This window comes from Strix uralensis, chromosome 22 (assembly GCF_047716275.1).
Source record: "Strix uralensis isolate ZFMK-TIS-50842 chromosome 22, bStrUra1, whole genome shotgun sequence".
NCBI classification, from domain to species: Eukaryota; Metazoa; Chordata; class Aves; order Strigiformes; family Strigidae; genus Strix; species Strix uralensis.
The window spans coordinates 11010364-11064263 of record NC_133993.1 but is presented as its reverse complement, the minus strand read 5'-3'; the positions used below and the strand labels follow the sequence as shown (position 1 = coordinate 11064263).

General features: G+C 62.8%; 5 protein-coding genes across 6 annotated transcripts; 3 read left to right on the top strand and 2 right to left on the bottom strand.

Annotated features, from left to right (window-relative positions):
* Positions 1-7144: 7144 nt before the first annotated feature.
* Positions 7145-14680, top strand: HAP1 (huntingtin associated protein 1). 2 transcript variants are annotated; one of them, XM_074892023.1, is made up of 15 exons: positions 7145-7579; positions 9365-9441; positions 9510-9626; positions 9726-9826; positions 10097-10205; positions 10332-10410; positions 10546-10676; positions 10775-10849; positions 10938-11075; positions 11156-11223; positions 11321-11488; positions 11709-11992; positions 12082-12300; positions 12754-12856; positions 13636-14680. In XM_074892023.1, exons 1-15 carry the CDS (start codon positions 7483-7485, stop codon positions 14024-14026), a joined length of 2157 nt encoding a protein of 718 aa, XP_074748124.1. In that variant the 5' UTR covers positions 7145-7482; the 3' UTR covers positions 14027-14680. The 2 variants fall into 2 exon arrangements, with proteins under 2 accessions (XP_074748124.1, XP_074748125.1); XM_074892024.1 differs by lacking the exon at positions 12754-12856 and having other exon boundaries at positions 7150-7579; positions 13636-13967.
* Positions 14681-14868: 188 nt separating this feature from the next.
* Positions 14869-15296, bottom strand: LOC141953539 (gastrin/cholecystokinin-like peptide). Its single transcript, XM_074892173.1, has 2 exons — positions 15092-15296; positions 14869-14993 (listed from the first exon to the last, which is right to left on the bottom strand). Exons 1-2 carry the CDS (start codon positions 15288-15290, stop codon positions 14869-14871), a joined length of 324 nt encoding a protein of 107 aa, XP_074748274.1. The 5' UTR covers positions 15291-15296.
* A 3992-nt stretch (positions 15297-19288) lies between these two features.
* EIF1 (eukaryotic translation initiation factor 1) lies at positions 19289-20575 on the bottom strand. Its single transcript, XM_074892170.1, has 4 exons — positions 20406-20575; positions 20012-20175; positions 19816-19917; positions 19289-19510 (listed from the first exon to the last, which is right to left on the bottom strand). Exons 1-4 carry the CDS (start codon positions 20434-20436, stop codon positions 19466-19468), a joined length of 342 nt encoding a protein of 113 aa, XP_074748271.1. The 5' UTR covers positions 20437-20575; the 3' UTR covers positions 19289-19465.
* A 17904-nt stretch (positions 20576-38479) lies between these two features.
* Positions 38480-43444, top strand: LOC141953541 (keratin, type I cytoskeletal 14-like). Its single transcript, XM_074892175.1, has 8 exons — positions 38480-38992; positions 40269-40351; positions 40908-41064; positions 41581-41742; positions 41837-41962; positions 42085-42305; positions 42790-42827; positions 43164-43444. The coding sequence occupies exons 1-8, from the start codon at positions 38480-38482 to the stop codon at positions 43259-43261; spliced, it is 1398 nt and encodes a 465-aa protein (XP_074748276.1). The 3' UTR covers positions 43262-43444.
* Positions 43445-47991: 4547 nt separating this feature from the next.
* On the top strand, positions 47992-52989 carry LOC141953486 (keratin, type I cytoskeletal 14). Its single transcript, XM_074892089.1, has 8 exons — positions 47992-48549; positions 50272-50354; positions 50636-50792; positions 51057-51218; positions 51313-51438; positions 51561-51781; positions 52143-52192; positions 52712-52989. The coding sequence occupies exons 1-8, from the start codon at positions 48037-48039 to the stop codon at positions 52807-52809; spliced, it is 1410 nt and encodes a 469-aa protein (XP_074748190.1). The 5' UTR covers positions 47992-48036; the 3' UTR covers positions 52810-52989.
* Positions 52990-53900: the final 911 nt, after the last annotated feature.

Sequence of the window (53900 nt, the reverse complement as noted above, 5' to 3'; positions counted from 1 at the left end):
CCTGGGAGCAGTCGCAGCCGTTCCCGCTCGCTGCCAGCATCGGCCCCTCTGTCCTCGCTCGCTCGGCTCTGCCGCCCTGCCACGGAGGGAGGTGGGGGGGTGGGAGGTGGGTGCCCACCTCACGCGGGGCCCAGGCTGCTGCGGAGCGCGGCGGGACGTGAAGGTTTACGCACCCGTTGCGTCGCGCCGCGGCTGGTCCTGGGAGCAGCCTGGGCTGGGGCAGAGGCAGCAGGAGCCTGGGAAGCGGCTCAGGGGAACATCCTGCGCTGAGCTCAGCCCCGCGGCAGCAGCTGAGCGCCGGGGATGCGGCCGTGCTTCCTGCTGCGGCCCGTGCCAGGACCGGGGACGAGCAAAACAACAGCTGCTTTCCGGGCAGAGCCGAGCGCGTTTCCGGAGGGCAGCAGGGCCAGGGCAGCTCGTGGGCTGGGGCTGGGGGGCCAGGGCCCGCTGCCTGCTGCAGCCGCTGCCGGACATGAGACGGACCCGTGACAGGCAACAGGAATAAGCCCCGGGTGCTGCTCGGGCTGTGCGGTGTGGGGCAGCAGCTGTGCACCCAGATCCGCACCTTCATGGGTGCAGGCTCTGCCGCCCAGGTCCCCAGGGACCCCAGCAGAGCTGCCAGCACTTTGCTGCACCCCAAGCATCCGTGCGGGGTGGACGTGGGGCTCCAGCCCTGTGTGTCCTGGGGTGGGGGTTTGGCTGTGCCCAAGCCTGGAGCCCTCTCGGCGCTCCCAGACAGACCCACTGCGGGTATCAGGGACATTCCTGGTGACAGATCCAGCTGTCCCCAAGGTGCCACCGGGCCTGGAGATGCCCCAAAGCATCTGCTCCAGGAGGGGCTGGATTCTGCAGCCATCCCCAGGGGGAACCCAGCCCCTCCCGGGGCACCCTGGGGTCCCCTCCCTGGGGCAGGACTGCACATCCCCAGACCCCTGGTCCCACCGTGGCAGGGCTGCTGGGGGGGGCACTGCTGGGATTTTGGGGGGAAGCGGAGCCAGCGGACAGCAGGACAGCCGGAGCTGCTTGTGGGGTCCCCCAGGGAGCTGCATCCCCCGGGGAGCCGGGGAGGGCCGGGGGGTGCCCGGGGAGGCGACAGGCCGGACTACAGGTCCCGGCATGCCTGGCCACGCTCCGCACCTGCCCAGGGAGCGGCTTTTGTTATCGGCGGGGCCGCGGGAGCGATGTACGAGGGCCCCGCCGCCGCCTCCGCGCCGGGAGCAGCGCCCAGCGGTGAGTGCACCCCCCAGCCCCCCCCGCTGCACCGAGCCCCTGGCTCTCCTGGGATCCCCCCACCCCCCCTCCGGGGTGCAGGGGGTCCCCGGGTGTGCTGTGCCCCAGCGCCCCCCCAGTGCCCCACTTTCTGCCGGGGCGCACCGAGCCCCAGCACCTCCGGGCACCCCAAGTCCCTGGGCAGCCCCAGTGGGCGAGCCCCGAGCTGTGCCCAGCCCATCCCTGCTGGTCCCCCGGGGGTGCCACAGGTGGTGGCTACCGGACCCCTCAGAGAATTTGCCTCATCTCACCCCTTCTCTCGGCGCTCGGCTCCCCCCGCGGCCCCACTCCCACGCGTGGGCTCCGACGCCCGTAACATGTTCCCACGCTTCGCTGCCGAAGCCTTCGCCCCACGCCTGGGTGGGATTTCCCACTCCCTCGGCCTCAGTGGCCAGGGGCCTGCAGTAGGGACGGGGTTCCGGGGGTCCCGGGGCTCCCAGGGAACGGTTTGGCCACAACCGTGGCCAGCGAGGGAGGGGGCTGGGCGGCAGCAGCCGGGATCTGGCTGCGCTTCGTGGTCCCCAATGCCTGAACCAGGAAGTCTGTGGGAGCGGGGAGGGTTCTCCTGCTCTGCGGAAGAGGCTGACGCTGCTGAGGGTGTTTCTGCCGGGGGAAGGGAGCGGGGGGCTGAGCTCCCAGGGCACGGGGACCCACGGCGTGGTCAGCTGCGGCGAGCTCTGCGGCAGGGGCAGAGCATTGGGAGTTGGGGGGTCACGGCAGAGCAAAGGTGACGGAGCTGGGGAGCCCGTTCAGCTGGGGAGCCGGGTCCCACGCAGGGTGAACCCCGGGTCCCACGCAGGGTGAACTGCTGGGGCAGGACTCCACCCCGCAGTAGCCCCGGGAGCAGGGGGGGCCCATTCCTGGACGATGTTTCGGGCAGGTGCTGCCTCCTGGGGTCACCTGAGCATCGGGGGGGGGGATTGAACGCGCTGCAGGAGCTGCAGCCCGGCCGCGTCTGTGACCTTCCCTGCACAAGAGCAGGGGTGTCCCCAGCCCGGGGGGCTCTGCAGGGACCCCTCTGGGGACACCCTCTGGCCAGGGGACAGGGCAGGACCGCAGCGACCCCCATCGCCGTGGTGGGTCTGAGCCACCGCCTCGCCCTCGCCCTTGGCCTTGCTGCTCTGCAGCCGCGGGGCCCAGGCACTTGGAGGCTCCTCGCAGCCCCCCCCCAGCCCCAGGCTCCTGTCGCAGCAGCTGAGGGGAAAAAATAGCCCCGAGCAAGCGCAGATGCCCTGGCACCGCTCAGCTGCTGCCGGCACGGGGCGCAGGGTGGGGAAGGGGCTTCGGGGCAAGCCCCGTGTGCCCCCCCGGCGAGGCTGGCCAGGCAGGGAGCTGCCCGGGCAGGAGCCGTGTGAAGGCGTCGGGGCAGGGCAGAGCAGTGAGCGCAGGTCTGCACCTGCACCCGGGCACGGGCTGAGCCGGGCCCGCTCCTGGCCCACCATCGCCCACCCGTGCCCCGGCTCCACCACCCTGCTCCCCGCCAGCCCCCGCCGGCAGCTCCCCAGGTCACCCAGCAGCCAAGCGCTGGTGGCCTGGGGGGGACAGTGGGGCCTGGGAGCGATGGGAGCCGCTCGCACGTGTCTGAACAAGGTCCCCCCCCGGGATAATTAACGTACGTGCAGGAGCTGGGCCAAAAGGAGACGCAGGGCTCTGGCAGCCCCGGCCGAGCGCTGACTCAGCGCCGGGCTCCCTCCCCGCAGCCAGCGGCAGCCCGGCACCTCGGCACGGTGGGTCCCCTTCCTTCTCCGGGGAGAAGCGGGGCAGGGAGAGGGGCTGGGGGTTTGGGGCTGGGGAGCTGTTCCCTGGGCAGCACGGTGCAGGATGGGGCCACCTAGGTCTGGTGGTGCCGGTGCTGGGGGGCGGAGGACTGTGGGGCTGCGGGTGCACTTTGGGGCAGCCCTGTTGCCTCGGGCCTGTCCTGGGTGCTGGGGAGGATCCGGCCTCGCTGGAGGGAGCTGCAGGGTGGCCTGGCCTGGGTGCCGCGGCCAGGACAGCAGCCGTGAGCACGTGCCAGGAGGGAGGGCAGCGCTGCCCCAGCATCAAGCCGCTGCCCAGGACGAGGCGAGGTGGGAGCAGGGGTGGAGATGGGGCGGGCAGAGGGGCAGCAGTGCCAGCGGCGGCTGCAGCCCGAGCCAGGGCCACTGGCGGTGGCAGAAGAGCAGGAACGTGCTGGTTTTATGGCCTGTCTCGTGATGTGTTTATGACTGGGATGGGGCGGCCGTGGATGCTGCCCAGCCCTGCCCTGGGCGACGCGGCAGGTCTCTGCTTCGCATCCTGGTGCTGATGGGGTGGAGGATCGCGGCCGAACTTTGCTCCCCAAGGTGGGGCTCCCCCGCCGGCACCACGGCCGTGCCCTCCCACCACCGAGCGGCTCCATGGCTCCTTCCCCTGCCCGCTCCTGCAGGCAGGGACCCAGCAGCGAACCCGGGGGGAGCAGGGTCCTGCCCCGTTCCTTCAGAGCATCCTCTCCCCCCGCTTGGTACTGGCGCTGATCCGGACATCACCAAGCGTTTGCTTTGGTGCTGAGCCCCCCGCCTCACGTAGCAGCCACCGCGGAGGCAGCGCTGAGCAGGTAACACTGACCCCGGCGCCATCCTTGAACCTGCCCCATGTTCAGCAGCAGCAGGGGCTGAGCGGGGGCCTGCCCCGGTGCTGGCTGTCCCCACGGTCCCCCTGTCCCCACGGCAGGCCGGGGAGTGGGGACATCCCAGCCCTGGCCGTGCTGTCCAGAGGAGGGAGTCTGGCCAGCGGCAGGACGCTGGGGATGTGGGGGTGCCCGAGCACGGGGCTCAGGATGTGTCCCCGGTCCCTAGACATCACCCTCATGGGTCCTTCTCCCCCCAGGCAGGGGCCGGAGAAGGGGCTCCACTGCCCGCCAGCACGTCTCCAGGGAGCCCGGGAGGAAGGTGCTTCTCCCCATGGCAGCCGGCCCCCCCACGTAACACCAGCCAAACTGGACGCCACGGTCCTGCGAGAGACCCTCCCCGGCCAGCGCCCGCCCGCCTGCGCCCTCCAGCCCAGCCCGGACCCCCCCGGCGCTGCCCTGCCCCATGCCAGCCCCGCGCCCCACGGGTTGGTCGCCGGCAGCCGCTGCGATGCCGCCACCATCACGGGTGGGTAGAGCCAGGCAGTGACAGTGGGTGGCCCTGGGGACCGGGGCGAGGGGGGGGTGCGGGGCTGGGGCACCTCCGGGCTGGTTCTTTGTCCTGGCCCCGTGGTGTGGCCGGAGCTGGGCCCCCGTCCCCATGTCCCTCGCCATCTGTCCCCAGCGCTGCTCGGCCAGGCAGAGCGTGGCCGGGAGACGGCAGCAGGGCCCTGCCCGCAGAGAGCGGGGGGTGAGGGGGGAGCTGGGGTGGGGGTCCCTGGGTGCCACCCTGCAGGGGGACCCCCTGTCCCTTCATGAGTGGTTTCAGGGGCAGACCTGGCTGGTGACACCAGCCCCGAACCCCGAGGGGACAGACTGGGCTGGGGGGTGCAGGAAGTGCTCCCCCACCCATGGCCCCCCGCACCCTGCCCCCCTCTCCTCCCAGGAGCCCCCACCCTCGGCTGACGCCGCACCCCTCTGTCCCCAGAGCTGTGCAGCGGCGATGTCCCCGAGGTGGAGATCATCAGCCTGCTGGGCGAGCAGCTGCCCCGCTACACGCTGCGGGCCGACACCGTCTTCGGCTACGACCACGACGACTGGCTGCGTGCCCCCCCCGGCCCCCCGGAGCCCGTGGTCCCCCTCACCCCCCGGCAGATCGAGGAGACCCTGCAGTACTTCCGTGAGTGCCTCGTCCCGCGCCGTGGGGGTGCAGGCAGCGGGGTGCAGGCAGCGGGGTGCAGGCAGCACGGGCCGGGCTGGGTCAGGGCCGCGAGGGCAGCCCGGGAGCTAATCGCCACTAACGGGATTGACGGGCGGGATTTCGTCACCTGGAACATCCCGGCTAATTCTGGGAGCAGCTTCTGCTGAGCCCAGACGCTCAGAGGGAGCCTCCGTCGTGTCCCGGGAGCCCCTGCATGTCCCCGCTCCCCCCACACCGTGCCGTGGCTCCCTGGGGTGGGATGCTGGCGGGGAGACGGCCGGTGGCCCCCAGTGCTGCTGCCCCCACAGACAGCCTGGAGCGGCCGAGGGGGGGCCAGGGGCTGCTGCTGGCCCTGGAGCCGGGGAGTGCAGGCACCCGCGGGGAGACACCCGCGGTGGGGCAGGGGCGCTGCCCCGCGGCAGTGCGGCGAGGCCAGTTGCTGGCGTGGGGTCGGGGTTCAGCGGGGGGCACAGACGGATTATCTCTGCTTTGCTTCTGTCTCTGGCTCACGTGTGGCGGGGACGGGATTAGGGCGAGGGGCTGGGGGATGGATGTGGGGCAGCGGGAGACAGATGGGGCTGCGGCCCCGCTGCCAGCCCCAGCTCCCACCTCCCTGCCCACGCCAGGCTGGGCTGGGGACAAACCCCCGTCGTGCCCTGCCCGTGCTTGCAGCCTTCCCCACCCTGCAGCTCCCCTCCCTGCTCAGCCGGCAGCGGGGTGCAGCCCCCCCCAGCCATCAGCACCCCCCTACCCTGCAGCGACAGTGAGAGGGATTGAGCCCTACACCCCGTTTACGAGCCATGGGAGCAACCGGCTCAGGAGGACCCCGGGGACCCCCATCCCCTCTCGGTGGGGGCAGCCGTGCCCGGTCCCGGGAGCCCCGTTTCTCTGTGCCCCCTGTGCCGGAGGGGCCCGCTCTGTCTCATCCCTTTACCCAAACCTTTAAGCCGCCATCAGAAATAGCCCCCTGTAATCTGCTTGCGCCGGGGTCCTGCCCGGAGGAGCAAATCCCCGGGCAGGGGATTAGGAAGAAGCTGCTCCTGCCCAGACACACACTCCTGGTGTCCTTGGGGTGCCTGGGGGTGGGTGCCCTGGGGAGGGGCTGGGTCCCTGCTCCGCTGTCACTGGGAGAAACACGGGTGCAAGGAGGAGGGAGAGGCTGGGACTGAGGGCCCTGGGCTGTGGCCCCAGCTCGGGGAGGGGTTGGGGGGGTCTGGCAGGATGTGGTTTGGGGTCCGGACCCCAGCGGGTGGGAGTCCAGCAGGCAAATACAGGCATCGCGTGACGATGAGGGGCAGCTCCAGCCCCAGCCTCGTTGATTCATGGATTAGTTTGGTACTAACGAGGAACAGCGCGGGGCAGCACGTGCATTGGCATTACCGTGCCGGGGTGCCGTGGGGGGTCCTCGGCGCAGCCCCGCTGCCCTCCCGCCCGCGAGCCTTGTGCTACGTGCCAGCCGGCTCCTCCATAATTCAGCACAACATCATTTATTCAGCTCCCCCGCTCCGGCGCTGCCTCTGCGCAAGCGTGGCTGGGGGGGGGGCTGGGGGTGCCAGCCAGGGAGCACCAGCCAGGGAGTGCAGGGCAGCCTGGACGGGGCACGGGGGGCCGGGCTGGGCACGGGGGGTGCTGAGCGGGGCAGGGTGGAGGGGGATGGAAAAGCCCTTTCCCAGCTCAGGGACCTGGCAGGTCCCAGCACCGCACTGGGCACCCGCGTGGGCAGGAGTCGGGGTGCGCTGGGTTGATGACAGTGGGGGACCCAGGCCCGGGACAGAAGACCGAGGCTGGCCAGGCAAAGCGTGGGGAGTGTGGGGACGTGGCCATCACGGGGACCCCAGCCCTGCACCCAGTCTGGGTTTGGGATGAGGGACCTGAAACCTCTCCCTGACCCTCCGAAGGGGCTCGTCTGCGCGTGACGCAGTGGGTCAGCCCCGCAAAGCCGCTGCTCAGGGACCGGTGACCCCTCAGCGTCCCCTCCCAGCAGTCAGCGCTCACCACCACCCACGGGCACCCCCCTGAGCCCGCGGGCTGGGGGCCGGGAGGTGGGACACGGCCCAGCAGCATCAGCACCACGGGGCTGAGCAGGATTGTCCCGAGGGGTCCCCAGGGTGCCCCGACGGGGAGCCTGGCCCTGGGGTGCGATGGGGACCTGCCTCCGGGATGCCCCGATGGGGACCGTGTCCCCGAGGCTCCCGGGGGGGGAGCGGGCAGGCGCAAAGAGCCGACCCACGCCGCGGGGGGAGCGGGCAGCCCCCGGCCCCCCCCGGCCCCGCCCCCGGCCCCGGTGGGACGCGCTCGGGCAGGTGCCCGCGGACGGGGCGACCCTATAAATAGGGGCGGGAGCGCCCGGCGGGGCTGGGCTGGGCTGAGCTGAGCTCGGCTCGCCTGGCTGCGGTGGGCTCAGCTGGGCTCGGCTCGCCTGGGCGCGATGGAGATCTGGAGCAGCCCCGCCGCCTACGAGGAGCCGAGCGGGAAGGCGGAGCGGGGCGGCGGCACCGACCCCATCGCCCGGGAGCTGGAGGAAGGTGAGGGGGGCCGGGGGGACCGGGGCCGGGGTCTCTCCCCCCGAGCTGGAGCCGTCGCCCTTCCCGGCCGCGCATTTCCCGCTCCCCGCCGCGGGGTCCGCGGCCCCCCCCGGCCCCCCCTCGCAGAGCTCCGTCCCAGGGAAGCTGCTGCCTGGTCCTTTGGGGGGTCCCGGGGTCACCCCGAGCCCAGGGAGGGTTGTCCCTGCCGTGGTGGTGGCAGAGGGATGGGGTGAGGGGCCCGCGCCGGGTCTGCGTGTGCCCGTGGGGATGGGGGGGGCGTCTGTCCTCCCGTGGGGTGCGGGTCCCCGCATCGCGCTGGATCAGGCCCGCGGATGGGCGGGGGTGTGTGTGTGTGTGTTTACGTGTTTGCCGGCGCTGCAGCCCCCAGTGTCTCCCAGGGCCTGCCCCTTGCTCAAACTGTAACGATGCTCATGCTCTAATTATTTCCAATTAACGGCTCAGGGGCCTGACAAGGTGCAGTTGGGGACCCCTGCGGGGAGCAGGCCCTGTCGGGGCGTGGGGAGGGGGGGCCAAGCCCAGCCCCAGCCTCCCCCCGCTCCCCATGGGGTACGTGCCCGCTGGGGTGCAGGGCCAGCGCCCGGGGCGGTGGGGACGGGTCGGGGGTGGCGGGTGGGGGCACGGCCACGGTTACACAACCCCGGCTGGGGCAGCGTAATGGGATTTGCGTGGCTGAGCCGCTCCCCGTAACCCGCTTTGTCTGCCCGGCCGGGGCTGGGGACACGGGACGAGGCCCCGAGCGCTGCCAGCGCCGCTCTGCCGGGGGAAACCGAGGCACAAGCCCGTGGGGCGGTCGAACATCTGGAGGGAGCGACTGCGGGGTGCGGGCAGGGCTCAGGGCTCGGGGTGCGGGCAGGGCTCAGGGCTCGGGGTGCGGGCAGGGCCCAGGGCTTCGCGCTCGCTGCCGGCTCCCTCCGGCCGTCCGGGTGCGTCCTGGCGCTGTCTGGCAGCTTCTGCGGGCGCAGTGGCAGGATTGGTGCGGGGGGGACACAGACGTCCCCGTCCTTGTGCCACCTCTCCCTGCCCGACACCCCGGTAGCGGCCGGGGGGAGGCAGGGCTTTAGCCGGGGCGCAGCCCGCTGAGCACCTGCCTGCAGCCGCCTTTGCCCCCTCGCGCAGAGCAGGGGTCGCCGCGCTGCTGGAGGGGCAGCGGGTGGGTGCGGGGTGGGTGCGGGGTGCAGCATCCCGGGAGGACGCGCTCGGCTCTGCCTCGGCCAACGTCTGCGGGGAGAAAGTAGGGCAGGGCCAGGGGAGACGGCGGGGGGGGGCTGGGGACAGATTGGAGGGGACGCTGCCCGGCTCGGCACGCTGCCACCCACCACTGCTCCTGCTGGAGCTCCAGCCTGGTTTTTGCTGGAGATGTCACCTCCAATCCTGTCTCTGCTGCCTTTCCCGTCCCTCCTCCCCATCCCAGTGTCCTGCGGTGGGGCTGGCGCTGTGTCCGGGCTGGGGTGGTGGGTGCAGCGAGGGGGGCTCAGCACCTTTCCTGCCGCCCCAAGATGCGGGCAGGGTTGGGGGGTGAGGTGGGAGTACCCCATTTCCCGTGGTGCTGTCGCATCCCTGGTGCTGCCGAGCAGATAAAAGGACCTTTTTGTGACCAGTGGAGCGGCGTTGTGGGCCTGCAGCACCCACCCCCCCCTCACTCTGCTGTGTAACCCCCCGCGTTGCTGATGGGGAGCAGTGACAGGAGGCAGCGGGGGGACGGTGCTGAGCCCCCGGGCCGCCCCCCCCCAGTGCAGGGGTTCACCCTTCACCCTTCTCCCCCAGTCCTGTGCGCTGAGCGCGTGGTCAGGATCACAAAGACCTACCACGACATCGATGCCGTCACCAACCTGCTGGATGAGGTACGCTGGGGACCGCGGGGGGGCGAGGGCAGGGGCAGGGCCCAGCTGAGGCAGACCTGCCCTTGCAGAAGGAGCGGGACCTGGAGCTGGCGGCGCGCATCGGGCAGTCCCTGCTGAAACAGAACCGGAGCCTGACCGAGCGCAACGAGCTCCTGGAGGAGCAGCTGGAGTTGGCCAAAGAGGAGGTGATGGCCCGTGGGTACGGGGGGTCCTGGCCTCGGCCTGGGGGCTGTGAGTGGCTGTGGCCCCCCCCGGCTGTGCCCTGAGGCCTCTTCCCCTCCCAGATTGCGCAGCTGCGCCACGAGGTCTCCATGCGGGACGATCTGCTCCACTTCTACACCACCACGACGGAGGAGAGCGAGCCCACCTCCGCCACCTCCACCCCGTGAGTGGGGGGTCCCCATCCTGCTGCTCGCTGGGGCAGGGCTGCCCCTGGGGGGCCAGGCAGAGGCGTTGGGCAGGAGCTGTCACCATCCCTGGGGGGGCACTGGGGCTGGAGCTCTTTTCCCTCCCACGGTGGCCGTGGGTCCAGCCCCACGGAGCTGGGTCACTGTAGACGCCTGCCTGGGAGCCGCAGGGAGTGGGCAGGGGGCTGGGCGGGCAGCCCCATCCTGCCCGCGCTGCAGGTGCTCAGCGCCCTCCCTGCTGTCCCCAGGCTGCGCCGGCACGAGTCCTCGCTGTCCCTGCAGCAGTACTTCCAGTACGACACGCTGCAGCAGAAACTCAAGTGCCTGGAGGAGGAGAACCAGAAGCTTCGCATGGAGGTGAGCGGAGCTGGCAGGGGGGTGTCCCTCTCAGGGTGGTTGTGGCTGGGGTGCCCTGAGCTGCCCCCGGGGGGGGGGCTGCAGCTCCTGCCCATCGTGCTCAGCCCCTCCTACGCTCTCCCCCAGGCCGCCAGCATCGCAACCAAGACCTCTCAGTACGAGGACCAGGAGCAGCAGCTGATGATCGACTGTGTGGAGCAGTTCTGTACGTGGGGCTGGGGGGGGGGTAACTCTGCTCTGGGCTTGGGCTGGGCAGGGGGGGGTCTGCAGGTGCTGCCCAGGATCCCTGCACGGGCTGGGGGGCTGTCCCCAGCGGTGACAGGCCCGGGGCTTTCTGCAGCCGAAGCCAGCCAGCAGGTCGTTTACCTCTCGGACGAGCTGGCCCGCAAGGCCGAGGACACGGCGCGGCAGCAGGAGGAGATCAGCCAGCTCCTGGCGCAGGTCGTCGACCTGCAGCACAAGTGCCGCACGGTGGGTGTCCCCCGCCCCTGCCGGAGGGTGCTGGGGGGGTGCAGGGCACAGCTGCCTGACCTGCCTGACCTGCCTGCCCTGCCTGCTCCTGCCCACAGTACGGCTCGGAGGTGGAGGAGCTCCAGCAGCACCTGGCCCTGGCCAAGGAGGTGCAGCAGCAGCTCCGGATGGAGGTGAGCCCGGGGAGGGGGTGCCCCGGGGGGTGGAGGGTCCTGCCCTGCTGCCACCGGGGCCGTGTTTGAGCTGCGCCCGTGCCCGCAGCTGCGGGACCTGCAGGAGAAGTACGCCGAGTGCGGGGGGATGCTGCAGGAGGCCCAGGAGGAGGTCAAGAACCTGCGCGGCCGCAGCCTCCCCAACAGCACCGTCAGCCGCTACGGCGCGACCAGCCTCCTGCCCGTGGTGAGTGGGGGGCAGCGGGGGGGGGGGGCGGGGGGGCTCCACTCTCCCCTCTGCTGACGCAGGGTCCCCTGTGTCTCCAGGACTCGCTGGCGGCTGAGATCAAGGGGATGATGAGGAAGGGGACAGACAGCTCCTCCTCAGACTACAGGCAAGTGCCAGCACCAGTGGCTGGTGCTGGGCCATGAGAGGGGGGGTCCCGGGGGGGCTGGCTGAAGGGTCCATCCCTGCCCGCTTCCTGCCCGCAGGAGCTACCTGCGTGTCTTTGAGACGGTGAAAGCGGTGAACCAGGCGGCCAAAGCCAAGTCTTGCTCTGAGTCTCCCCACAACATGCCGGGCTCCAAGCAGTTGTCAGCCGCCCCCTCCGGGGGGGCCAGCACCCCCCGCACCGTCTGCTCCGGCTCCGAGGGCACCCGGTGAGTGCCACAGGGGGGGCTCGGGCGGGACAGAGCCCTGTGCAGGAGCTGGGGTGTTGGCGAGGTCTTGATCACATCAGAACGTTAATTCCCCCACAAGCCTGGGGCAGGGGGCGCAGACCCAGCTGGAGCCCGCTGCCGGCTGGGGTCTGGCGCAGCATGGAGGGGTGCGGTGTGGGACCGTGGCCACCAGCACCCTGACTCTGTTGCCCCCTGGCAGGGCCCCGGGGCAGCAGGACCTGGAGGCCGCGGTGCAGCGGCTGTCGGCGCGGCAGCAGAGCCATGCCTCGGAGGAGCGCTCCTTCTTCGAGGCGGAGCGGGAGCACAAGCTGTGGCGGCTGAGGGACGGGGAGGGCTCCAGCGGCTTCCTCACCCCCGACGAGAGCATCGTCTCCACTGGGACCAACTACTCGGGGGGCTCCGAGCTCACAGCCGGCTCCGGCTTCTCCCTCGGCTCCCTCACCTACCTGCCCGACAAGCTGCAGATCGTGAAGCCCCTGGAAGGTGAGGGGTGGAGGGGGCTTCCCGCTGTGTGGTGCTGGAAGGGTCCCCCAACACCGGCTGAGCTGCCCCGGCTGTGTGTGTCCCCCCAGGCTCTGTGACACTCCACCACTGGCAGCAGCTGGCACGGCCCAACCTGGGGGGGATCCTGGTGCCCCGTCCCGGGGTGCTCACCAAAGACTTCAGGCAGCTGGACACCGACCTGGAGGAGGTCTACAGCCTCAACGACCTGGAGGAGGACGACGTGGACGCCAGCTCCTTCCAGCTGCTCCCTACCTCAGTGCCCGCCAAAGCCAAGGAGCGCCCCGGGGGTGAGCACGGGGCGAGGGGACGGAGGGGCCGTGGCCGCCGGGACACCCCTGCCCCCCTGCCCAGGCTGCCCCTCGCACCCCCCCGCACCCTCCTGTCCCTGCTGCCTGTCCCTGCCCCTGGGGATGCTCCGGCTGCAGCTGCCCTGGGGCCGTTCTCCTGCAGCCGCCCTGGCAGGGTGAGCCCTCGCCCTCGCACCGGCGGGCACCTCCTGCAGCCCCAGCCTGTGGAAGGGACTGGGCTGGGAGAAACATCGGCTCCTGGTCCCTCTTGTGCTCGCAGCACCCTCCTCTGAGCAACTGCCGGACCCAAATCCCGCTGGAGCTGTGCCCATACATGCAGCTTTCTGCTGGTGGCTCGCAGCCCAGCTTTGGCTCTGTCTGCCCTCAGCTCTCTGCCTCTGCCTGGGCCGTGCCCTCCCCCCCCCTTAACCCCGTGTCTCCTGTCCCTTCCAGTGTTCCTCTCTGTTAACAACCTCCCCCAGACCCCGTCTACCTTCACCGTCACTACCTGCCACATCCTCCACCCCACCACTGAGATCACCACGGTGACACCCAGGTAAGGCGCGTGGCCCCCCCACCGCCTGCACTGCCTGCACCGCCACCCCACCCCGTCCCCCCCAACCCTCCTCCCCACATCCCTGGCTCAGTGCAGCTCGAGGAAGCAGCAGCCTGGGGGCCATCTGCAGGCCTTGACCCTTGGAGAGATGCTTGTAATGGCCCCAAATCTGGCTGCTTGAGGGGCTGTGTGCGGGGGCTGTGCACCCCCCCCGGGGCCTGGGACCAGACCCCCCAGTCTCTGTGAAGAAGAGGAAGAGGAGCCTTCCCCGGGGCGCACAAGGCTGGGCTGGCCCTGGGCAGAGCAGCGTTTGCTCCCAGTGCCGCCGGGGACGTGGCTTTGCTCCTCTGCGCTTGTGCCTCAGCCAGACCCGCTCCCCTGGCTGGGCCCTGAGCTGCCCCTTAATTAATGAGCACCATTGCTTGGCCCTAATGAGCCCCTGCGAGGCTTGGTGGGGGTTGGTGTGAGCTGGAGTTCACTGTACACTTAGACAAAACCCAACACGCTTGTGGAGCAGCAACTGTGACCCAGCCCTTCCTGGCTGCCTGGGAGCTGGGAGGGGGACATCCCGCAGCCCCCCCAGCACCCTGCCATGAGCTTTGGGGCACTTGGGCAGTGCTGCAAGGGTGGGGGTCCCCACAGCCCGAGGCTCAGGCGGTGAATGAGTGTGTAGGGGGAAGGAGGGGCCCTGAGGACCCTCTGGCTGGTGCGACAGCAGCCCCTGGGCCAGGACCCCCCACTGACCCACCCCCCCCCTTCTGCTCTCTCTTCCCCTGCAGTCTGTATAACGCCGTCGTGCCTTCTTGTGGGCCCTTTGAGGGGCTGAGCCTGGGCACCCCTTCGCCAGAGCCATCCTGCCCCGTGCTGCCACCTGGCCCCGGACCCCCGAGCACCCCCCTGGGACTCGTCAGGCTCTTGCTTGTGCGGGGGATCTCTGCCTCCGTGCCAGGGCCTGGGACATGGTGGGCCCCTCTGCTCCCCCCCCAGCACACTGACAGCCAGCCCTTCCCTGCGCCTGGGGGGCAGCACAGACCCCCACCCAGGAGCAGCATCTTCAGCTTGAACCTGGTGGAGAAGCTTCGACGTCTGGGCCTGGACAAGGTGGTGGCCAGAGGGGAGATGTCCTACGCCCGGGGGGAGCGCAGGGCAGCCTGGGGTGCGCCGACGTGACGCTGCTGCAGCGCCCGTGGGCTCAGGACAAGATGTGTCCCCTTCATCCCCCGTCCCTGGGGAAAGGGAGATGGGACGGGCAGCTCTGGGTGCTGCCCTGGGGGCCAGCTGCCCTCCTGGCACCAGCTCGGGGGGGCTTTGCCCCGGCTGCAAGGACACGACCCCGTGATGCTCCCCTGGCCCCCGTTACACTGCGGCAGGGTCCCAGGTGCAGGGAGCTGCGGGGGGTGATGCCCGGGGCTCTGGGGGAGTCGCATCCCTGTCCCCTACTGTGGGGGGGACAGACCCTTCCCAGGAGCCGGTTGCTGGCAATAAAAACTGTTCCTGCTTCTGCAGAGCCTGTCTGGGGGCAGCTCAGCCCTTCGGGGCTGTCGGTGCTGCTGCAGCAGAGGACGATGCTCGGTTCGTCCTGGGGGGGACGCGCCTGGGCCAGGGTGAGACCCCCCACCCCAGGCTGGGCCCTTGGCCAGCATCTGGGCTGATTTTTAAAGGGAATGGAAGTTTTAAAGTTTTTTTCTGCCCACAGAATAGCAGTAGCAGCAGCAGCCCCTGCTCAGGGGACGCCTGCGCGGGGGTTTCTCAGGGTGTAGCTGTTGCTCCCTCGCCCCTGGCCGGGCCCTGGCCCCTGTCAAATAAATGTGAAGTCATGAAGCAGCTCCGTGTGCCCCGTCTGCTCTGCGCTTCCTGGTGGGGCTGGGGGTGAATCCCACCTCCTGCCCCCCCATCCCCAGCTCTTCCCAGCACAGTCGTGAGCGGCTGCGTCTGCAGTGCCAAAGCTTTATTGCGGGAGGGGACGTGCACCGAGCGCGCTGGTGCTCTGTGCGTTGGGGCCAGCCCAGCAGCTACGCAGCATCGCCCGCATCCTCGGCGCTGCGGCGGCCGAAGTCCATCCAGTCGGGGTAGTAGTGGTCGTGCAGGGCCTCCGTCCCCTCGTCCCCGTGCACGTAGCCCTTGCGGTCGCTCAGCTCTGCCGGGGTGAGGGCAGCGGGTTAGAGGTGCCCCGGGGGGGCTGGGCTGTGCCCCGCGGAGCCCCCTGAGCGCTGCCCACCCTGTGCCTCCCGTTACCTGTGAAGATGTGGGGCAGGAACCGGGAGATGAGGTGCTTCTGCTCCTGGGACAGGGCCTCAGGCCAGTCCCGCCGGACCAGGCTGGGGGGGAGCTGGCGGGGGCCCCCCGCAGCACCCGGCGCCTCGGCCGCGGGCCGGCACAGGCCGGAGGTCGCCACGACGGCGAGGACGAGGCCGATGCACACCTTCATCTTCATGGCTGCGGAGAGACTGGCAGGGGAGGGGGCGGAGGGGCTGTGGCCACCGAACTGGGGACACGCGCTCGGCCTGCGGCGAGGGGCAACCCGTGCGGGGAGCGGGGTGCTCGTCCCCAGGGCAGGGCCAGTTCACGTGTCCTCTCTGTCCCTCCCAGTGGGTCCCCAAGTCCCCACCATCCCTCCCGTCTGGTCCCCAAGTCTTCTCCATCCCCCTGTCCCAGCGGGTCCCCAAGTCCCCCAGAATCATCAACTCATCGAAGGGAGCTGGAAGGGCCCCGTAAGGACCATCGAGTCCGACTCCCGCTCCCCCCAGGGCTGCCTAAAGCTAAACCCTGCGACCAGCAGCGTCCTCCAGCTGCTCCGTGACCTGACAGGGGGCAGCAGGGTGCTCGTCCCCAGGGGCCCCAAGTCCCCCCTGTCCCAGTAGGTCCCAGCACTCACCTGCGGGCTCCGGGGCTGGCGGGCGGGTGGCTCTGGGCAGCCCCAGCTGGGTCCCACTTTTAAAGGCGCTGCCGCTGCTGCCCCACCCCGGGGCGGCTCCGCACCCACCCGGGAGCAGCCCCACGGGCACACACGTGTGCACGCACCCCCCCCCCCCCCGTGGCGTGTGTACACATATATAAATGTGTAACTGTTTTATCTATCCATACCCGTCTACATCTGTGTGGTTTCTGCACATACAGCTCGGTGTGTGCACACTTACAGGGGTGTGTGTCTCTAGATACATGCAGACATCTATAGCTGCAGCTGTACGTACACAAGGGGTGGTTACGTGTGCATACACACGCGCACAGGGTGCACACGCCTAAACACACACACACACACACATGCAGAGCTTGATGGCGATATATCCATATATACACATATAGACACGCACACACAGCTGGAGGTGCCTGTACACAGACACGTGCAGTGACACACACGTGCAGTGACACACACGCAGCTACAGACGGACACACGTCGATGCAAACCCGGCAGAGGGTGCTGGGCCCTGGCTGCGTGGATGGATCTGCAACAGCACAGCTGGCGCTCTAGTGAACATGTACACACACGTGTGCACACACAGCTACACATACAGCCACATCTATACATATAGAGTCCTATAGACACACACACACACACACGCAGCTATTTATTCATGTAGTTACACACACGAGTCTCTAACCAGCTGTAGGCGCAGCTGTAGGTGCAGCTGTAGCTATAGGGGTGTCCATAGGTGCAGCTGTAGCTATAGGGGTGTCCATAGGTGCAGCCCCAGCCACGGCTACAGAGCTGGGCGGTGGCTGTGTGTGGCTGTCGGCCCCTGCAGCCCCCCCACACTGAGTATCTGCTACTTTATGTATTATGATCTATACTAAACAGCAGCTATACAGTGTAATATATAACATTCTATACACTATAAAATATAGATAATATACATTATATAATTGTAATGGATAATGTAGTGTATCGTGTGCCTCTACCCAAACACATACACACATTATATGTATACAGGCAGCTACAGACACACGGGCACACATCTGTGGTCATGTGGATGGACTCTGTATGGGGTAATTTGCCCCCTACGTGCACACACACACACGTGTGGCTGTATGTGTGTGTGTGAGGAGACTATATGGAGCACTTCGCCCCAGTGGCATGTACGTATGTGTACACCCCCCCCATCCCCGACCTGTGTGTGTGTGTGTGTGTGCGCGCGCGTATCGCTGTACACACGGGTATGTGTGCACACACACACATCTGCACACCTACATCTGCATGTGTGTCACTCCATGTAGCTGCAGGTATAAGGACATACACATGTATGTGTACAGGCACGTATGTTGATAGGCTGGGGGGGGGGGGGGTGCCACCACTGGCCCCATCAGTACGTGTGTGTGTGTGTGTGTGTGTGTGTGTGTGTGTGTGTGTGTGTGTGTGTGTGTGTGTGTGTGTGTGTGTGTGTGTCTCTGTGTGTGTGTGTGTGCGCGCGCGTGCACGTGTGTGTGTGTGCTGTGCCCGGGCTGAGGTGACCCCGTGAGTGGGGGCTGGGGGGCAGCTCTGGCTGCTGGGTGTGGAGGGAGTGGGCTCGTACCTCTTCCCCGACCCCTACCCCCAGAAGCTTTGGGGTGTGGGGGGCCAGGTGGGCCCCGCTCCCGGCTGAGCCTGGCGACAGCCCCCGGACTGTGCTGGGGGCACACGGTGCCCACCCCGAGGCTCAGTAACGCCCGGCTGCTGCGCACGGGCTGCCCCAGTGCCCCCTGCACTGCCCCCTCCCCAGTCTTTCCTTTCAGTACCGATGGTTCCTCTTGCCCATATTTACCCTCCTCTCGTTGTATTTGTAGAGAACATTTGTCTCCCTCCTTCAATAAACCCACACGAGTGACACCGCAGCCCGGCCCGTGCCCCCGCGCTGGTGTCACGCTGGTGTCACACTCCCCAAACAACCCCAGGACAAATGGGCTTTGGATGGGCAGGAAAGGCTCCGCGGCCATCGACCGCTCACGCTGCGGAGTGGTTTTTTTACAAGGAACAAACAAATTGTTTTGCAATTTCTGGCTTTTAATGGCTCAATCTGGGCCAAATGAGCCGTCAGGGTGACGGGGACACCGCAGCCACTTCCTCCGGCGCAATGGGCCGGGCAGCCCCTTGACGCAGGTTGGCAGCCCGGTGCCTTCTCCCGCGACAGGCCTGACCCAGGAAAGCCAGGCAAGGCCGCGCTTAAGGAGTCCTTGGCCTTGGCCCAGCCTGGGCCGCACTGGCAGAGGAACTGGGGCCGAGGCAGTGCCTCCCTCTTGCGACTGAACGGCTGCGAGCAGCCGGGTGACCCCCAGCAGGGAGGAACCCCAAAAGGCCCCAGCGCAGGCAGGGGAAGTTGAATTTCTGGAGCAGCAGCAGCAGACCAGAGCCCGCGCTGCGCCAGGCCCCAGGCACGGACACACATCCCCGCGTGAGCCTCGACGCTGCCCCCGCCCGCTGCAGGGCTCGGGGTCACCTGCCCCCTCGGTGCACTCGTGGGTCCTTGGTGATCTGAGGAAGCTGCCCCGGGCCGGGGGAGACTCGCAGCCCCCCTGCATGCTCCTGTCTCTCCTCTGCAGAAGGGCCCTGCCCACCCCCGGAGCTGCTCTGCCAGGGCGCGTTGGACCCCAGGTGATGCTGTTCTTGCTTGGCGGGGGCTCAGCGAGAAGGGCGCCCCCAGCCCACACCTGGATGCGGTGCCAGCCCCGCCCCGCGCCCCGGTTTGGCCCTGCCAGAGGCTGAGGGTGCCACGAGCACAAGGGCTGACTGCGGCCCAGGACAGGGGTGACTCGACTGCCCCCGGGTACAGCACCCACGGGGAACCACTCCCCAGCGCCCCACCGAGCCCCCGGGGGCTGCGTGACCCCCCCATGCCCCTCCCAGCCCGCGGCATCACCGCTTCCAGAAAACAAGGCACTGCGGCTCCAGAAAGCAACTGAATCCACCAAGCAAATGCTTTTGAAAACCATTTTTATTTAAATAACACTTTAAATACATTACATAACACATTAAAAATGAAACCAAAAACCTGTTACTTCACAGGGCGGCAGTTGCTAGTGGCACGTAAGCTCCGCGGCTCTGTCTACAACGGTGCGTTAGTCCAGAATCGATCCCTTGTCAGGAGTTTAACCCAAGGGGCTCCTTGGGGGACGCCAGCCCAGTCTGGGGGGGCGCGTGGGGACCCAGGCCAGCCCCGAGCTGCCGCCATCCCGCCTGGCCGTCGCTCCTCAGTGGCTCCTTCCCCGGCTCCCCCGGCCGCCCCGGGCTGGCGCTGCCCGGCAGGAAGGCGCCGTGTCGCGGGGGGGGCGCGGGGCCGGCCCGCGGGAGGTCCCGTCCATCGGCACGAAGAGCAGCTGGACCCAGGAGCGATGCGGACGGTCTCCGGACTGACAGGCCGAGTCCCTTGGCTTAACTTGGACCATCTGGTTACTTTTGGCTTCAGGCTGGACCGTGCCCAACGCCCGATTTACCTCTGTTAAATGAGGGACAGCAAGACGAGATAGCATGGGCTCGTGTCAGTTTATTACATCACTGAATTACACTAGTCCAGACTGAACAGTGGACCCAAGATTGTTACATTACACAAACTGGCTGGTTTTAAACTTATGACAAGGGACAGATGGGAATTTCATGATAAGGAAATCTTCTTGCATAAAGCTTCAGTGAGCCACAGGCACTTAAAACCCATGGACTTTCAGCTGGTCGTCTTTAGCCAGTCCAATCTGCAAGAAAAAAAATGCACCTTACAGCACAGGGAAGCAGAGAGGCCTCTGCGCACACCCGTATGCCCCCAGTGCTGTGGAACCGCCAGACTTCTGCTCCCCCCTAAAGCACAGGACGAAGATTAGACTGCAGGCGCAAAACTTGCCGGGTGGCATCTGCCTCGACCAAGAATTTCAAGAAGAACAGAAAGAGCTTCCTCCATCAGCCTGCTCTGCTGACGCTACAATGAGAACCTGGCGGTTATGAGCACAGCCCCACGTTCAGCCGGACGCTCCGCCAGCCCGCACAGACCCCAGAGACCCACCTCCACGAGGAACTGGCATATGTTCTTGCGCTGGTCACCTTGCAACTGAATCACTTCTCCATATTCAGGGTGCTCAATTACAGTTCCATTGCAGGCAAATTTCTGCAGCAAAGAGAAGAGCCTCCTTAGCTCGACACACATCCCAAACAGCCCCCGCCACCCGCGCAGGCCAGGAGCTGAGCCCGGCAGCACCCACCTTTTTGAAGGCCTTCACCAGTTTCTTTTTATCGTAATCATCCGCGATGCCCTGGACTGTGGTGAGGGTCTTCCTGCCGTTCCGCTGCTGGATCCTTATATGGATGTAGTCCTCAGTGCCGGCAGGGAGCAGGTCATCACCCTTACTTGCATCAGCAAAGGGGTCTGCGGAGAGCGCCCGTCAGACCCCGGCCCGCCACCGCCCCGCCGCCCATTGGCCAGCCCGCCCGCCCGTCAGGCGCAGGACCCGCCCCCCCCCCCCCCCCCCCCCCCGCGGCTGACGCAACCGGCCCCGGGAATAGCAACTGCGCCACGGGGCGGGGCCGCCTCAGGGCGGGGCCGCCAGGCCGCTCCCCCGGCCCGGCCCGGCCCCACCGCCGCACAAAGGGCCTCACCGAAGGGTTGGAGGTTCTGGATAGCGGACATACGATACGCTTCCCTTCCCTTCCCTCGGCGGAGGCGGCGGCAGCGGAGGCGGCGGCGGAGGCGGCGGCGGCGCGAGCGGCTCTCAGCGGAGGATGCTCTCGCGGCGGCGGCTGGAGACGCTGTCAGGGGGGCGGGACTGGCGCCGCCCGCTTATATACGGCTGCGGTGTGACGCCAGCACGCACGGGAAGCGAGGGCGGTGATTGGCCGCCGCGCGGGGGCGTCACGCCGCACGGGCGAGCGCGGCCGCGCCCGGCTGGCGGAGAGGGGCCGGGCGCGTGCGCGGCGGAGGCCCGGGCGGGGGGGGGGGGCCGGGCTCGCGCGGGCGGCGCATGCGCGGGGCGGCCGGAGCCTGGCGGGGCCCGGCGCTGCGCCGTGACCGGGCCTCGGGGACCTTCAGGGCCCCGCCGGCCCCGCCCGCGGCCGCTGCCCCGCTGAGCTCAGCCCTGCGGCGGGGCGGGGGGAGCGGTGCCCTGGCGTGGGGCCCGGCCCCGGGGTGTGCGTCACGGGCCCGCGGTGGGACAGGGCCTTGGGGGGCGGCCCTTGGGCGCGAGGATCCCCGGGGTGGGACGGGACCCCCCGTGCCGCGGTGCCCGGGCCCCCTCCCTGCGCCGGCCCCGCGGCCAAGGGCTGCAGGACGGACGCGAAGCCGGCGGCGGCGAGATGTGGTTGGGTCGGGCCCATCCCCGCAGCCCTCGCGCTGCCGTGGCCGGGAGCCGCTGGAGGCCGCGCGGAGGCGGCAGCGGGGCCCTCGGGGCGCCGGCGGGTGCACGAGGGGTTTGCTCGCCAGCCCGTGCGGCGCGGGCAGGGCCCGGTTGATCTCCCGGTGCTCAGAACACCCCGTCACCCCCCGCGCCGCCGGCCCGCGGGTGACGCTGCCCGCCCGGTGGCCTTGTGCGGGCCCTCGCTGAGCTCCGGCCGCCCCGGCGGGTGCTCCGCGGGTGCCTGCGGGTGACGCGCCTGCGGAAGCCGCTCGGGCAGCCCCGTGATGCCGCTGCACGAAGCGATCAGGGACCGTGTGCAGCCAGAAATGAGGCTTCTGCTCTCATTTCCCAAGGCTGCCTGGCAGGGAGATGCTCTGAGCACCCCAGGGTGCTGCAGAACACCATGTTCTTGAGTGGGCCTGGGCGCTCCTCAATGCCAAAGGGAAAACGCTCAACGTTAACACCCAAATCTGACAGAAAAAGAAGCTTTTTTCTCTTTTAAATATGTGAAACAAGTCCCCTTGCTCTTATGCATTTCAGCTCAGGCAGTCGGACCCTGGCGAGGGTGACTCCTCCTTGCAGGGTGGACTCGGTCCCTCTTCACTTCCTGTCCTGAGTGGCCGGTGCCACGTGGCTGGTGTCGGCTCGTCGCCTCCCCGGCTCAGCCGGGCGATCACGGTGGTCTGGCTCTGTCGGGACATCCCCGTAACCCTGGTCACGGCGCTCGGGAAGGGCCAGTCTGGCCTTTTGTAACGTGCTGAGCTCAAGGTGTTTTCAGGAGTTTTCAGCAGAGCAACGAGCCCAAATGTGAGCTGGAGCGGGGGGTCCCTCAGGGATCACGTCAGCTGCTGGCTCACAGCCTGCGCTGGCCACGGGCTCCGGGACTGCGGGGTGAAGCCGCCGGTCATCGCCCCAGAGCCCCGGTCTCTGGGAACTGGTGACCCAGGTCTGGTCCTTGCCTCAGAGCCCTGTGGATGGAGATGTGCTTGAACATACTTCAAAACCAGATACGTTTAATCCTGCTTCTGAGCCCTAATTCGGGGGCCAGGAGCCTGGGTCTCAGCGCTCAGTATGAACCGCGAAGGAGAGACAATCTATCGCTTTCCTGGTGCCTGCTGTGTGGCCAAAAGCCCCTCGCAAAGCGACGAGACTCCCAGCACTGGCTCAGCACGTTGCGGAGCGGGGGCTGCTGGCAGATGAACATCACATCCAGCTCAAAGATGTATTGCATGTTCTAAAAATACACTGAAACCCCAGATATGAAGAACAGTAAATCTCCTACACAATTAATGGGGTCAAAAGCGATATAGATCCAGATGGAGCGTAAACTCTCCTCTGGGAGCTGGCCAGAGCCGCGTTCAGAGCGGGAACATTGCCCCCAGGGAGACCTGGGTCTACTGCGTTGCATCTGTTGGGCTGCGGATCGTTTATCCTGGAGCTTATCAGCTCCTTTTAGATCTCCTGTGGCCTCAGCTCTCGCTGTGTAGGTGTTCCTGCCCTGCTTTGGGAGCCATCTCTGAAACACTACGTATTTTTGACAGTTTATTGGCATCTGGGTGTGCTGCCATCTGTGGGTCCTGGCAGCTATTACATGGCTTAGATGTTGCATCATTCTTGGGGGTTTTATTTAAGATAAAGGCGAATTGTTTATCTTGCACTAGGTAGAAAGAATAATTTGCGTTGCTGTATTTCAGTCTCACTTCTGTTTCTAAAGCATCTGTCGCTTTTGTATGTCTGTATGTGACAGATCAGCTGGAGAACTGGCTTAAATTTTCATCTAAATGTGAATTTGCTCCACGGCCATCATGAACAAGCAGATGGCTCTTGTCTCTCCTCTTTTTCTGATCAGATTTTCCTTCTCCTCCATAAAAAGAACCGTCTCTAGCAGCTGCATGGTGGTGTATCCAGACAGCAGAGAAGCCATGAGAGATTTACACTGCATCCTTCTGCTGGAGGCGTTTCAGTCCTTGTGACAGCAAAGGGACCGTTTATCGTATTCAATGCCAGACGCTCAGACAGAGTCACTGGTACCTCCTGTCTTACGTCTGCTGGTGGGCAGACAGGTCTGGCTGGGCCAGGGTGCCCGGGATGCCCCAGAGAGGCCATTTATCAGCATCGCTGCAGGTTCACAGTGGCCCCGCGACACATCCCGGTTTGTATCCTCGCCACTGGACCCCCAGAGCCTTTGGTAAAATACCAGAAGAGGTGAGTGTGTGTTAGACACCAGAGCTAAGCCCATGGCTGGTGATGGGCCGAGCACTAGCAGGGAAATCTTAACGTCAATTTTTTGTCCTTCAGAGCAGGATTCAGGGCAGGCCCCTGCTCTCTTGGGTGGCTTCAGCGGGGCAGCCGGGCTGAGCTCCCTGCACCCTCCTCACCTCAGTCCATCTTTGGGTGCTCGGTCCCGACCTGCTCCTGCCTCCCTGCCTGCCCGAGGAGCTGCCTCCTCCCGGGCTGCCCACGAGGTGGCAATGCTGATCTCCTTTGCAAGAGCATCCCGGCAGGTAGCACCGAGCTGCTGCAGGTTTTTTTATGGCCAGTGCCTGGCAAAGAACGCTGGCTCTGTGCACAGGAAAATCCCAGTGCGTGGGGCCCTGGCAGTGTCTGCTGAGCTGCCAGGTTTGGTTCTGGGTCAGCAGGAGGAGCAGAGGGCCCAGAGCAGTCAGTGTCCTGCGACACCTGTGTCACCGCTCCTCGGTCGAGGGCTCTGCCGTTGTGCTTTGGGCTGGAGGTGGCTCCTGGGAACCACCTTGTCCTTCAGCAGTGAGCGGCACACGCGGCCCCTGAGCGAGGACACACGCTGAGGGCGAGGGCAGGGGCTGCCTGGTGTCGGTGCTCCTGCTAGACCCCAGGATTTCAGGGGGAAACGCTGAGGGGGCCGGTGACCCTGGGGTGAAGCAGCTCAACCCTGTGAGCCGGGGTCCTGCCACAGCGGTTCTGGGTGCTCATGGGGGCTCCTGAGGGGGCGACCAGCCCTGGCTTACTGCGGGTCTCTCTCTTTTGAGTCCTGCAAGGCCATTTCACCCTGTGCTCTGAGCTGGGGGTCTTGGTGCCCCTCTGATACCCCTGGCAAGCGTAGCAGAAAGGAAGGAATCGTCCCGGCGTTTTGCTTTACTGCTTCTCCCGCAGCTCAGAAATGCCTCCGGGCTGGGACATTCCTAGAAACCAGCTTTTCTCTTCTAACATCCTTCCTGCAACCTCTGGGTGACTGCACAGACTTGGATTCAGGATGAGCTGGATTTCTGATGTGCAGCATTTGATCCCATTAATCAGCGAAGGCAGCACTGACAGACGTCAGCCCTGGTGATTAACCTGCTCCTGGAAAGAGCCGAGGCCTGGCCGGGGTGAGCGTGGCGGTCACCGGGCCAGCGGCAGCGCAGGGATCCCGGGCTGTTTGCTCGAGCACCACGTTCCCTCTCCCGACACAGCTATTCCTGGCGCTTCACGCCCCAGAGTCTGCAGACCCTGGAAGTGTTTACGTGAGGAGCAAGCGAAGGGATCTCTGCCCGCCTGCGGCGGGGCCGTGGCCTGCGGGAGGCTCCTGGGATGGCGGTGCTGCCCACGCTCTTGCCCGGACGTTCAGAGGGGTTCAGGTGCGACCCCCGTGTGTCCCAGCACAGCCCCCTCCCCTGCCCCTCGCTCCTGGGGTACAGTTACTGCTCCCTAATGGTGTTTATTCGCGCTCCCGTCCCCTGCCAGGGGCCTTCCTCCCCACCGCTCCCTCTCGGCCTTTCCCAGTGCCAGCTGTGAAACCTCTCCTCTCCGCGAGGTGCCAGGAGAGGTCTGAGCACCAGGGCTCAGCCCAGCCCAGCCCAGCCCAGCCCAGCCCAGCCCAGCCCAGCTCAGCCTCTCCCTGCCTGCACTTGTGCACAAGCAGTGGGGGACGCAGGGGAGCCCCAGCGGGGTGGGGGGCTGCAGCCCGAGCTGTGCCGTCCCTCCGGGCTTGGGCCCAGCGCCTGCAGGCGGGTGCAGATGTGCTGAGGGCTGTCGCAGGGGCTCGGGGACCCCCCGGGTTTCCTGCAGAGAAGGGGTGCTGCACCCTCCGCTGCAGCTCCGGCCAGGTCCTGCATCATTCCCATGGGGCCAGGATGAGGCCTGGCCCGCACCCATTCCCCCCGGCCGAGGTTGAGGACCCCGTGCACACACTGCTCGGAGCTCACATCGAGTAAACGTCACCTTGGGGGGGTCACCAGCACCCAGACGGCCCCAGCCCTCGCCTGGGGGTTTGGCATCAGCCTGGAGCAACCTGGCAGGGACTGGGAAGGGTGGGCGTAGCTCCCCCGGGCAGTGCCCTGCCTGCGCTCCTGCCCAGCTCTCAGCACGCCGGCGTCTGTTCGGCTCTGCCCGGCCTTGCTCTGCCCGCGGCGCCGTGGGGGGTTTGCACCGGGGCAGACGGTTCCTGGGCAGCGCAGACTCTGCCAGGGTGTCCTGCGGTCCCCAGCAGCTCTGCAGGTGTCTGGTGGAGAGCAGGACAGTGACCCCTGCGCGTCGGCCACACCGTCCCCTGAGACACCTCTGGGCCCCCCGTGGCTGCTCCCCGCTGCTCAGTGACGGGGAGCAGGTCCGAGGGGTTTTCTGCAGCGGAGGGGCCCAGAGCAGGCAGCGAGGGCAGCTCGAGGAGCCGGGACAGGGAGAGCCGGGAGAGATTTTTGCATTCAGTCTCTCCTGATGGAGGACGGGAGCACGGCGCTGCCAGCACCAGGCGCAGCCAGCGCTGGGGCTGACTCAGAGCCTCGGCATCGGGCCGTGCCAGGGTGGGGGGACAGGTTGCCCCTGCACGGCAGCTCTGCGCGTCGGGCCTGGCACCGCCTGTTTGCACACGCCAGCAAACGTGCTCCTGCCAGGCACGTCCTGCTCTTCATCACACCTGGGCCACGCTGCTGGGACGCAGAGCGGCTCCGGTGCCACGGGAAGGGGCAAAGGCACTGGCCCAACTCCCGCCGCTCCCTCGCTGCGCTGTGGGGGGGCTGGCCAGTGCGGCAGAGGAGCAGCCGGGGACACGGGGGCTCAGCCGGGGACACGGGGGCTCAGCTGGGGACACGGGGGCTCAGCCGGGGACACGGGGGCTCAGCTGGGGACACGGGGGCTCAGCCGGGGACACGGGGGCTCAGCTGGGGACACGGGGGCTCAGCCGGGACATAACTCACCTCCCGCTGCTGCCGCCCTTCAGCCGGGCAGGGGCAATGGCGCAGTCCTGCCTTGTGGCCCCCCTGCTTGCGGCTCCCCCCTCCACTCTGGCTGAGCCAGGCAGCTTCACCCGAGCCCGGAGGGAGCTCCCTGCTCCGTGCCAGGGAGAGAATTTGGGCCACGGGGAGACCCTGGGAAGGGCCTTTGCTGGAAGTCTTGAGGGCCGGGCAGGGCCCTGCTGAGCTCCTGGCGTGTGGGAGCTCACCCCTAGCACCAGCACCAGCACTGGTGATGTCTGTGGACCCAGGACGGCCCAGTCTGGGCCCTTTCCTGCCACACTGGGTGCCCGGGTGTGGGGACACCCTGAATGCACTGGGAAGAGCAGCGAGACCCTCCCCCCGCAGCCCCCCCACACGGCCCCGTGCTGCTGTTGGACAACGGGAAGCAAAGTGGAGTCCCCCATTACGTGGCAAGGGCAGAGGGGCAGAGCCTTGCCGTGCAGCTCTCCCCACGTGTCCGGGGGGCTCCAGGGCCCACACGAGGAGCAGCCCCTTCCCTCCCCGCAGCGCTGCTGCTGCCTTGCTCTGCCCCTGCATCCCAGCTAGGCTGGGGTCACCCTCCCGCTCCGGCCAAGGGAGGAACCAGCCCAGCTTGCAGACGGCTCAGGCGTCCTCCCCTGCCCTGTGCGACAGGGAGAGGACACCGGGCTGAGTCCCCTTCTCGCTGACCCAGGGGCAAAGGGACAGGCGATATTTAGGGTAACAGCAGCAGAAATGGTGAGCACAAGGCAGGGCCCGGCTGCCCCAGCTCTGCTGACTGGAGCAGAGAGAAGGAGCAGGGCAGGTCAGACACCTTGGTCAGCATCTGCCTCGCTCCAGTTCATATTTCACTTACAAGGCAAAACCTGCGAGGGGTGTGAGCACGTCCCCACGCACCCCCAGCCTCAGCCCTGCCCCTTCCCTGCCCCGCGGCCGGGCACACTCATCCCTGCCTACACACATCGACTCCCTCAGGGCCAAACACTGGCCGCCAGCCAGCCCTCCTTATTGCCCATGGCTGGCAGAGCCCAGCCCAGCCGCCCCGGCCCGGCACGACGCCCGGCGCTGCAGAGATTTGCCTCTTACAAAACACTTGGCCGCGGCAGCCAGGAGCCAGCGGCTCTGGGGTCCTGGTGTCCCGGGGTCCTGGTGTCCCACAGCCCAGACCTGAACGGGGACAGGCTGGCCCCGGGGAAGGGGGAGCTCTGTGGGCACAGCCGGGCTGCAGAGAGCACAGGTTGCGGTGGCAGAGGGACCCTTGCGGGGACACCAGGCCCCGGGGTGCCCGAGGTCCTTCAGGGCATCGTGGCTGCAAAGCCCGGAGCCACAGCTCATCTTAGCCTGGTCCTGCCTTGCCCATTCGCACTGCCCGGGGCTCTCCTGGCACCCCGAGAGCGTGTTTAGCTTGTGCCCTGGTGACAGGCAGCACAGAGCTGCTCGGGCCCCTCATCTCAGCAGCCGGGGTGCGCCGGCAGGGCCGGGGGACAGGGAAGCCTCGGCAGGCTGTGCCTGGGGGTGCAGCTGGCAAACAGCTCGGCCACAGCCCCTTCGCCTGGTTATGAGACGTCAGGGAGCCAAGCACCCATCTGCCTCCAGACCTGCTGGGCCTCACCCCGCAGCAGCACCCCAGAGATGACACCAGGGATGTGCCCTCCCCAGGGGACCCTGGATCTCCCCAGATCTGCCCCCCCCCAGGCATCTGCAGGCAGCGCTGAGGGCTGGGGCCTCCCGGTGCTCCATCTGCATCGGCCCCCAAAGCCCCTCTCTCTGCAGGGGGGGGTTTGCTGCAGCCCCCGTCCAGGTGCTGCCGTAACGGTGCTGCTCAGCCACCGCATGCTCGGCCTTCCCGACAGCCACCCTGCTCGCGCGCGGCGTGGGGCTTCCCTGGAAAACCAGGTCAAGATGGAGCCGTTGCCTTTCCACAGGCGGCTCCGCTGCAGAATTTGCTGCGCTCGTGCCACGGGCTCAGCACGGAGGCAGAGCCACGGCAGCTGGTCTGGCGCGGGGCAGGAAGGGCCGGTGGGTCGAGCAGGTTTCGGGGGCGCAGGGAAGCCCAGGGTTGGGGTGCCGGGGCTGGTGTTGGCCCTGTGGCCCCAGCAGCAGGTTCTCGCTAGGCTGGGGCTGGGTTTGGGTGAAACCCTGTGGGGCTGAGGTCGGCGGTGGAGACGCTGCCCTGCTCCCCGTCCCCCATCGCCCTCCTGCTCCAGGACAGGCTCCGGCTGAATTTCAGGCTTTGCTTTTGCTCTGTAACCAGGAGCAGGAATAAACACCCCCCGCAGCCTCCCCCTGCCCTTCTGAGCCCACCGGCCTCGCTGGAAGCAAACACAGCCCAGCAGACAGGGGCTGCCCAGCGACCCCCAGCACAACCCCCCTGGGACAGGAGACCCCCCCGGGGCTGGCAGGCGAGGGGCTGAGCTGCAGGTGCGGCTGCCGGGCGTTGTTTCAGCTGCCACGGCCACGCTGCCACGGCCCTGCCGCCACTTGCCCCCACGCCCAGCGCTGGGCTGTGATTAGCGAGGCGGGGGCCTGCCCGCGCGTTCCCATCGCCCGTGTCAGCGCCGCCGCCCTGGCAGCCGGGTGTGCCGCCCCGCCGCGCTGCTGAATAAGGAAACCACCTGCTCCCTCCTGCTTGCAAAACACCTTGGACTTGGTGCTGTGCTGACGCCGCCCGTTCCCAGCAGCTCCCAGGAGGCGGCCAAAATGGTGCCTGTTTCCCCTTGCCGGGCTGCAGCCCCAGGACCCTGCAAAGCCGCCGCTCCAAACCCTGGCAGGGTTGTTGTTGGGGGTCCCAGCGCCCCATCTGCAGAGCGAGGGATACGGGGGGGACACGTGCAGGACGGGAACCGCAGTGTGAGCGTGGGGCAGCCCCGTGCCGTGGGACACACAACGGTGCGTGGAGCCCCAGGCCCCGTGCTGCAGGACGTGGTTTGGTGCCCGGCTGGCGGTGCCGGCTCTGCACCGTGGGCCACGCTGGCCTGGCCACTGTCAACCGCGTCCCTGCTCTCGCCAGCGAGCCACGGAGCGGTGCTGGGCGCGAAGCCTTGCTGCAGTAACGCTCACATTCCTGCAACAGCTTTTACTGGTGCTCAGCTCGGGCTGCTGCAGCACACACCAGCAGTACCAGCAGCAGTCCCGGCGTCCCAGTGATCCCATGGTGTCTCGGTGCCAGGTCACCAGCACAGGGTGGGTAGCACGGCAGGGGCTGGAGGAGGACGAAGCAGGCGGCTCTGGCAAGGGCTGTGCAGCAAAGCTGGCCCAGGGAACTGGCTGCCTGTGTCTCTCCATGCTCATGGGGGACAGGGGAAGACACAGGGGACAGGAAGGATTTTGGTCCTTCCCCACTGGTTTAGCAGCCGGGAGGGACGGGATGTGTCCGAAGGGGCTTGGTGGGCCCAGCCCTGGCTGTAATTCGGGGACCACCGGCTGCGTCCTGGCTGTGGCAGATGGGAGCGCCCTGAGCAGACACAGCCCCGCTGCTGCAGCGCGTCCCCCCGTCCCTCACAACAGCCCCGTGTCCTGGGCAGCCCCTGGGGAGCCCACCCCAGCCGGAGCGAAGGTGAAGGGCCTGGCTGGTCACCCATGAGGCTCCTGGGGATGCCGGTGCAAACTCCCCCAGTTTCCAGTCCCCACCACCCAGAGGCTTTGACCCCTTGGGGACGTGCAGTCGGACCCCACTGAGCTGCACCGCACCCCGCACGGGGAACGGAGGCACCAGCCCCGGCCAGAGCCTGCGGGAGCTCCCGGGGCAGCAGCAGAGGGGACGGGGCTGTCTGCAGCACCCGGGGCAAACCGAGATGGAGCTGACAGGAGCCCCCTCCCCATCCCCTGAGCCCGCCGGGCTCCCTGGGCAGGGCTGGGTCTGGGCCGCGCAGGCGGAAAGTTATTTCTCAGGAACTGGCTGATGGTGAAAGTTCCTTCCCAGGTGTGGCCCGAGAGGAATGCAAATCCTCTGAAGTCCTCACCTCCCCTGTAATTACTGTCAGACAAGTTTCAGCTTGGAGCTGGGCCGCCCCAGCCCCCGGCATGGGAGCAAGAGGGGATGACGCAGCCGCCCGTCCCCGCCGCGCACATGTCCCCTCCTGCCCCAGGGACGCGCCCGCTGACTCACGGGGGCCGCAGGGGCTGGGCGGAGAGGAGGGCAGCACCCACAGCCGGGGTGCTGGGTGGGTGCACCCCAGTGGGCTCCTGCAGGCGTGGGGCCCCGTGCCCTCCAGCCTGGACATCCCGTGGGGTGACCGGACACCCACACGCTGCCCTCCATGTCCCCACCCAGGGGACAGAGCCTTCCCCTCGCCGGAGCGGGCAGCGTCCCGGCCAGGGGCTCAGCAGACCCAGGAGGAAGGTGCCTCCCTGGCTCTGGGGGAGGAGTCCGGCCACGCAGGACACAGGCTGGGCTGCAGCCTGGCCTGGCCCTCGCCCCAAACATCCCTCACCCTGACCAGCTCTGCAGACACCGTCCCCGGGACGTTGCCGCGGGGCCAGTGGACTTATTTCTGGGAGCTGGGTGCCAGCAGATGCCAAAGGGCCCCGGCTCGTGGGGCTGTCACAAAAAAGGCCGTTGCGTGGGGCTGACAGTGTCTGGCCCATCTCGGGGGAGGCCTGTGCAGCCGCATGGCTGGAGCCGGAGCTGCCTCAGGGCCCCGGCATGGCGGCTCGGGGCCAGAGGCTCGGGGCGAGCACGCCGAGGGCAGCCCCGGAGGGGAACCGCTTGAGCCCGAGCCCTGCGCTGCTCCCGCACGCCACAGCCGGGCCCCTGCACACTCGCGCTGGGCAGTTGGGGGTCGGTAACAGGCGCGTGGCCGAGGGCCGTCGGCTGCAGCCGGGCAGAGACAGCGGCCACCGAGACTCCGTCGCAGCCGAGACCCCTTCGCAGCTGAGACCCTGTCGCAGCCGGGCTGCCCGAGGGCTGCTCCCTGCCAGCCTCGCGGCGCGGGGAGCAGCCGGTGGTGCCATCTGCGGCAACGAGTCAGAACTACGTACGGACACGCGCGCACACGCGTGTGCACACCCTGACACACTTGCTCACACTCACTTGCCTCCTCCCCTCCCCGCCCAGGAAGGGCGAGGGCTCAGCTCTGCCTGGCAGGACGCAGGCGCCGGCTCAGCGCGAGACCCAGCCATGGAGCAGCTCTGGCTTAGGCCTGGCTCTGCCTGCACCAGGCGTGGGTGCAGGCTCGGCCTGGCTGGGGGGCTGCTGGGGGACGGCCAGGACAGGACCCCGGGGCCCCTGAACGAGGTGGGGGCTGTGGGTTCTATGTCCCCCGCGCTCAGGAGCCCTTTGCGGGGAGCAGCACTGGCAGGACGCAGGCAGGGAATGGCTGCCTGCACTGGGGCACCCCCAGCACCCCCCTGCACAGCCCTGAACACCCCAGCACCCCCCAGTACCCCCCTGCACGTCTTGGCGCACCCCTGCACTCCCCAGTACCCCCCTGCACACCCCAGGGCACCCCTGCGCCCCCCTGCTCACCCCAGCAGCCCCTGCACACCCCAGTACCTTCCTGAACCCCTCAGCACCTCCTGCACCCCCTAGAACCCCCCTGCACAGCCCTCAGCACCCCTTACACCCCCCAGCACCCCCCCGCACCGCCCGCCCCGGCCCCGCAGCCGCGCTCCGTCCCGCCGCGCCGCTGCCGCCAGCAGGGGGCGCCCGTGCGCAGCGATGGCACCGCCCGGCGCTGCGGGGACCGGGGGAAAAACCCCGGGGAACCCCCCCGCGCAAACCCCCCCGTGTACCCCCCCCCCGTGTAACCCTCCCCCGTGCAAACCCCCCCGTGTAACCCCCCCCCGTGTAACCTCCCCCCCCCGTGCAAACCCCCAGCGCAGCCCCGGGGCGGTGCCAGCCCAGAGCCCCGCCACGCACCCCACGGCCCCGGGGGTCTCTGTCCCGGCCAAGCCGAGCCCCCCCGCCACCCCAAACGGGCACAGGCTGCACAGGCCCCGTACGGCGTCGTGAAACGGGGATGGAGTTTAATCACAAGCATTTGCGCTTTCCCTGCAGTGACTGGTGGAGCACAGAGATTTGGATTAAAAAAAAATCATCGAGGCAAAAGAGCCGATTCCGAAGCAGCGGCTCATAATTACTGTTGCGTATCGGGAGGCTCGGGGCGCCGAGCGCCGTGCCAGGCCCAGGCAGGTCGCTGCCTCATGCCAGACACCCGGCTGACAGCCCGGCCTCGGCTCTTCGCTTTGAACTCGTGTACAGAAAATCATTAGAGCTCCAAGGTGGGGCTGTGGCCTCCAGCCAGGGCAGCCGCAGGCCACGGCGCGAGGGCGAGCAGCAAAGCGGGGCTGCAGCGGGGGCTGGCAGAGCCACTGGGGGGGACTGGGGGGCTCTGGGTCTCGGGGGGGAACCCAGGGATGGATGGGGGGTGGTTTGTGGCTGGGGACCGTGTGCCCCCACAGCACGGGCTGTTTCGGTCTTGTTAATGACTTCAGAAAACTGCCTGCCAAGGACGGATTAACGAGCAGCCAAGTAATTACAACGGTGTGGGAAGCGACAGCGCAGCCAGGTTGCAGGGGCTGCTCTGGGGCATCGCCCCAGCGCTCTGGTGGCTGGTGGCTCGGCAGCCCCTGCCCTTCCCCACGGCCGCGGTGGCTCCCGGGAGCTCCCCCGCCATCCCCCCGCCTGCACAAGGTGACCAGACCCTGCTGCACCCGGGGCATGGCGGGAGCCTCGTGGCCTCCTCACAGGCAACAGCCACCGCAGCTGTTGGGCCTCGAGCAGCGGCAGGAGGGGAGATCAGCGAGGGGGGGGACCAGCACACGGCAAAGCCCTTCTCCAGGGTCCCACCTGGGAGAGGGGCTTCCCTTGAGGACAGTGCAAGAAAAGCACCATCCGAGGGGGCTGTTTCCATCGCTCGTGCCCTGTGGCATCGGGGCTGTGTGCATGGGGGGGTCTGCACAGAGGCCAGGACAAGCCCTGGAAGCAGGAGGGCAGTAAATGTCGGCAGAGGCTGCGGAGGAGGAGTCACGGGGCCGGTGGAGTCACGGGGCCGGTGGCGTCCCCGTCACCAACAACGCGTCGGGCACATCCTCCTGGGGTCTGTCGGTGTAACTGGCTGCACCCCGGAGCAGGAAGAAAACCACGATTCGTGCCCTTCTGTGAGCACGAGGGTCTCCAGGCTGATGCTGGCACCTGCCTCACCCCGCCGCCAGCGTCACGGGTGTCCCCAGGCCGGGGTTCCCGTCTGTGGCCTGGAGTCACTGTAGGTGCAGCGGGTGTGGGCACAGAACGAATGCGGGAGCCGCTGTTGGTCGCCTACAGTCAGCACGGGAACACGTACAACTCCCTGCCTGCTCTGCTGTGCTCAGCGAGGGGAGAGGAACGAACAGACGGGGTGTGATCGTGTTTCCACACTGGCAGAATGAGACACGAGGAAGTGCGAGAGCCGCTTGCTATCTGGAAGGCAGACACTGAAGAAATTACATGGGAAACTTCAAAGGTCAGAGTTTGCTCTGGAGATAGAGCTAAAGAGATTTGTGATAGCTTGGGAGTTTGCATCTGTCCAGACACAATAAATATTCTTTTGTATAGAGCAAAACAAGCACTGATTTGTTGTCCGTCTGTCCTCCCTTCGCCAGCTGGAATGACTCTGGTCGTGCCCCTGACTGCAGCTCGGAGACGCCCCCGGGGAGCCTTGGTCCCAGGCCCTGCGGAGCAGCTCGTCCCTTGGGCTGCGAACCAGGGAATCCCCGTCTCTGGTCCATGGCCCCATGTGTTGTTACTGGCCCGAGCCCCAGTGCAGCGCAGGAGCTGGGATGTCACCGGAGAGCCCCGTCAGGGTAGGAGGGAGCTGAGCTGCTCGCAGCACTGCGCTTGCTGCAGTGGGTTCCTCATCCCCACACAGGGACAGAAGGGCTGAGCCAGGCCTCGGAGCCAAGACCAAGAGCCATTCAGTGTCGCTACGGCTAAAACATGTGGCAGAAGAGCTGCGCTCGGCCGGCGGGGGGGTGAGCTGACAGCACGATGGACGGTCACAGCGAGGGTGAATAACTGCAGCGGGACCTGGGGAAGGGCTCGAACGATCTGTTGAAAGACCGTCTAGTGCCAGACTGGTCTGTGGGCCCCGAAGAAAGCAGAGAGACCCGCAGGGCTCTGCACTGCCCAGCCCCTTGCCCGAGCGGCTCCCAGCCGAGCGACGGAGCATGTGAACCGGCTGCGCTCGCGGCGCTGATTCACTGGGAATCACTCCCCTAAGGGCATCTCCTTGGCACAGGCTGTGCCCAAACGGGCCGAGCGGGTCTCAGGCCGGGGAGCGGGTCTGTGCTCCAGCAAGGAGCTCGCTGGCGGAGGTGGCTTGTGAAGCATCAAATGACGCAGGGCCGGGCCCTCACCCGCTGCTCTGCAAAGAGCCTGGGGCACAACCTGACGTGGAGGAGCATCACCCTCTTCCACGTTCACCAAGCGGGGAAAGGGCTGGTTAGAGCCCACTGTGGCCCTGGGACCTCCACCAGGCAGAGCAAGGTCTGGCTTCACCACGGGCAGGACCCGGTCTGGAGCCCGGAGAAGGACACTCGGGTCACTCCCCTCGTCTTCCTCCAGTCAGCCCTTGGCCCCGCTGGCTCCACGGCTGCCTCCTCTCCTGCAGCCGAGCGGGACGAGGCCGCAGCCTGTCGCTCCTCCGTTCTGCAGCACGGTGGGCAGGAGGGCACCCGACAGGGTGAGCGTCACCCATCACCCTGCGGCTGGGGCCAGCCTCAGCTGGGCTCGCTGGCTGGTGGCTACGTGCCCCCAGCCTGCCTGGAGGGAGTTTCCATTGCACACACCCCGTGAAGTTTCCTTTCCTGGTAACAGATCTAGGATCGCTTTTTTCCAGATAATGGCGGGGGGCTGTCAGGACACGTCCCAGCAGATGATAAAGAATCAGCAGCTGAGATAGATAGAAACAAAGACAGCATATTTCACTCCACGCCTTGATATATTTGTTACCCATTTTGGTGTTGTTCAAACTTACAGAGCAAACCTGTCAGCGAGGGTAAAGCTCATGCCTGCCATTCCTTACATGCAGGAGACACCTTTCCCAGGGCTCCACTGAGCTGTGCGTTGCTGGGAAAGGCACCGGGGAGGAGCTGCCCCACAGGGGAAACCCAATGACTCCTAATTAGCTCTTATTCATGGCATTAAAAGCACAATTAAGCGCTATTGTTTGAGGCAAATGCAACACACTGACCCTGGCCTTTTCACACCAGCCCTCACCACCCCGGGTTACTCTGTGCACTGCTTGTCCACTCCCAACACGTAATTTCACCTCCCTTCCTGTGCGAACCCCAACCCCAGGAGATCAGTTCTTTCCCCCTGCAGCACACCTGAGGCAGAGATAGCATCTCTGGCATGCTTCTTGCTGGAACAGACTCTGATACCATCTCCTGAACATTATGATGTGTTTTCTGTTTTTATCTCAAGGGAATTTATTGTGGGTGAGTGTTTCAGGAGAGCCTGGGAGATTGAATTCTTCTGGTAACATAAAATAGCTGAAGTGGCGCATGCTCCTCTGTATAATCACGCCCTGTCGACAGAGCCGGCGCAAGGGGAACTTTGTGCGAAGGGTTTCTCATGTGAGAGTGGGGCTGGTTTGGGGACTAGTGTTTAGGAGCTCAGCCAGAGGTCAGGGCAGCAGCTGACTGGCGAGAGCGTCGATCAGAAAAGACCAGAAAAAGCTGATACTGCAGGACAATCTCCAGACCTCCATCTAGGCTCCTGTGCCAGCTGGAATAAAAGAGCTTAAACGTGGGCTGAGGCTGTGATAATACAGAAAGAAAAGCCCTAAATCCAGGTATTCCCTGCCTGTGGGGCTGTGCAGGGCTTTGTCTCGTTTTAAGGCAGTTGTCATCTTCAGGCTGACTCGTAGCTTGGCCTAAAATGTGAAGGTGACCCAAGTGGGGGCATGGGACTCACAGCACAGTTTTTGGCTCACGTGAGGGGCTCACGGCCAACATGGGAATTGCCGGGAGCAGGAGGGTGTTTGCTAGAGCAAACATGAGCAAATTGGGCACATCTGGAAAAGCTCAGAGCAGGGGTGGCTGAGGGATGGCTCTTGCACACAGCTCCCACACGACGCTGTTGGGCAACCCCGTACCCCCCGCTGCGGAGGGAAGCGGGCCAGCGCAGCACGGATCCTCACCTTGCCAGGCTGCCGCAGGCCTGCGCTGCAGCTGAGCACAGGCGGCTGCACGGCGGGTTGCTCCCAGGTCCCCTCCTTTCCCCCAGCTCTCTGAGGGATGGGGCACGTGCGCATCCCAAATCCCCAGATTTTGCAGTTTGGGGAGTCAGAAATCCAAAGCCGAAGCCAATCGGTTCGGAGGCAGCGCTGCCCGGGGACCAGAGCCCTCGACTAGGAGCATCTGGAGTCTCTTTCTGGTTAAGCTGCTTCCTGGGTGGCCGCCCAGAAGAATCACACCACCTCTCCTGGAGCTGCTAAAGAAAGAGAAGATGACTCCCTGCTAAGTCCTTGAGATCTAACAGTGGTGCAGATAAAGAGTTGTTGTTATTGTGTCCTTCAGAGAACAGACGAAAGAAAGGAGACACTGTGAATTCCCAAGGGTGAGGCTCTGGGAACATCCCAACAGCTCCAGCATCAGTTACCTGCATTAGAATATGAAAACAGCCAGAGGGGCCCTGGGAAGGAAGGAGATCACGACAGGAGAGAAAGCACAAAAGGGTCCCTAATCCCTCTAACACTCACTACCTCACAGGCACCTCTCCTGAAAGAAAAAATAACTTCTCTTAGCGGAGAATGACATCGCTGGAGCCAGGCAGCCCAGCAGGTTGGGTGTGCGATTTTCCACTGTGTACTGCAAGAGCTGGCGCCACATCAGTAAAGGGATTTTTTTTTTCCCAACAAAGAATAAAACAGTGCAGTGTATCCCTTCCTGGTTCTCTGCTGCTTTTTTCACGCTAATACCTGTCCAGCTGCATTACTATAATCACTACACTCAATCCCTTAATAGCGCGATGCAGGCGTGGCTATCGGGGCGGCTGCGTTGCCTCACCTCTGTGCAGCTCCTCTCCTCGCCCTGCTCAGACCCGCCGCTGCGCCGGGGGTCGTGGCGTTCCTGCCCGGGTTGCGCTTTGCCCATCAGTACTTTTGATGCAGGCGCCGCTGGTCCTGCTGCATTACGTCAGCGTCATGTCTGGCAGCTGCAGCTCTGCAGAAGAAGCCTCTCTGCACGCAGGCACGGGCACTGAGGAGGATCGATCACCATCAGAAGCTGCACGTGACGCGCCCTGGCACTGGGCGTCCAACGCAGCTTCAAATTCTTTTTCTCTGATCTAGACTATTTCAGCATTAAAACTTGCCTCAGCAATGAGATAGAAGGAATAGTGGCACAGGAGTTTTTAGCTTCTACAAATCTTTTAGAAGTCCCAGACTGCTTCTGTGGAGTTTGTGAAAGGAGATGCAGCAAAGCAGGTGCCACTGGGAAACATCAGGCACCTGCCTTTTAAACTGCCCGAAAACCCACTGTTGTAGGGACTTTGCAGTCTCTGCAGAGAGATTCACCCTAAACCAGTACGCAAGCCTGAAGTTTCTTCTCTTCTGAGCTACACAATTTCTGCCAAATACAGTATCAGTACACAACTACCGCCAGGTCTGTGCTTGTCCTGGGACAGAGGTCCTGACAGGAAAGTTTCCATCTGGCTTTGGGTCGGCCCATATAAAGATTATGGATGCGCAGAGCTCTTAAGTCAGCAGCTTTCGCTGGCTTTAGACTCTTTGAAAAACCAAATAAATATATTTGTAGTTTTTAATGATATAAGACACTTGCGGGCAACTTGGCATATCACAGAGGATTCACTTGTGTTACTTCATGAAGGAGCAGCGGGGTGGAGCTGGAGCGAGCAGCTCCGCGTCTCAGGTGCAACAGTGAAATGTAAAACATAGCCACGAGCAAGGAGCTTGGGTCTGAATCACGCGGGGTGCCGGGAACTAAAGCGGAAGGAGAAGATCCCGAGTGTGCCGTAGTGCTTCTAGTGGGATGTGACAAAAGACCTGAAATCGGGGAGAGAAAAATGATGATTCTGGAATTTGGCTCTGGCTGTCAGGGGTGACGAAAAGCACCGGCAACGCCTCCCGCCCCGGCTATAAAGGGCTCCAAGGCAGGGGGAAGCGAGCACTCGCTGCCTGCGCTGCCGAGCCGGGTGTCTCTCTCCAGCCCTCCAGCCCCACCAGCCTTCGCCATGAGCACCACCACTGTCAGGCAATACTCCTCCTCCACCTCCCTCAAGGGACTTGGTGGCCTGGGTGGAGGCTCCAGCAGGCTTTCCTCCGTGCGTGTGGGGGGCGGAGGGTACAGAGCCCCCAGCGTCCACGGAGCCTCTGGCAGCTACTCTGTCTCTTCCCGCATTGTCTCGGGGCTCGGAAGTGGCTATGGGGGCAGCTACTGCAGCAGCGTAGGAGGGGGCCTCGGCGGTGGCTTTGGGGGCAGCTATGGGGCTGGCTTTGGGGCTGGCTTTGGGGCCGGCTTTGGGGCCGGCTTTGGAGGCGGCGATGGCATCCTCCCGGCTGGCGAAAAGGAGACGATGCAGAACCTCAACGACCGCCTGGCTGCCTACCTGGACAAAGTGCGTGCCCTGGAGGAGGCCAACACGGACCTGGAGGTCAAGATCAGGGAATGGTACAAGAAGCAGGGACCTGGTCCAGACCGTGACTACAGCCCCTACTACAGGACTATCGAGGAGCTCAGGAACAAGGTAGGATGCTGCCATTAACACAGCCGGACACCTTGTTGTCAGAGAGGAGGCAGAAACCCAAACTGCTACCTCTGTAATTAGTAAGCACTAACTATGTTGTAAAAAGCATCTCAGATGCACATGCAGAGCACCAGGCTGGAAATTCAGAGATGTCTCAATGTCAGCTTTTGATTTCATCCTCTAGATGAAAGAAGGCAGATTTCACTGGAAGAAGCAGCTGTAAAAGGACGTAATGCCAAACTGAAGAATAAGAGACCTGCCTTGATAATGTGTGTTTGGGGAGGTTTAAATGAACGTGCAGGGCACGTTGTGGGTGTGCACACACCGTGAAACATGGATGTTGTATTTGTAAACATTCAGTCAAAGAATCTGCAAACTTGTTTCAGCTCCTCCCTATTGATGTGATTTAGATGCTAAAAAGATGGAACTGACCAATAACGGCTTTTTTGCCTCTTTTTGGCAGTCCCTGCCCCAGGGCCAGGCCTGATGGAAACCCACCGTCCCAGGCAGCTCGGCGGGGGGGGGGGATTTCTCTCAGATCTGATTTGATTGCCACCACCCCATTTTGGAGGAAATACTCAAGAGTTGACTGTGTTCTTCTCTTACTTACATATGAATTGCCCCCAGTAACCAGGAAGGAAGGCAGGTACAGCTGGGGCTGCAGGAGCGCTGCAGGGAATCCACCTTCCCTCCCTCTCCTTGGCCCCATAACTGACGTCTTCCCAAACTCTGACTTGAATCTTCTCCCACTGTGGACTGTTTGCTCCTGGGTTTGTAATATAAAAATCAGAAGCTCTAGGCACCTGCTCACTGCATTTTGCTCCATTTCTGCAGTCAAGAAATTAAATCCATCCCAGAGCAAATGGGCACAAGGTTTGCCAAGCACAAACACCCTCCTGGTCCATCTGTCCTGGCAGAGCAGCCCCGGGGGGCTGTGGACGGGGGAGCAGGTGAGTCCTGCCTGACCCTTGCACAATCAGCACCTGCCTGAGGCGTGGGAACAAACGCCAGCATCCGATCTCACGCATCTTACGTGGCTTCATGCTGCCTTTTGAAACACTTACTGACGGATTTTTGGAAAGGGAGGTCACAGAGTAATCAGCCCCTTCCTGCAGTGAGTCTCAGCTGTGGCTCACTTGTCCTGATTCTGCGAAGAAAGCCCCAAGCTTCCCCAAAACTCTTCCTGTCCCAACAGTCTCCCTTGTGCTCCCGTCCCTCGGGCAGCCAGGAGGAGTTCCTGACACTCAGTGCTGTGTCTTTGTCCTCCCCTCTCCAGGTCCTGGTGGCCACTGTTGACAACGCTAACCTCCTCCTGCAGATTGACAACGCCAGGCTGACAGCTGATGACTTCAGGACCAAGTAAGCCACATTTACTGGAAAAACAGAGCAAAGTCTGCAGAGACATTTGATGAAATGAGGAGAAAATCCCATCCAAACCCCAAAAAGGCAACACGGAAACAAAGCCTTCAAAATGAAGGTGCAATTTCCAAAGCAGATGGTAATCTAAATCTTACAGGGGCTTAGGGATTGTTTTCCGTCCATCCAAAACTTTGCTATTTTACTCCCATTGCTTGTTCCTCTGCGTTACGACCTCTCCTGTGCAGAGAACTTGCCCTGTGCCTCTGCTGTGCGTTTAGGCTGTGTGTAGAGCTCAGCAAAGCCCAGGCCCAGTGACAAGGCCCGGTGCTATCAGGAGCAAGGTGACGTTATGGACTGAGATGGGCGCTGTTTTCTCAGCCGTGCCCCTGCATTCACTAGCGCTCACCATCAGAGGGTTTTCCACGCACCAGCGGGGTCGTGCAGTGTTGCCACGATGCCAGCAGCGGCGTGGAGGAAGCGAACAACAAACCGAGGTGCTCTGTGCCCAGCTGGGCAAGATCTCGTGCACCTTCTGTGACTGTTCTTGTGTCCCCAGGTTTGAGACGGAGCAGACTCTGCGCCTGAGCGTGGAGGCCGACATCAACGGCCTGCGCAGGGTCCTGGATGAGCTGACCCTGGCCAGAGCTGACCTGGAGATGCAGATTGAGAACCTGAAGGAGGAGCTGGCCTACCTCAAGAAGAACCACGAGGAGGTGAGCACAGAGCCAGGCTCAAAAAAGTCCAGCCTGGGCCCAGAAATATGAGGTCAGGTCCAACCTTTAAGACTGTGCTGAGTTGAGAATTGCAGGGAGGGCAGATGAGAGGTGCTGGTAAGGGAGCAGAGATGATGCGTTCTGGCTGACCGCTCATCCTCTCCGGAGCCTGTATAAGCCCTTCACCACTTGTTATTTCAGTAACGTCCAGTGTAGCTGTTAGAGATCTGTTAACAATCCCAGCAGCTTCAGGCCTGGAAGGTCTGTCTCCTGAGAAACGAAGCCAACTACAGGCTCTGAGTTATTCTCTAAAGAATTAACTTAAATGGAGATTTCTTAAGAATTTGGATTATTTTGTTTGTGATTGTGCAGCACAGGCCCCAGTTTGCTCCCTGTTGAACTGCCCCAGAAAGCCCTGCTGCAGGATGCCACCATTCCTGAAGAACTCTAACCTGAGAGGAACATCTCTGCACGCTGGTGGTTGCACTGCATGAAGATGTGTCTCTTTTGCACCAGGAGATGAACGCCCTGCGCGGGCAGGTGGGTGGAGAGATCAGCGTGGAGATGGATGCTGCTCCTGGGATCGACCTCACCAAGATCCTGGCTGAGATGAGGGAGCAGTACGAGAGCCTGGCGGACAAGAACCGCAGGGACGCCGAGCAGTGGTTCTTCAGCAAGGTGAGCCGGCCAGCTGGCAGTGCCGCGGGGCGCGCGGGACCGGGGCTGTGCCCGCTCGCCGGGGCGGTAACGGCACGGTTTTGCCTCCTCGCAGACGGAAGAGCTGAACCGGGAGGTGGCCATCAACACGGAGCAGCTCCAGAGCGGCAAGACGGAGATCACAGAGCTGCGCCGCACCATCCAGAGCCTGGAGATCGACCTGCAGTCCCAGCTCAGCACGGTACGAGGGGCCGGCTCCCTGCGGGGCGGGGGGCTCGCAGGAGCGCGGGCCGGGGGACGCAGGGGCGCTCCCATCCCCACCGCCCGCCGCCCCCCCTGAGCCCGTCCCTCTCCTCTGCGCAGAAAGCGGCGCTGGAGGGCACCTTGGCCGACACGGAAGCCCGCTACGGCACCCAGCTGGCCCAGCTGCAGGGGCTGATCACCAGCGTGGAGGAGCAGCTGGCCGAGCTGCGCTGCGACATGGAGCGCCAGAACCACGAGTACAGGGTCCTGCTGGACGTCAAATGCCGCCTGGAGCAGGAGATCGCCACGTACCGCCGGCTCCTGGAGGGCGAGGACGCCCAGTACGTAGAGGGGCTCCGCTCGGGAGGGCGGCTCAGGAGGAGACGGGTGATAGCGAAGGAAATAAAAAATGAACCACCTGCCTGTGCTGGAGGCTGCTGTGAGCCTGTTTCCTGGCCCAGAGCATGCAACAGGGTCTCCCTTTTCAGTCCTAGTCCAGAACAGCCCCGTGGGTATCACAGCGCTGCAGCATCCCCGGGATCCTCTTCCCCCCCTCCAGCGTCCCTCTGACCGGGGGCAGGAGCGGGTCCCGCTGCTGCTCGCTGTGGGCCGGCCGCGTGCTGCCGGATGTCTGGGTCCCCGTGGCACACACTCACCCTCACCAGTCTCCTCCTCTCAGTTTTGACACCAGGCAGTTTCCAGAAGGCATTTTAATCACATACTGGTACAAGAAGAAAAGGCGGGGTTTTAAATAATGATTTTGTCTTAGACACTACTCACTTTTTTTCCATTTCTGACCATTCTGTCTCTTTTCTCCTCCTGTAGCATGTCTTCCCACTACATCTCGCAGTCTGTGAAAGAAGGTAAGAACATGTCTTGGCGGAAGCACTGATCACACATTGCTCTGTCATATCCTTAGCCACCCTCTTAGCACGGACTCTTTCTCCTAATTTACTAAATTTATTACTGTATTTTCAAAATGTGAATTGACATAAACCACTCTTATGACACACCAACACATTTCAGAAGATTATCTGTGCAGATTGAAGCTGTACAATAAAGTATTTTGGGGTAGGAATGTGGTGGTTATACTGGCTTTCTGAGCAGTTGTTGGGAATAACAGATCTACCCCTGAAAATCTTTAAGACACTTTCTCCCTCCTGCCCTGTAAATAACGGCTCCTTCTTTCTCCATTGTAGCACCTGTAACTACCCGTCAAATCCGCACGATCTTTGAGGAGGTCCAGGATGGGAAGGTGATTTCCTCCCGTGAGCAGATCACCCAGGCTGCCCACTGAGGTGGCTGCGTGGTTTGCTGCAAACCTCGCAGAGCAAAGCAAAAGAAGATTCCAGCTTATGTGCTCTGGCTACATAGATCACAAAAAGCATCTTCTCTTTTTATCACACCCCAGCTTCCCTCACCCGTTCTCTAAGCGCTGCGTTCAGAGATCCAATAAAGCTTTTCTTCGCGCTCGTGCAAACCAGGGTCTTGTCTTGCTGTTCTGAAGAGCCAGGCTGTCCCCCGCCGGGAGCTGTAGGACAAAGCTCCTCTCTGGAAGGAGTAACGTTCTCCATCTCTGGTACGCGGCTGATGGGGCCCCTACACCGACACTTCTGTGCTACCCGAGACCCGGCTGCTTCAGTGACGACAGCTGATGGGGGTGGAGGTCTGGAGGGAACTGAGTACGTGGGTGATCGGAGGTGAGACCTCTGAGAGTCTCTATTTCACCTCAGATGTGTCGCTGAGACTTTCAGGTTGGGGCAAAGCACTGCTTCCCCGCCTTCAATGTCCAGCAACAGCAGAGCTGAAGCTTTTAACTCAGGGAGTCCAAGCAAGTAAGTGAACAAAACCCAGGTCACCCAGCCAGGACCCTGCGAACGCTCCCTGCCCCAGCGCTGCCTCAGCAGTCGCCGTGTGGTCCTGATCACAACCTGTGTGGTAAAACACAATTGAGCCGTAGATGTGGCAGGGATACACTGGCTGATGCCCCTCCAGAAATACAAACTCGGCTTGGTTTAATTCTCACTTCCAAAGGCACCGCTAAAGAGTGAGGAAAACAAGCGATGGAAGTGGTGGGTATGGTCCGTACAAGCACAGAGATTAAAACTCTTCTGGGAGTTATTTCTGGCTCTCTGGATGTTGGTGGCTGTTCCTGACGCAGCAGCTCGCGGTGCCGTCAGCTGGCCTGACTGTTCCTGGAAAGCCAGTTCAGACACATTCTTGGCTGGATTCCACTGATTTATTACTTCATAAATCCGACTTCTAAATCGATGGGATGATTCAGAGAAATGCTACTGAACGTGTGTAATAGAGCTGGCCACACAGTTTTAAGACCCGGTTCCAGAAAATCTGCCTGGGTTTTATGGGGAGATAGGAGAGAATTCAGGGTTTTTTTCCAAAAAGGATCCCTGCAGTGCCTCATCTGCACCACAAGCCGAGGTAGAAGGGACGCAGGGTCTGGCGGGATCCCGTGCTGCAGCCACCAAGCTCTGCCCAGTGTCGTCCGGGGCTCTATCCCCCGCCCTCTGCAGCTCGTGCGGGGCATCAGCTGCCCTGTGCACCCCACGCCGAGCCCTCACCAAACCGCCTTAAAGTGCTCCCAGCATCCCCCAACCTGTGGCTTTGGTTCTGAAGCTTACTGCTGCCCAACAGGGATCTCATTTCCACTCAGATCCCACCGAAGGACACGTACACACAACCCAGGAGCGCTGTGGTCAGGAGAAGGGCTCCCCCGGCTCTGCCACGGCACGCGCTCACGGTGCCTCGTGGATGGGCCATGGGTGAATAACGGGGCACAATTCCTGACCCGAGGCACTTCCAGCCGCAGCCCCACAGCCCGCGCTCTCTCCGCTCCCACACCCCGGGACGAGGGACCCCGCACAGCACGGGGCCTCTCCCCAGAGACGCTCCACGCCCGGGGCTGGGTGAGGGCAGGCGTCGAGCAGCCCGGGCTCAGGCGCCTGCGAAGGGAAGGGACAGACACAGCCTGCAGGTAACACCTGGGGCTCCCCAGGTCACCTCTGAGGGACCCCGCGTTCTCGCCGTGGATGGCGCAGGGATCGTCACCCCTCTCGCAGCTCCTCCGAGTTCCCCGCCGTGGTCGTGCCCCTCCGGCTGCCGCCCCTGCGACACCCGGCGCGGGGATGCCGGAGGTACCTCGCTGGAATTCATCCTTGCTTTAGATTTTTCTCCTGGAAAAGTCTGGGCACACCTGTGTTGCTATAGAAACAACAAATAATACTTTGCTAACAGAAGCTAATTAATGAGTAATTAAAACAGGGGATTTTGTTAGCAAAGCATTGCTACTGCTGCTACTGCAAATTGCGAGGGAGGTGTGGAAAACAGATGTTGATTCTCTCCTGCCTTAAGCATTAATAATTAGTCCTGACCTTAAGAAACCCGTTGAGGAGAGAGCTGCAGGTGGTGGCTTATGCAGACAGGCAGCGGCAGCTTGAGGCAGGTTTCAGAAAGTGGTATTTTATTCCAGAAAGAAGGTTTGACTTCTCAAGCTACGCTGAGTTCATCTGACATAAAAGACCCCTTTAGACAGAGACATTCAGGTGTGGCTTTTCAGCTCATTTTAGGGAACTTTCCTATGATAATCTGATAGTAGGGCAAAGTTTATATGCACACTAAAATAAAGACAAAAGTGGTTTTGTTCAGGTAGTTTCATCTACCAGGTCTGCTGATGTGTATGTCTGGAGCCAGAACTTCTCCTGGAGTAAGACAATATTGTGTGTTTAAACATGAATGTGCTACCATGAAATTACTGCTATGCCCTAGAACTGGCATTCTGATTTTGAAATGTATAAAAAATAGGCTCATAGTGTGCATGTGCTCATGAAACTGGGGCAGAATCTGCTTTAATAGCCAGCCTTCCCTTTAAAAGAGAGTGTGATACAAACAATACGCAGTCATTTGTGGTTGTGTTCAATGGGAGATCATGTAAATAACATAGTAGAATTTTTAATATGTTGTTTCAAGTCTTAATTAACACTTCATGATTTTAATTGCTGCCTTGTGGCATTATCAAAATATCAGATATTTTGGGCAATGTGTATTTTTATGACACAGCAGTTAAATAGGAAACAAAAGATGAAAGGAAAGCAATTTCATGTAAAGAAAAGCTGTTAACCTTGTAACGTTGAGACAGTCACTTGTCCTACAGCCGGGCTGCGGGCAGCTGCGCGCTCCGGCCGGCCGAGCCAGGGCCTTCGCTCACGCCAGGGCTGAGGGTTTGGACTGGCCTGGGGGCTCTGGACTGGTTTTGTCATGGACGTTCCCCTTTCTCCGTGCCACCGCTGCACGCAGCACGGACAGCCCACGAGTTCTGCCGGTCTGCATCACCTGGGTGAAGGTGAGAAAATGGAGATGTGGAGAAGCACATTCCTTGGAGCTGCACATCCCAGCCGCCCCCACGCTGCTGCCCCGCTGCCATCGGCACCTGGGGAGGACGAGCGGCAAGTGGGCGTCCCTGGCTCCGCGCCCCGTCTCCTGGTGCTGACGCGACAAGAAGATGCTGCCGCCAAGAGACTGAACCTGTCCTCCAGCCAGAGCAAACACGGTGGAGATTCCAGTTCTCCAGTTCTCCGAGTCGTACAGACTTGTCTCCGTTCACCAGTGGCTTCTCCATAGCAGCCACCTCCTGATAGTCCAAGGACACATCCCACTCCTGTACCATTTCCAGCTTTCTTCAGGTAGAGGGGAGGGAGTTGTGCCCTTAGAGCTACTCAGAAATGTGCCTCTCTTGCTTATTTCCAGACTCTTCCCCCCCCCCCTTTGGCAAATGATCTAAGGAAGAACTTGGCTGTTGGGGAGGGGTTGTTGGGGCCTGTCTGCGAAGACAGTCAAACACTTCACTGTGTACACACATGAGAAATATCTTCTCCTCCACACCCTGCATTATTAGCTAGTGACACTCAGATCTGCGGTTTCTGCCCGTGACGCAGGTCAGCACGGAGAACAGAGCTTGACCATGCCTCCTGCACTCGTTTTTTGAGCCTTTCTGCTCTTCAGAGGCAACCGGTATCTCTGCTGAAGCTCTGTTTACATGGGAGCTGTAAATTCCAAACTCACACTGAAGTTGTCTGCCCTGGTCACGACTAACTGAGATGTTCATCACAGAAAACATCGTTAGCATTAGCTGCTAAGCTCTGTTCCTGTCAACTTTGTGCTCTTGTTCACAGTGCTTAGAGATCAGGTTTTTTCCTTACATCCTTCATCTACTTTATGCTATTCCATAATTTTTCCTGGAGCATCTCATAGTTTTTAAGTTACGCCAGCTAGTAGCCATACCCTGCCCTTTCGGAATGGTTTGCCAGGCTCTCGTCCACAAAGAAGAACACAAACATCCACTGCTTATTGCCTTCTCATATTCCTCCACCCTTGGGTGGTCTCTGAAGTGAAGAATTGAACAAGCCCTGAAGCATGAACTCCCTTTTCATTGCTTTTTCATTACAGAACATCCCTCTCTCTGTGGATAAAAGAGCGGACTTGTATTTCCAGGACGGCAGCCAAGTTCCTTCTAGCACCATTGTCCTCACAGGGCTGTAGATGAACATTCAGGGCTCCAGGACACGGCTGCTGTCCCTGCAGGTGTGTGTGTGCAACCTAAGGAGAGCCCGGACCCTGTATAGCTGGGACAAAAGACAGTAGAAGGGATGCTGACATGCTCCATCGAAATGCTCTCTGAATAGCTCTATTTCAGAGCTAACAGTACAAAGCAGTATTAAAATGTAGCCCTGAGCAAGGAGCGTCCTACTTTGAATCACACCTGACTATTTACTTGGAAACGGAAGAAGCATAAAGACGCCCTTTGTGAGATAAAAAGTTTCTAGTGGAATATGACAAAAAGCATTAATAGAACAAAGGCAAAAATGACGATTCTGGAAGTTGGCTCAGATTTTAGGAGTGATGAAAATCATCGGGAATGCAACAAAAAAAAAAAAAGCGCCGGCAACGCCTCCCGCCCCGGCTATAAAGGGCTCCAAGGCAGGGGGAAGCGAGCACTCGCTGCCTGCGCTGCCGAGCCGGGTGTCTCTCTCCAGCCCTCCAGCCCCACCAGCCTTCGCCATGAGCACCACCACTGTCAGGCAATACTCCTCCTCCACCTCCCTCAAGGGACTCGGTGGCCTGGGTGGAGGCTCCAGCAGGCTTTCCTCCGTGCGTGTGGGGGGCGGAGGGTACAGAGCCCCCAGCGTCCACGGAGCCTCTGGCAGCTACTCTGTCTCTTCCCGCATTGTCTCGGGGCTCGGAAGTGGCTATGGGGGCAGCTACTGCAGCAGCGTAGGAGGGGGCCTCGGCGGTGGCTTTGGGGGCAGCTATGGGGCTGGCTTTGGGGCCGGCTTTGGGGCCGGCTTTGGAGGCGGCTTTGGAGGCGGCGATGGCATCCTCCCGGCTGGCGAAAAGGAGACGATGCAGAACCTCAACGACCGCCTGGCTGCCTACCTGGACAAAGTGCGTGCCCTGGAGGAGGCCAACACGGACCTGGAGGTCAAGATCAGGGAATGGTACAAGAAGCAGGGACCTGGTCCAGACCGTGACTACAGCCCCTACTACAGGACTATCGAGGAGCTCAGGAACAAGGTAGGATGCTGCCATTACCAAGACATCTTCATTAAAGACACTTTTAAAAAGATGACCCTGTTCCTAAAAGCTGAAGGGAAGAGTACAAACAAACGACAGGTAATTGGTCTGAGATGGGAAAGGAGCATGCTTGGAAATAACTGTCATCATTTATGAACAGCAGGTCCTTGGTCATGTCCTCCACAAGGCACAAGGATGGGTTTTGTATTGAGTTTTTCAGTGTAGGGAGAAAGATGGGGCAGGAGAGCAGGAGTCAGCGGCTGTCAGACGCTGGTTCAGGTTGCCTGATGCTGCAGGGCGGGCGCTGCCACACCAGCCATCTCCCGCCTTCCCTCCATGCTGCTTCTGCCCCAGGTACCTGCTCCCCTTGGCAGGCTCCTGATTAGGCACTGCAGGCAGGGACACGTTATCTCTTTGGCACTGTTCACTACTGAATGATATGCAAATGGAGATGCTAAGTCGTTCTCATAAATATCCTACAAACCAGATCTTTTCTAGCCTGATAGGAGGCTCAAGGTAGAGGTTAAAAAAGAAAGAAACTGCCCAATGGGCAAACACAGACATGAGTGAAATGCAGGAGTCCGAACAGGCTGTGGTGGGTGGCTTCAGAGGTGCTGAAGTCAAGTGCGTGCCCCGCTCTAAAATGCAGCAGATGAAATCATGGCCAAGCTTGTTTCTTTTTTTCCCAGCAGCTCCCTGGCTGATTTTAGGCAAAGGCCCTTGAACAGAAGCGCCAGAATCTGCCCTTCCCCTCCCACCCGCCACCGCTGTCCTCCCTCTGCCCACATTACTCATCGTGGTGACAGCATCCCCAGCAAGCTCAGGCTTGGCGGGAGGGGCGAGGTGTGGGCGCAGGGTAAGGACAGGACCCGCTCTGGGAGGGTCGATGCCTGGGGAGTGGGGCAGCAGGCTGAGGGCTCAGGGCTCAGCCCCGGGGGAATCACATACCTACAATTGTTCAGTTCTTTAACCCTTCTCTTGGGCTTCACCTTGGGGTGAAGGGCTCTTGCCTTCATGCACAAAGTTCTCTTCAGATTCCAGGTGTGCTCTGATCTGGCGCACAGACACAGGTGGAGGCAGAAGCTGTCTCCAGATTCCAGAAGTGCTGGGTCTCACAGAAACCCTCTGCTCGTGGGAGGGAGGCAGACCCTTCCCTCCCCTCCCGCACCACAGCTGGGAAATTACCACATCAATATTCCTGGATTATTGCTTGGATATCCCCTGAAGCATCAGAACTCAGGGAGAGCTTTTTATTAGCTTGTGGCTACAGAAATTACTGCTCATTAAATGGCCAATCATTTTCAAAATCCCAGAACAAGAATTTGTACCTCAGGTGTAATTACGAAAGCCAAACAATTCAGGCACAAGGCACTCCTTCCTCAACCCCTTCTTCCTTCTCAGCTGGGCTGTTCAGCATTGCCAGACAAAGCCAGGACTCTGAGCGTGGTGTGAGTGCCTGGAGATGCCGCTCCGGCGGGGACAACAGGCTGTGGCACATGTGTGTGCCGGCGTCTTCACTCGACCGGAGCAGCGCCAGCGGGAGATGGAGCACGAGTAGCCCGTCTCTCTCTCTCTCTCTCTCTCTCTTTGCAGAGGCCGTGTGGAAGTTCAGCCCAACGTGTTCAGTGCTGCTCCGGCCCTTCTGAACGGGAGCTCAGGCAGCAGCACACCATTTTTTGGGACTACTTTTTCACTCTTCTGCTTTGTTTTATCCCCTGCCAGATTCTTGCTGCAACTGTCGAAAATGCCAACATCGTCTTACAGATTGACAATGCCAGGCTGGCAGCGGACGACTTCAGAACCAAGTGAGTCCAAGGCCTTTGAGAGCTCGTATGAGAAGGGAGGGAAGAGCTGGTCTGTTTAAGGCTCCTCTTCACTCCACCAGGTCACTGCTCACTAACAGTGACACTGGGAATGTGCCCCTCTTCCTGGACACAGCATTGCCCTGACAATCCTGCACTGTGGGGAGCTGTGCACGCACATTTAATAACAGATGCTTGGCAGAAATACGCCAAGCTGGGGAAGGAAACAAGAAAAAAACCCGTATCAGCTGGGCTCCACAGTGCAACTGTGTGTGTGTCCCCAGGTTTGAGACGGAGCAGGCTCTGCGCCTGAGCGTGGAGGCCGACATCAACGGCCTGCGCAGGGTCCTGGATGAGCTGACCCTGGCCAGAGCTGACCTGGAGATGCAGATCGAGAACCTGAAGGAGGAGCTGGCCTACCTCAAGAAGAACCACGAGGAGGTGAGCACAGAGCCAGGCTCAGACTGGGACTACAAAATGTATCTTGCGCACAATGGGAAGAGGTCAGGTCAGACGTGCAGGAGTGTCTCTGCAATTAGGGCCGTCAGGAGACACTTGAGTGGGTAAGGGGGAGGGAAACAATTCTTTCGGCCAGGCCTCCGGGAGGACGTCTGGGGGGTTCATGTGCTGGGTGCTAAGAAATCTGCTGCGATGGGAATACACCAATTTCACTCTGATGTGTCTCATGTGTCTCTCATGTGCCAGGAGATGAACGCCCTGCGCGGGCAGGTGGGTGGAGAGATCAGCGTGGAGATGGATGCTGCTCCTGGGATCGACCTCACCAAGATCCTGGCTGAGATGAGGGAGCAGTACGAGAGCCTGGCGGACAAGAACCGCAGGGATGCCGAGCAGTGGTTCTTCAGCAAGGTGAGCCGGCCAGCCGGCAGTGCCGCGGGGCGCGCGGGACCGGGGCTGTGCCCGCTCGCCGGGGCGGTAACGGCACGGTTTTGCCTCCTCGCAGACGGAAGAGCTGAACCGGGAGGTGGCCATCAACACGGAGCAGCTCCAGAGCGGCAAGACGGAGATCACAGAGCTGCGCCGCACCATCCAGAGCCTGGAGATCGACCTGCAGTCCCAGCTCAGCACGGTACGAGGGGCCGGCTCCCTGCGGGGCGGGGGGCTCGCAGGAGCGCGGGCCGGGGGACGCAGGGGCGCTCCCATCCCCACCGCCCGCCGCCCCCCCTGAGCCCGTCCCTCTCCTCTGCGCAGAAAGCGGCGCTGGAGGGCACCTTGGCCGACACGGAAGCCCGCTACGGCACCCAGCTGGCCCAGCTGCAGGGGCTGATCACCAGCGTGGAGGAGCAGCTGGCCGAGCTGCGCTGCGACATGGAGCGCCAGAACCACGAGTACAGGGTCCTGCTGGACGTCAAATGCCGCCTGGAGCAGGAGATCGCCACGTACCGCCGGCTCCTGGAGGGCGAGGACGCCCAGTACGTAGAGGGGCTCCGCTCGGCAGGGCGGCTCAGGAGGAGACGGGTGATACACACAGAACCTGCTGCTGGGGACTCGGTCCCGTTGCAGCATCCAGGGTTGGTCTGTACGTTCACACCAGCCGCAGGTCCCGGTGGTTCTGTCCCCGTTCCCTGCAGGGAGATGCTCTAACGGGCACTGGTCGGTGCTGGAAGGGGCAGTGGCCCCTCTGCCCTCCTGGAGACACCAAGTGAGGCGGCAATTTTAGCAGCTGCTATGAGCCTTTTCTGTTTTCCTCCTGCCTGAAATCAGAGCCTGTGTACCAACAACAAAAAAGAGTTTGTCCCTAACCTTTTCTCTGTTTTTCTCCCTCTCTTGTAGCATCTCTTCCCAGTACTCCTCCGCTATGTCCTCGCACTCCGGCAGAGATGGTAAGAACCTGTCTTGCTGCGCTCATTTGTAACAAACAGCTCGAGACCTGCTTTTGGAGCAGCTGCCAGACTGACGGGCTGAAGTCACTCCTGGGGTGTGCTGTGCCACCTTGCTGGCTGATCAGAGTGACAGCAGTGGGGAGAGCTCGGGTGCATCTTACAGCTGCTAACCACAGGAAAAAGCTGTCGGGAAGGGCAATACCTTGCACTCCTTTACCACAAGAATGATTTGACCTGAATGGGCCTTGTGATTGAGCAGCCAGCGTTCTGGCTTTACACAGACCTGAAAAATCAAACGACACCACACGTTTAAGAAGTGTGACTTCTCCCTTCTCGAGCTTTCCCATCAGCCTGCTCTTCCCTCTTCCTAGCCAATGCAGGGTTGTTTAAAACGGCTTTTTCCAGTACCTTGTGGAATTTCTGACATCCTCCTGAAGAAGATGTAACATCTGACAACGTGTTAAGAAATTTCTCTCCCTCCTGCCCTCTGAATAATTGTCCTCTGCTTTCCTTCTGCAGTCACGACATCTTCCCGTCAGGTCCGCACGATCGTTGAGGAGGTGCAGGATGGGAAGGTGGTCTCCTCCCGGGAGCAAGTTGCGCTCACCACTCGCTAGGAGGACAAGCAGCTCCAGGGACCCTCGACCCAAGAGAGCGGCAAGCTGCCCCGAGCACTCTCTGAGGGCGTATGCGATGGGGTCACGTCACAGAAAGCAGTCCGCTTCAGTCATCTGCTCCTCCTTCCTCTACTACTCTAATTTCACGCAGGTGTCATTGTGCACTCTGTACACATTTAATAAAGCTTTTTTCCTCTTTCATGCAACTGCAGACTTGTCTGTCACTGATACATGATCCTTCAAAGCCTCAGGGTTGTGTGTTCGTGCCAGGGAAAGTCCTAAGAAACCACAAGAAGCCAGCGAGAGGAGGGGAATGGAGGGATGTGGGTTCCACCTGGAGCAAAAATAATTCGAGACAGCTGTTTCTACTGAACTCATTGCTTGTAAATACACGGGACTGACTGAGACATAAAACAGATAAATTTGATACAAAATGAAGGCAATGATGGAAGGACGATGCTTGAGGTCAATGTGCCACACAACTGATAAATAAAGCCAACAAAATAAAGCTCAGTTCTGCAACTCTTGGTATCATAAAGAACCACTTTCTCCTGTAAATTGAACTTCAATGACTTCAGCAAGACAACTACTGTCACGTGCACCATTCTGAGGCACGAGCACACTACCAGACTGGTTGGCAAATCTTATACATCCATGCCTTCTGTCTTATTTGACTGTTTAAATCACGCTGTCAGGCACATGGTACAAAAACTTCATACAGGTCTTTTCATGTTGCCCGAGGGCTGCACGTAACAGCTCTAAAGTAACCACTGCTTAATCCGCAGAGGGATGAGCGGCAATAATTTTTTATCACTACAGCATCTAGCAGATCCCTGCTAAAATCCTTGAAACACACGCGCCAGTTGTCGTACGCCAACGCCTGCAGGCAAGCTGCCAGCCGGGATCAGGGATGCGGCTCGTGCGCTGGCAGCCAGGCACCACCTCTGCCTTTGCCCACTCCCCTCCTGGAGAGCGGCGGCGGAACCAAAGGACGCCGCACTGGTTGCGCATCCTCTGAGCCTGTCCCATGGGTGAGAGAGGCGAGGAAATCATTTTAGACCCAAAAGCCTGATGGAATCCCTTAGATCCCA

Coding starts and splice junctions, on each gene's coding strand:
- HAP1 (XM_074892023.1), top strand. CDS start 7,483: ATGGAGATCTGGAGCAGCCCCGCCGCCTACGAGGAGCCGAGCGGGAAG. Junction 10,411..10,545: donor CGACTGTGTGGAGCAGTTCT/GTACGTGGGGCT, acceptor GGCTTTCTGCAG/CCGAAGCCAGCCAGCAGGTC. Junction 10,850..10,937: donor AGCAGCAGCTCCGGATGGAG/GTGAGCCCGGGG, acceptor CCGTGCCCGCAG/CTGCGGGACCTGCAGGAGAA.
- LOC141953539 (XM_074892173.1), bottom strand. CDS start 15,290: ATGAAGATGAAGGTGTGCATCGGCCTCGTCCTCGCCGTCGTGGCGACC. Junction 14,994..15,091: donor CCTGCCCCACATCTTCACAG/GTAACGGGAGGC, acceptor TCACCCCGGCAG/AGCTGAGCGACCGCAAGGGC.
- EIF1 (XM_074892170.1), bottom strand. CDS start 20,436: ATGTCCGCTATCCAGAACCTCCAACCCTTCG. Junction 20,176..20,405: donor CCAGAACCTCCAACCCTTCG/GTGAGGCCCTTT, acceptor CGCTCTCCGCAG/ACCCCTTTGCTGATGCAAGT. Junction 19,511..19,815: donor TATGCCAGTTCCTCGTGGAG/GTGGGTCTCTGG, acceptor TTTTTCTTGCAG/ATTGGACTGGCTAAAGACGA.
- LOC141953541 (XM_074892175.1), top strand. CDS start 38,480: ATGAGCACCACCACTGTCAGGCAATACTCCTCCTCCACCTCCCTCAAG. Junction 41,065..41,580: donor TCAAGAAGAACCACGAGGAG/GTGAGCACAGAG, acceptor CTTTTGCACCAG/GAGATGAACGCCCTGCGCGG. Junction 42,828..43,163: donor CTCGCAGTCTGTGAAAGAAG/GTAAGAACATGT, acceptor TCTCCATTGTAG/CACCTGTAACTACCCGTCAA.
- LOC141953486 (XM_074892089.1), top strand. CDS start 48,037: ATGAGCACCACCACTGTCAGGCAATACTCCTCCTCCACCTCCCTCAAG. Junction 50,793..51,056: donor TCAAGAAGAACCACGAGGAG/GTGAGCACAGAG, acceptor CTCATGTGCCAG/GAGATGAACGCCCTGCGCGG. Junction 52,193..52,711: donor CTCGCACTCCGGCAGAGATG/GTAAGAACCTGT, acceptor TTCCTTCTGCAG/TCACGACATCTTCCCGTCAG.